Raw genomic sequence first — 72,089 nt, 5'->3', positions numbered from 1 at the left:
AATCAAAAGTCTTTTCACGTAACCACTTATCCTGTCCCTTTCATTTCTGTATAAGTGTTTTGCTGGCTATGGTATAACTGTACAAAAATCTTAGCATTACATTACTAAAATGAGATTCGAACACAGAATGGAAAACGTGAATACATGTTTCTTTATCTTAGAAAAAGTTTTTCGATACCAGTCATAACATAGAAAGCAGATAATGGCTACATTCGTTGCGGCGGACTTGGAAATGCGGCAAGCGTTTGGCACACAGGTAGCATTGCACCGATAAGTAACCTAGGGGCTCTGCAGAACCGGTCTGACCGCTTTCTTGTAACAGACGGCCAACGGACTGCTAGGGTGACGAACATGAAATCAATCCTTAAGGGTCCTCCTCTCGCATCACACAGAATGTCATCATGCCTAATACTCTCAAAGAACGTTTTTGATATTGACTAGCTCAAGGTACGATTCATCAGGCCGGTTTCATTCCTCTGAGCGCGCCTACAACATGAGCACGAAGTCCGCGTACTTCACGAAATCTTTTAGTTACTCTCACTCAGACCTACCAAAACCATGCGGACAGTGAAACCAGCTCCCTGCAACAGCAGTGCTCATCATTAAAAACACGAATTTTTGCAATAAAATTGCGCCCTACTTTCACCTCTCAAAACTGTACGTTTACAGCTTTGTTGAATATTACTTCACCGAGTTTACGGGTCTACAAGTTTTCTCTTATTTTCAGTATATTTCGTACATTATTGTCGAACTATTCCTACGGTATCCGATAAAATGCATTATATACTTCGGTCGCATTTGTATTTCGCGCATATACTGTTTTATACTTTCAAAGTTTCATTAATTTTGTACTGACTCAATACAGCCCCTCCCCTCTATGCCTTCTGCTTTGACGGGTGTAAATGTAAAAAATTTGTTAATAAAAGAGCGATTTACCTTTATCGAATGTAAGTTTTGCTCTGGCAGATATGTACCAGAATAACCGGATCCTCACCTGACGACAGACATTTTCTGGAACTGTGTACAATACTCGGGAAAAGTGTGCCGCTCAAAATATATTCATTTTGCCTTTTGCGGAAAAGCGCAGAGAAAAATAACACGACGACCCAAGCGCTGCTCGTGTTTTTTTCTGCATCCGTGTCTTCTGCGCTTTTCCGCAAAGCGTGAAATACCGAGAAGCTTACTCTCCAGTAATAGTTTTTGTTTTGAAACTTGACAGGAATCTGCTATTCTTTTGTGCCAACTGCACAGCTTATACCGAACAAATACCCGGCAAGAAACGTATAGAGCTCTGTGTTTGGTCGTGAGACATAACACAACTAGGTGTTCATCGGCGGTCGCTACTGTCAGCATCTCAGAAACGGCGTTTAGGAACAGGTAACATAGGAATATAATGTATTCATTGCAATCGGTTATAACGAAGTTGTTTTACTTTTTACGTCACTGTTTCGAATATAGGGTCGGCAAAAAATGTTCTTGTTTTCAATTACGATTCCATCAGCAATAAATGCGTTTTTCGCTGCCTACCAAACACAACACGGTCATAAAAAGACATTCAAAACATTACATCTTGCATAAATTGCATTCAGGTTTCCTCATTGCCCTTTTAAAACTATAGGCACTCAGGTTCTGGCATTGTGGTTCCAGTGTTCGGTTGTACTCACTAGTCTTAGTAGATCCTGAGAAAGCACCGGCTTTGCGTTGTGGGCGGAACTAGTTTTGCTCGTTCTCAGAGAGGGAGGGAGAGTAAACTTAGCAGGTTTATGAGGGTTCAATTTCTGAAAGCGGCTAAGGCTATGAGGGACGCCGTAGTGAAGGGCTCCGGAAATTGCGACCACCTGGGGTTCTTCAACGTGCACTACGTCGCACAGTAGATGGGCCTCTAGCATTTCGCCTCCATGAACACCACGGCCAGGATCGAACCGGCGTCTTTCGTGCCAGCAGCCGAGCGCCATAACCACTGAGCCACCGCGGCGGCTTAGATTATACTTAACAATATTCAGTAAACACCCTGGGTGTATTTAGTTTCTGTTTGTTTCGTGATTGTGCTTTGTGTTCGTGTGCTTCGCATCAGAAGTAAGCCCGTCAATTAGTCGCGAGATAAAGCTCACCTGTCTTCTAATTTGAGTCGGTCACTGATTTAGATCAAGCCACCCTCTGCTTGGTTCAGATCTACCTCTGTGTAAACGAAGTCAGGAGCCGTGAATTAGACCATACGCAAGAAAAATAAAAAGACCTTTCAAAGCTGCGCTACGCGAATATTTTAGAAAAGGCGACATTAGTTTAAAGTATTCTGTTGGTAGTTCTTTTGAGCCCCAGTCAAAAATAGAAGGACCCGAATGTTTATAGGAAACACACAAAGGAAATCTCTCCACTGTGGCGCCGCCTGATCAGCGGCTCTCTGCTGGCAGTAAGCCTTGCGGAAATGCGCCAAATGGTTTGGAAGTGTTTAGCTCAGCAATAATCATTGCGCATTCCGATCAGGCATTAGAATCAAACAAGGAGAAAATTTCTGTTTCTTCATACCAGAGCCTTCAGCTGCTCTTGTTTGGTCCGTTGTGGCAACGCCCAGGCCATCGATACTTTACTTAGTCGTTGCGACTTCTCGCATCCTCTTCTCTGCGGTTACACCCTCGCCCCTTGAATTAAGGCAATATATATAACGGGTACATTTTTTGGTTTGGTTGGTTTTATGGGGTTTAACGTCCCAAAGCGACTAAGGCTATGAGAGACGCCGTAGTGGAGGGCTCCGGAAATTTCGACCACCTGGGGTTCTTTAACGTGCACTGACATCGCACAGTACACGGGCCTCGAATTTCTCCTCCAAAGAAATTCAACCGCCGCGGCCGGGATCGAACCCGCGTCTTTCGGGTCAGCAGTCGAGCACCATAACTACTGAGCCACCGCGGCGGCTGGTACATTTTTTGTTTGCACCAAGAATAAAAACGCTAAAAGTAAGGCAAATTTAATTTTACAAGCTAGGATCTAACCCAAAAATGTGACTATCGTTGACTTACGTGCTGAAATTGGCTGTTCATGGAGTACGGGTTAAACTCAGGCCTGTAGCTAGGGACGTGGTAACATAATGTACTGTTGGATCAAGTATCGCATTTCGGCATTTTGATGTTCCGCTTCGCTATCTGACATATCTGTACAGACTGTGAGGCTCCACATAGTAGCCATACGTTGTTTGCTGGCGTAGAACTGTTCAGTCTAATCGCCTGCTTTGGGCAGTTACTTAGCTCAGGAGGTGGTTCCATTGCAAGATAGGACACTTTAAACCCTGCATATGTGTCACGAAAGAGTGCCATAATGTGGCTAGCGCGTAGGTTAAGCAGTAGTTCCATCGCTGCCGTCAGCATGGAGACCTCGTGATGCCCGCCCTCTGACTCAAGCTTGTTCAATAAATCAGCTAAGACGGCAACCCATTTGTTAGAAACAAACATGCACTTGTATTTTTTTACCAGTTTGATCATTCCAGTTTCGTTCACCCTTTTGAGAGGCAATGGGAATACCTTGTGTAAAGGCCGCTATAATGCCTTTAGCAGCAATTAACGATCATTAGTGCGTTAACTGCCAATAAACCTAATGCTGAAGCCAGGTAAACCGAATCCGAAAATGAAGCCAGGTAAGCTTTAAGCCACTTTTCATCGGACATGGCTGCTAATTATATCAGCGAAGGAAAGCAGGAGGAGACACTTAATCTCCGCCTTATGGGTGTGACGTAGTATTAATATGTTAATGCCCACACATAAGGAATTGGTCATTCTCTGCATTGAAATCATTCATTCTTGGGAGTCCTCACACCCCTCCCGGCACAGTGGTGCAGCGGTTAAGCGATGCGCCACTACCTTGCGATGGCATCCTCTCACGACCAACGTTTGACTTAACTGCCACCTGCCGCGGTGCGCAGTTTGCTCACAATCTAGTGGTCAGATTGCGATGATGTCACAAGTTCGCGTAACTTGGGTGGCCAACCTACACCATAATTTGCTCCGCTTGAAATTTTTTAATCACGGCACCACCGACTAGGCCAAGCCAGGTTTTGCGTTCAACGCCACTCTTAACGCTCTTCAGTTAAGAAGCAGTAATTGTTCTGTTGAAAAAGTATGTTCACTCAAAAGTACCGAAAACTGCGTTGAGTAATAAAAGCCGAGAGAATCAGCAAATTCACAAACAATAAAATCTAGAACGTCCAACCCTAGATGGAGGGTATTTCTCGTGATGAGTGAAAAATGTTGGGTGTGTTGGTAAATATTCATTATTCACAGCAGCACAGGAAACACGGACACGGAAACACGGCTTTCAGCGCTTGTTTTGTCTATTCTCCCGTTTTGTCCGTGTTTCCAGCGCTATTGTGAATAATGAATATTTCCATGAATAATGAATATTTCCTGTTCCATGAGCCTTGACTCGAATCCAGTGAAATAAGAGACAACTTGGTTGCTGTCGTGTTGATACTCTGAATATTTTTCTTTGCTTCGTTAAGCATCTAGGACTATGCATTCCAAACTTTTTTGTTAATTTAGGTTCAAGCTCTTCCAAAGACCCTTTCATTGAGAGGCAGTTCATACAGTTTCTTGCAGCTGCGTAGCCATCGCGTGATAAGCTAAAAGCCGTTAAGTATGAAAAAAAGAAAAGAATGGTAAGATTATAGCTAAACAGAGTAGACATGCAAAAACACGTGTTTAGCATAACTGGCTCATAGTTCTGCTCTCCTGGGTTGTCGACTCATGGGGCGACGGTATTAGTCTTATCATTATCATCATCATCAGCCTCACTACGTCCACTGCAGGGAAAAGGCCTCTGCCATGTCTATTCAATTAATCTTCTCCTTTGCCAGTTATGGCCACTGTATCCCCGCAAAAATTTTAATCTCATCCGCCTACGTAACTTACTGAAGCCCCCTGCTATGCTTGCCTTCTCTTGTAAACCATTCAGTTATCCTTAAGAACCAGCTGGTGTCTTTCCTTCGCATTACATGCCCTGCCCAAGCCCATTTCTTCCTCTTGATTTCGACTAAGATATCCTTAACCCGCGTTTGTTGCCTCACCCACTTCGCCCACTTCCGATCTCTTAACGTTACACCTATCATTCTTCTTTCCATAGCTTGCTACGTTGTCCTTAACAAGCTGAACCCTCTTCATTAGCCTCCAAGTTGCTGCCCCATAGATGAGTTCCGGTAAGATATAGTTGTTGTGTACTTTTCTTTTTGGTAGCACCTCGCTACCAATTGTGAACTCTTGTTCCCTTGCTAGACTGTTGAACAATACTCTGGTTTTATGCATGTTCATGTTTAGACCTACCGTTATGCTCTTCCTGTCTATCTCGTTGATCATGCTTTGCAGTTCATGTCCTGAGTGACTTAGCAAGGCAATGTCATCAGCGTAGCGCAGATTACTTAGGTATTCTTCATTAACTCTTATCCTCAACTGCACCCAAATCAGGCCTCGGAATACCTCCTGTAAACTGCAGGTGAATATCATTGGCGATATCGTGCCTCCCTGCCTGACACCCTTCCTTTTGGAATTTTATTAATCACTTTATCAAGGGCTATAGTAGCTGTGCAGTCGTTATAGCTATCTTCCCACGTTTGCACATAACGCACTTCTACGCCCTGATTTCGCTATGTATGCATGACAGCTGAGGTCCCCTGAGTCAAAACCTTTCTCGTAATTAATGACGGCTATATATAAGGGTTGGTTATATTCTCAGCATTTCTCTATCACCTTATTGACAGTGCGAATATGGTGTATCGCCTCAGGGACGGTGTACGAATATATTTAGAGAGAGAGAGAGACTTTAATAAATAATGCAGAGGTCTGCCTGGTTATTAGCCTAGCATGCTTTTAGGTGCTGACACATCGCCCCGCGGCGCGCCCAGACTTTGTTCGCTGCTCCTTGCGCTTCTCTCGAACGCGGACAGATGGCGCCATAGAACTCCTCAGAATCACCCACGACAGATAGGGAGGTTCAAGAGGAGCCAGAGGTGCGAAGGAAACCGCAAGGCGAGCTCAACACACTTACACCGACCACAGAAAGGCCTGGGGTTGTGGATGCTGGCGTCCAAACGAATGGCATAGTGGCGGGTAATAAGCACGACCAGGCCTCGCCCAGCGGGGGCACCTCATATCGACCAGAGAGAGCCGGCAAACCGGCGAAAAAGGATAAAAGAGCCCAGAAATCCGGCCAGCGGGGCGACAGCGAGAGACATCTCCGCAGAGAGGACGCCGACTCGGTTCGGGAACCCAACGAGAGGCATGTTCTACCCGACTCCCCACGAGAAGTGTGGGTCGTTGGTGATGGAAATGCACCACGAATAGCCAGGGCACTACGACGGCAACTGGGAAAGGGTATGAGGGTGGAATGCGTCTATGGCCGCCATGCGACTGTAGCCGATGTGCACCGGAGGCTCACTCAGCTCCACAGTGAGCCCGGACACAACCTGCAGCTGCTAATCTTGCACGCAGGTGTGGCGGATGTGATCCAAGGTGCCCAGCCGGAAGCGGTCGTCAAATCAGTCAGGCAGCTTTTCGCCCCCTATGCCCCGAAGATGGCGATATGTTCCGTCCCCGAAGTGAGAACACGAGGAAAAGAGCCACGGGCGAAGGCAATGCTCCTCAACACACAGCTGAGGAAGCTGTGCGCTTCGGGGAATGCAGTGTTCGTTGACTTCTCCAAGCTCTTGGAGGGCGACGAACAGATGGCGCAGGACGGCGTACACTACCTGGCTGCCACAGCTCGCCAAGCAGCGAAAGAAGTGGCACTCGCGGCTCGACCTTTTTTAGGGTGGAGGCGGGAGCCTCGGAGCGGACGACCCAACCGACTGCATCCGAAAACACCGGCCCCAGGAAAAGAGACCCCCCGTGGACAAGCGGAACTGGCCGGAAGGAAACCAGCCGACGCGGTCGGGACAGCGGAACCAGCGCCAGCAGAGTCGGAAGCGTGGGCGAGCTCCGGAATAAGGACAGACCTGACACAGGCGCCTTCACCATGGGCCCAACCGATGTACTGGGAGCAGCTGCACCCCGGGCCGCAGCTGCCGCCGGCGGCGGCCTCATGGCACCTGGGCACGATGCGGAGCAACGTGATGACATCGCACGGTGGCCCAGCCCCTCTCCAGGCGACGCTGCACGTCCCGCGATTGGCTCACCCGGGGGGAGCGCCCGGAGACCTTTTCCGGATGGTTGGCGACCTCGTCCGACACCACATCTTGCAACAGTTGCCGCGGCAAGCGCAGTAAGGTGCGAGCAGCAGCGTCGCCGCCCAGCACCTCGGTGCAAGAAGCAAAGAAGCTTCAGAGTCGGTTTTCTGAACCTTCACGGCGCTCGACGAGAACAAAAGTGGGCGGAACTGTACAGCGCGCTACGCACAGGGAAAATATCCGTATACGCGGTGGCCGAAACCCACCTCCGCAACCTCGAGGAGCCTCCCATCGACCCGAGCTGGTGTTGGGCGGGCAAGAACAGATTGGGTGAAAGCCGGAAAGGTGGAGGTGTGGGAGTGATGTGGCGCCGTGAGTTGGAGTGGCAGGCGCAAGAGTGCAGTGATCGTGTGGGGCATGACGATGGGTGCAATTACCACTTATGGGTGGTAGGTGATCTTCTCGGGGTCCCCACAGCGCTATGCGTGGTATATTTTTCCGTCCGCAGCAGTCGTCCTGACAATAACCATGGTTTAGTGGAGTGCGTGTGCAGAGACGCCCGCCTGGTTGCAATTGACAGGGAGGTGATCATTCTTGGGGACTTCAACGGCCACCTCTCCGAGCTTGACGGTTACACTGACGCTAACGGTGACCTCCTCACCCGGCTGGCGGAACAGCTCCAGCTCAACATCGCCAATTTGGACCCGAGATGCGACGGCCAGTATACGTGGTGCGCCAGAAACAGTGCAACATGTATTGACTATGCGCTGCTATCCCCTCGTTTACTGAGCCTTCTGCAGCACCTCGACATTGATGAAGAGGGCCTGGTTAGTATGGGCAGCGACCATAATCGCCTGCGTCTGGACTTCAGCCGTAAACAACGTCGGAAGACTCGACCGCGACGGAGCTCTCTACCTTCCGGTAAGACAGATGGAGGCCGTCGCCAAGGAATTTGAAGACAGCCAGAGGCGGATCGGAGCCGCTACATACGACGAATACATGGAAGCCCTGCGTTCGATAATGCGCTCTCTCATGGTCCACAAGTGACATGGGCAAGCCTACAAGAAGCCATGGTGGGACAGGCAGGTGGCAGAGGCATGGCAAGCGCGCAGGGACGCGAACCGCGCCCACCGCAGGGCGGTGAAAGATAAGGACCCTGAGGCAGCAGCAGCGACATGGGACAGGTACCTGCAGCGCAAACACGAAATGCAGTCATTGGTGCAGGCAAAGCTTGCGGCCGCAAATATCAAGCAAATGCAAGAACTGCGGGCAGAGGGCAAGTCGGCAGCTCAGAGGTTCTGGCGGTATGTCAACTCACTGGACAGGAAAAGGGAGGGGCCAATAGAAATGGTGGATAGTGCTACAGGACTGCCCATCACCGACCTGCAACAGCACGTCACTGACTACTTGTCAGCCCTGTATGGGCCACCTGCCCACACGCCTGAGCACAAGCTTGAGAAGACATTGTCCTCAGCTCCACCCCAGGACCAACCGGAAATCACATGGGAGGTCGCACTGCCAGGCATGAATCGGGCACTGGGCCGCATCAGCGCTTGCACGGCCACGGGACCCGATGGAATACCAGCTCGCCTACTAAAACTACTCGGTCCAAACTCGAGGGAACAGCTTGCCGATTTGTTTACCACCATTATCAACGGCGGAGACATACCCGAGGACTGGCGCAATGGCAGGGTGGTGCTCCTGCTGAAGCAGGGCGGCAATGCTGCTCATATCGGCGACTACCGGGCACTCACGGTCACCAGCGTGGTGTACCGAGTTTTTATGCAAGTGTTGAAAGCCTGGATCAGTGGATGGGCTGAATCAGCCCACGTCTTAACGGAGCTGCAGAATGGGTTTCGTCCCGACAGGAGGCTAGAAGACAACCTCTTCGTACTCACCAGCTGCATAGACATCGCCAGGAAGGAGGGCAGGAGTCTCATCTGCTGCTTTCTGGATGTCGAAAAGGCATATGACAACGTTCCGCACGAAGCTCTCTTCCACCGCCTTGGTACTCTGGGGGTGGCACCTCCACTCCTCGATACGATAAAGAGGTTGTACCGGGAAAATGTAGTCACAGCCTTATTTGGCAATGTACAATCGGAGCGGGTCTGCGTGCGCAAAGGGCTTCGGCAGGGATGCCCACTGTCTCCCCTCCTCTACCTGCTGTATGTGTGCGGACTGGAAAAGGCACTTCTACAGGCAAACCTGGGATTCGGCCTTAAGTACAGCACCAGAGGAATTGACAGCTCCAGCCGACTGCCGGGTCTTGCCTTTGCTGATGACATAGTAATTATGGGAGAAACACCACAGGATGTACAGAACATGCTAGACGTTTGTGCCGTGGAGCTGCGAAGCCTTGGACTCAAGTTCAACCAACGAAAATGCATGGTTGTTCAGCTGGCGGGCGAGGCGACTGATCAGCTGTTGCTGATGCTGAACGAAGAGCCCCTGACAGTCGACACATCGTACAAATACCTGGGCATAAATTTGTGCGCTGAGACTGACATGTTCAGGCTGCACGAGGCCAAGGTCCGTCAGTCTGCACTCCGAGCGCAATGCATCCTCAGACGTCGGTGCCTGTGGGGGTGCCATCAGTACACTATGGTCCGCGACCTCTGGAAGCTCGCGCACGTACCAGGACTCACGTTCGCCAACGCGGTGGTCTGCCTCCCATCAGCCACCAGGAATTGGCTAGAGCGCAGACAGACAGAGGTCGGCCGCACTGCAGTCGGTTGTCATGGACGGGTGGCCAATGCAGCCATCCAAGGCGACCTTGGATGGTCTAGTTTTGAGGCAAGGGAGGCATGCAGCAAGCTAGAGTACCGCGGTCGACTCCAGTTCATGAGCCGCGACCGATGGGCTAGGCGGGTCTTTGAATATCTCGCTGCGACATGCCTACGCACTACATGGGTGAAGCGCCTCCACCGGATAGAAGGCAAGTATGGCCTTTTCCAGACACCCAATAATGCCGAATCAGCAACGGCGTGGGAACAGGAGGCAAGGAGACGGATCCAAGAGCTGGAGAATAAACAGTGGCTGCAGGCGCTCGCTGAAAAACCGACACTGGCTGTGTACCGCGAGTGCAAGAACAGCATCGGACCCGAAAAGATCTTTGACAACGGCCTTGGTAGCACACTGCTGTTTGAGGCCCGGGCCGGAGCGCTGCGGACACTGGTGTACCGCCGTCGCTTCGATGCAACATCAGAAGCACAGGCAGCACTATGCCGAGCGTGTGGCGATGTGGAGGAGACCATCGAGCACCTGGTGATGTCATGCCAGAGACTCCATCCGATGCCGACAGAGGGCACCACATTCCCTCAGGCGCTCGGCTTTCACGATCCTGCGGTGGACGACGAGGGAGACAACTCCAAGCACAAGAGCGAGGGTGTGCAGGGTATGCTGCGAACCAAGCGTCGACTGACTCTTTGGTGGCGCACTGTGTCTAACCGCGCGAAACCGCAGAGTCGGATGTGAACGCGGTCGATGAGCGAACTCCTTGCTTTGAACTTTGCGGTTTTTTTTTTGTTTTTTTATTATTTTTTCTCTCCTTTCTTGTGCGCTTTCATCTCGTTTTTTTGTGTTTTTTTTGGTCTGGGTGCTCACTTTAGTGGTGCCCGCCCGTTACAAAGGGTACGGCCTCAAGTATCTATCTATCTATCTATCTTGTCTAGTCGCCGAGCTGCCGCAGTCGCAATGCAGGTGTTGCGCGAGAAGTCGGTGCCACGGCGTGTACGTGCGCTTTGTTATAAGCGTCAAGGCACAGGAGTACTGAAATTGCCACCGACACCGAATAATTTCGGGAGACCGTGTTTTACTGGGACAGCCGCGAGGACGCTGCCCTGCGATCCTTCTGAGCTCGTATCGAAATGCGTTCACTGCTAAGTTTTTTTTTTCATTCATTCCCACGAATTCTGAGAGCATAGTTAACTATAGCGACGCTTAAACATGCAAGGTCAGCAGCAACGTGCATGCTACCACATTTGGGCCAAAGAGCCTACGCGTACATTCATACATTGCTTGAGCAGTGTAATGCGCCGACGGTGCGCGATGATGCCCGCCGTGTAGAGAACATGGTTAACTTCAGCAAACTGCAGTTCTTTTATGTGCAGAGAAACCTCAAGGGCGTTTCCGCATTTCGCCTGGATCAGAAATATTGCCTCCGCTTCCAAAAATGGAATCCGCGCTGTTGTGCTGCTTTACAGAATGCCTCAATCGCTATACAAACGTTCACAGGGACCGAAAGGAAACCAAGTGTTACACTGCTCAAGCATTACACTGCCCCCGTAACAGTACTGCTCGGCGTTTGCTATAGACCTCCACAGACTAATCCTGACTTCCCACGTCATCTCAATAATACCATTCATAAACTTCGTTCCACATATTCAAATGCTTACATCCTTCTTTTTGGCGATTTTAACTACCCTGACATCGACTGGCAGAACTTATCTAGCTCTGAAATAACATGCCATGCAGAGGCAAAGAACTTTATCGAAATGTGTCTAAATTTTAACCTTACCCAATTAGTATCACAGCCAACCCGTGTGACACAAGAATCAGCAAACACACTCGACCTGATATTAACCAATAGCCCCGAAAAACTAACATCTATCAGTTTTCTTCCGGAAATCAGTGACCACAAAGTCATACATGCTCTATTTTCATTTCACTCTACTAAAAAACAGACATCTGAAAAAACAATACGTCTATACGATAAAGGAAACTACAACGCAATAACTGAAGATCTTAGCACTTTTTTTCCCGAATATGAATCCGCATTTCACACTCGCTCAATTCATGAAAACTGGTCAATCTTCAAGAACAAATTAAACAGTCTAACTGATACGTTTGTCCCGACGATTACTTTTCACACTAACCGCCATAAACCCTGGTTTACTCGGCCCTTAAAACGACTAGAAAACAAAAAGAAACGATTTTTTCGCTCCGCCAAACGCATAGACACACCTGCCGCATGGGAAAAATATTACCAAATCGAAAAATTATACTTACATTCCGTTCGTGATGCCAAGCACTCATTTTATCACCACGACTTACCAAACCTACTAATAAGCAACCCAAAGCAATTTTGGCAGGTCCTAAATCCTACGCACCGTTCCCATATTACGTTAACGAATGACTTGAATGAACCTGTTGCTGATAACAACTGTGCAGATGTTTTTAACAATGCATTCGCAACTGTCTTCACCACCGAGTTTGACGCGCCTCCACACTTATCATCCTTTAACTTGGAATCCTTCATGCCGGCTATCGCCTTTAGCGAAGAAGGCATCTCATCCATAATTCATAATATGAAACTGTCGTCTGCAGCTGGTACAGACCTAATTAATTCAAAACTTTTGAAGAACGTGAACACTATTTGCGCAGCCTATTTATGTCTTCTTTTTTCACAGTCACTGTCTTCAGGAATCATTCCAGCTGACTGGAAACAGGGCAAGGTCGTTCCAGTCTACAAATCGGGTAACAGAGACTCACCTTTGAATTACCGCCCCATTTCCTTAACTAGTGTACCGTGTAAAATAATGGAGCACGTCATATACTCACAAATCGTGAACTTCCTTGACGCAAACGAATTTTTCCATCCTTCACAACACGGATTTCGCAAGGGCCTCTCATGCGAAACCCAACTAGCACTCTTCCTTCATGACTTACATGCTAATCTCGACCGTAACATGCAGACCGATGCTATTTTTCTAGATTTTGCGAAAGCCTTTGACAAGGTCCCTCACCGCCGACTATTACTAAAACTTTCGCAGCTCAACCTACACGCTAATATTTTAAAATGGATTGAAGAATTTCTAACTAATCGTTCGCAGTCTGTCTATGTTAACGGCCACCTGTCTAAGTCCGTCCCAGTAACATCCGGTGTCCCACAAGGATCTGTCCTTGGTCCCCTTTTATTCTTAATATATATTAACGACTTGCCCATGCATGTTTCCAGCAGCATTAGAATGTTCGCCGATGATTGTGTCATTTACCGTACCATTAACAATCGCGATGATCAACACACCCTTCAGGCAGATCATAACAGTGTATTAAATTGGTGCAATAATTGGTTGATGTCCCTTAATCCTACTAAATGCAAACTCATGTCTTTTTCTCGTCGTCGCAACCCTTATCGTTTTTATTACTCTGTTTCTGATACACCGATTGAGCTAACAGAATCGTATAAATATCTGGGAATCACCGTCTCTCCTGATCTCTCATGGCGTGCTCATATCAGTAACATCATTTCAGCATCAAATAAAACACTAGGTTTCCTGAAGCGTCACCTCCGTCTTGCCCCACCTGAGGTAAAGCTGCTCGCGTACAAATCATTGGTAAGACCAAAATTAGAATATGCATCTGCCATCTGGAACCCACATCAAGTATATCTAATCACTGCATTGGAATCTGTTCAAAATCGTGCCGTCCGGTTCATTCATTCCTCATACTCGTATGACACCAGTGTTTCAACTTTGAAAGTGAAATCCGGATTGCCACTCCTTTCATTTCGTCGCCGCATCGCTAGCCTCGCTCTTTTTCACAAGTTTTTTTATTCTTCCCTGAATCAAGCACCGTACATCACAGCCGCAGCACGCATATCTCACCGCACCAGTCATCCACTGCAAGTTGCACGCCCATCGTCGCACACTACTACTTTTTCTGCATCGCTCTTTTCGCGAACAGCTTCAGACTGGAACGGCCTTCCCTATGACATCGTCGTCATCGCTTCGCCATCTGTTTTTCAAGCGCGTGTAACAAATCATCTTCAATGTTAATCATTGCTGTTTTTCAAGTGTATTCCCACCCCTTATGTAACATTCCCTGAAAAGGGGGCCTTTAAGGAATAAAACTGAACTGAACTGAACTCAACTGAACCAAGTGTGCATTTTCACTGTCTTAATGCCCAGGGCAGTGCACGTTTCGCTACACGAGGCGCAAATGGCTAGTGGAAATTCCCCTGGCATTCCTCCTGCCAATCTCATCTTTTAAGCCGACACCAATGATGCTCAGCTCTTGTCTCCCTCAAGGAGAGACTGACGTGCACGCGCAGATGTTAAATATTTGCATGACTGTAAACTGAGCTTGGGGGATGACAGTTGAGAATAATTGCAGTTTGCATGGTAAAGCGACTTGTTGACCTCAATAATATTGGGCCATGAAATTCTCCATCGAGAGTTCTAGGGCCCGGCAAATTATGCAGCTGCACAATTGTTGTAAATGTTACCGGCATGTCTTACCATGTTTTGTGGCACCAAAATGTGCGGCGGGGCGAAGCTGGCCACGAGACCGCCGACCGAAATTAATTGCTCCACTGCCATGGTATTGCCACGTCTCATTGTGGTGTCCGTTCATTCGCACTTGAGAAAGAGGTGTTATCATTTTTGTTTGTGACGCGAGAAGCTACCGGACTAATCTCGAATGATCACAGCCATGAATAACTGCATCTACGTTTTTCTAGATTACTGTAGATGATCTTGACCTGTTATCTCGAAGTTTCCTTGTTGGCTTTAAATGGAACGATGCCGCGAGCGGCGGGCATTCGTAGTTCGACGACCGACGAGCACGCTTGTTGCTTACGCCGCCGCCGAGTGATTCAGTTCTTTTGCGGGCGCAAGTCAGCCCAAATAAAGAGCTTCGTTTCCAAGACTGGTTGGTGCCTTCCTGACCGCTGGACTGCCGTCACTACAACGTGACAGTATGTACAGGGAACGCTGAGCACCTACAATGTTAAGTAGCCGCACCTGTGCACAAGAAAACAAACCAGGCACCATGAATGCCGGTGAAGACGGAGCTTGCCCTTAAGTGAGGCACGTCCAAGTTTCACGGTGTAACAAGGGCATGTTTCTTGATCAGCTGGCACGCGTAATGTACTCCAACCACCTGTGTGCTGCTTCTTTTGAGGGCTCCATGATGGATCGGCGTCTTTTTGTTTTTCGCAGACCGTTTACGGGGGCAGTGGAGCAACGGCGGGTGCGGACCGCGTGCTTTGCTGCTTGGCGTACTAGGCTGCAGTCTGCCGTTTTCTAGGAGGCTTTCTTGAACTTGCCTGCTTTGTCTGATATTTGGGACATGCAGGAAAAAAAATAGTGATGACACTTTGGCAACTAAAGTGTTGAGAGGCGCAAGCCGACGACACTGTCCCGTGCCGACTTCCGATGTAAGTGACGTCACACTGTTCCCGTGGCTATATATCGACGCCCGCGCTATTTCGGCGCAATTTCGACATTTTTGCCTATAATTAATTAACTAATCATTATACAATCATCAAACTTGACTTCTACGTTCATTTTGCCCACCCCTATCTGAAGCACTCATTGGTTTTCTTCTTCCTTGTTTGGTTCCCGAGTTAAACGTGTTTGACACGCTTTGTTAACAGACTACAGTATGAGCCATTAAAGGTTTTTGCCTTAATACTGGGCACAGCTTTCGCCAGCAACACCGGGTTCTTGGGTGCATTTAAAAGTACCTTGCCATTCAACCCGGCGTAGTACGATTTTCTCTGGTATGCTCGGGAAGGTGCTTCACGCAGACGTGATCGCTCCGTTGCAATATCCCACTGGAGATTGCCTGGCGCCAAACTTCTAGGCGAGCAGTCTCCGACGCAGCTTTAAAAAGTAACACTTGGACCGCACAACTCTGGTAGCCCGAATTGCAGTTGGGTGTACGAAGCGTAATCGCTTCTAGACGGCTTCTTTGCCCGCCTGTACCCCTCAGGTGTGTCACAGCAACAACCAACACATCACAGCCACTGTATACATAGGCAGCGACGACCGCCCACGGCGTCAGCCCGCGCCACTACGCGCGTTTACAGAACGATCACTGCGGCTAGTCCCAAACTGCGACAACAAAAAACGTTAGTTCTAGCAAACTTTGTTCCTGCATGATGCCTACCACAAAGTGGAAGCCAGGAACCTAACGTCTACACCTTGTGATGCACTCTGGCAGCGCAAAACACCGACAAACACAGCCTAAAAGGGCTCCGGAAGCCGTGCAAACCGCTCAGCCGTGTCCGTCGCTCTGCAAGCGAATGGCCACTACTCAGCAGCGCCAACGTGCCGCTGCGGTCGGCGCATGCACTAAAGGGCGAACATGATCTGTGCGCGCCTTCCACCGCGGTAGGCGGGCAGTGTCAACACTCAAAATATTAATAATAAGGGAGTAATTACTTATTGGCATCCACCCGAGCGCAGCCATACGGCTACAAAGGAAAGCTATACAGCTTTCTCAGGAACTTCGTAGTTAAAGAAAAATTCGTCCTGGTCCGGGGTTCGAACCCAGGACCACCGCTACACCGGAGCAGTCGCTCTACCAATTGAGCTAACCAGGACTTTTTTTTTTCTTTATTGCCTGTCTTTGGCTCATGACATTGCACAACAAAAATACACACAACGCTATATACATACGACACTGTCGTGGTCAGCCAGCACGAGACTGGCTTCGTCAGCTTAAAATTCCCGCAACATACACAACGGCTCTAGTCTTGAGAGCCACTCGGGAGGCTCCGCAGCTGCTTTTTGGATTGCAAGAAACCAGTCCACGCTTTCCCGAAAATAAATTCGGGCCGGTCGTGCGTCTTTGTCACAATGGTAGCCTGCCATTCTGGAGCGCCATATACAGTGGAGGCCCAAGAGCATTATGAGATCAAAAGGTGCCCCATCCTCATTATCAGTGCTTAAATAGCGAATTCCGTGCGCGTCAAGTGGTAGCTCTTTCTTTATGGTCCTTTGTAACACGTCCCAAAAATAAACCCCTTCCCAGCAATGCAAAAAACATGGTCTATTGTTTCAGGCTGTTTACAAATTAAGCAGTTCGATCCCCACGGTAAAAAGAAATCCTTTCCCTCTAGAAACTTTTTAACTGGTAACGTCCCGGTGTGTAACTTAAAAAAGGAAGTCTTTACTCCTGGTGGCACCTGCATTTTCTTCACCCTTTTTAAAACATCCCCTCCCAGGCCTCCACTGTACAAGGCCCTGTACATGGGCTCTGGGAAAACAATATCACAAAGATCATTGTACAACTTTTTCCTTTTGCTTTTCCACAAATAATCGGTGGAAAAACGTGCCGAAAGAAACCGAACGCTTGCTACAATCTCTTTGTAGTAACCAAAAGTTCCACCAGAGAGCTCTTCTGTGGATACCACAAACTCCGGCAGCAATCGCCGCAGCTTCACTTGGCACACGGTGCGCAAGAACGGGTCTGTGACGTCGCGAAAAAACAAAAAACGGTTCACCAGCTGTCTTAAATAGAGGTGCCCTAGCCCTAGCCCCCCGTCTTTTACCCGCCGGAACAGGTTCGTTCTGCTGCAACGTTCCCATTCGGACGCCCATATGAAAACTGCAAAAATCCTGTGTAGCTTCTGAACGTTCACACGCGAGCAATGCAAAACCTGCATCACATACCAGAGTTTGCTAATAAAAAAAAGATTGCAGACTGTAGCTCTGGCGAAAATTGAAAGGTTGGTGCCTTTCCATTTCCCAGCTCGGTCACGTGCGTCTTTAGTTTGCTCTTTCCAATAGTCCTCCCTATCGCGATAAGCATCGAGCGGAACTCCCAAATACTTGCCCGGGGTCGTCGCCCACGGTACGTTGGCGAAATGGTCCGGGTGGGATGGCCACCATCCATGCCAGAGCCCAAGGCACTTGGACCAGTTAACCCCGCTACCTGTGACTTCGCTGAACGCGCGTACACATCCGACAGCTTCACTTATGCTCCCCTGATCAACCGTAAATACTGCAACGTCATCTGCATAGGCCAGCAGCTTAACTTCAGCTGCTTGTAACATAAAGCCATTAATACTATTGTTTTCTATGATTTTCATGCACAGCGTTTCGATGTAAATACAAAACAAGAGAGGGCTGAGGGGGCAGCCCTGACGCACCGAACGCTGCACGCTAATGGGGGCCCCCAAACTCTTGTTAACAATCAGCCTCGTCGTGCAGTTTCGATACGCCAGGGCTACACCCTTACGGATAACTGAACCGACGTTCACATGGTCTAAAACGGCAAACAAAATTTCATGAGAAACACAATCAAATGCCTTTTCAAGATCAATCTGAAGCATCGCTACTCGCCCATTGATGTCATCACAGCTTTCAAGCACACTGCGCACTTTGTGAATGTTGGAAAAAATTGAGCGCCCTTTGATTCCACATGACTGGTGGGGTCCAACAATATCCGATATCACTGTCTGCAGTCTACGCGCCAATACCTTCATAAAAATTTTGTAGTCCACATTAGTGAGTGCTATGCGTCGATACGCTGTAACCAATTGTAATTTCTCTATATTGCCACGTATCATTGCAGTGTGTGTTCGTTCACGCTCAAGACAGCAGGAAAGGGTCGTTATCACTTTTGTTCGTGGCGCGAGAAGCTACCAGACAAATCTCGATTGTTCGCAGCCATGAAAGGCTGCATCTAGGTTTTTACAGATTACCGTAGATGATCTTGACCTGTTATCTGGAAGTTTCCTTGCCGGCTTTAAATTGAGCGATGCCGCGAGCGGCGGACATTCGTAGTTCGACGACCGACGAGCACGTTTGTTGCTTACGCCGCCGCTGAGTGATTCAGTTCTTTTGTGGGCGCAAGTCAGCCCAAATAAAGAGCTTCGTTTCCAAGACTGGTTGGTGTCTTCCTGACCGCTGGACTGCCGTCACTACAACGTGACATCTGGTGGAGGTGCGGGGTAGCCTCCCATGTTCCGGACACCCCCTACAAGTCGTGACGCCAGCCCTTTGAGTCATCTAACGCAGGACCTGAGTCCAGTCCACCGCGCAAGCCGACGCCTGCAAGGGGACGAACCTGAGTTCGGGATTCTGCCGGACCCTACCCGGAAGCGAAAGCCAGCAGCAACATCTACCATGAGCTTGCCCCAGACGATGACTCTAATCATTCTTCAGCAGCCCCGGGTGCCACCAACCTTCGACGCTTCGCCTGGCGCCGACCCCGAAGAATGGCTGGAGCAGTTTGACCGTGTGGCTATCTTCAACAACTGGGACGATGCCACGAAACTTAGGTACGTGTTCTTCGCCATGGAGGGACCAGCAAAAGTCTGGTTTGAGAATGAGGAAGCTAACCTCACGAACTGGGAAACCTTCAAGGAGCAGCTTCTAAAGATCTTCACGAACGTCGTGCGAAAGGAGAGAGCCCAGCAGCTGCTACAGTCTCGCATACAAAACCCAAACGAGACCGTTGCTGTGTACACTGAGGAAATGAAGCGTCTCTTCCGGCGTACCGACGCAAATATGAAGGAAGAAGAAAAAGTAAAGCTGCTCATGCGAGGAGTTAAAGAGCAGCTCTTTGCCGGCCTCGTCCGCAACCCACCGAAAACTGTCGCGGAATTTGTAGAAGAGGCATCCACGATGGAAAAAACTCTTGATGCCCGAGCACGCCAGTATGACCGCCAGCAGCGCGTTTTCTCAGCAAGCTGCCTGGACACCGCTAACAGCAATGACCTGCGGGAGGTTATACGTCAAGTTGTGCGAGAGGAGCTCCGACGATTGCTGCCAACGGGAACGCAGCCGCAACCTTCATCGCTCACTGACGTCATACGGGACGAGGTTCAACAGGCCTTGGGTGTGACGCCGACACCCATGTAGTCTATGCAGCCCCCAGCCATGACTTACGCCGCAGCTGTGCGCCGTCCTGCACCTCGACGACGGGACCCAAGCCCCTATCACCCTCAGCCAGCTGCGTTGGACCGCCGCCCACTCGCCCCAACCCGCCCGTCCTACGAGCGACGCGCGCAGCCGAGGAAATGCGACGAGTGGAGAACTCCCGACCAGCGCCGCCCACTATGCTTCCACTGTGGCGAAGCCGGTCACGTCCTCCGGCACTGCCCATACAGAAGACTGGGCATCCGAGGGTTCTCTTACGACGCTCCACGACCCCGACCCGGCCAGCGACCAGCCGAAATCGAGGAGTTTTTGCGTCGGGAAGAATACTCATCGCCGAGCCGCCTATCACGTTCCCCGTCGCCATCGTCCCCGCGCTTTGTATCTCCTAGCCGAGGTTACGCCATGCGTGGACGCTCCCCCAGCCCCCGAAGGTTAAACTAAATAAAGCAGCCTCTGGAGGTGAGGCTGCTTCTAAGCGCAGTGATAAAGATCCTCCATCGACGAGTACTCAAGACCATGCCTCAACTACGACGACGACACCGACGACGATGACACCGACGACGACGACGACGTGGCCAGACTTGAAGCTTTTACCGCTGCCCAGTGAAGTAGCGTCGCAGTACTCCCACCGCAGCCTCACTACTCGACGAAGCCGAGATCGGACACCGAAGACAACGTACAATACGAGAACGCGAACAAGTGACCTTGAAGTTATGATCGACGATCACGCGGTTACTGCCTTGGTGGACACCGGAGCTGACTACTCCGTCATGAGTGGGCCACTCGCTGTCCGACTCAGGAAGGTAACAACAACTTGGGATGGCCCGCTGATCCGCACCGCAGGTGGTAACCTGATTACGCCGTCAGGACGCTGCACCGCGAGAGTTACTGTAAATGGGAGAACCTACGTGACAACCTTCCTGATCCTACAGCAATGCTCGCGAGACGTGATTTTAGGAATGGACTTCCTGAATGAACATCGGGCAATCATCGACCTTCGATCCAAGTCAATCAAGCTTTCCACGGACAAAGCCATATCTGCAGCGACGACAGCGACTCATCGCGTTGCCTTAAACGTCCTTGACGAAGTACTGAGCGTGCCGCCCCGATCAAGTGTCTTCGCCTGCATAGGTACTGGAGACGTCGAAACTGCCGAAGACGTCGTCGAGAGGAACACCCAGTTACTCCTTGATCGAGGACTGGGCGTCGCAAGGGGAGTCGCCCAAATCCGAAATTGCCAAGCCCAGGTGCTGCTAACCAACTTCACCGAAGAATACCGGCATCTAAACAAAGGTACGACGATCGCTTTCCTCGACGAGCTGGCAGACATCAGAGACGTATTCGCCCTACCGGACCAACCCGCAGAACTATCTGGCCAAAGCCATCAACCAACGTTTGATATCAACCCGGCATTACCACGGAGCAGACAAGAACAAATACGCAGTCTTCTTCAAAAGTACAGCGATTGCTTCTCATCAGCATCGAATGTGCGAAGAACCCGGCTTGCCAAGCACCGCATTGTCACAGACGAACACGCCCGACCACTGCGACAGAGCCCCTACCGCGTATCGCCGCTAGAACGCCAAGCTATTCGCAAGCAAGTTGAGGAAATGCTACGTGACGACGTCATCCAGCCATCAAGGAGCCCCTGGGCAGCACCAGTTGTCCTAGTGAAAAAGAAAGACGGCACCCTTCGCTTCTGCGTCGATTACCGCCGCCTGAACAGCATTACGAAGAAGGATGTCTACCCCCTCCCCCGCATCGACGACACACTGGATCGGCTATGCAACGCTAAGTACTTCTCATCGATGGACCTGAAGAGCGGCTACTGGCAAATTGAAGTCGACGAAAGAGATCGCGAGAAGACTGCGTTCATCACGCCAGACGGACTCTTCGAGTTCAAGGTGATGCCATTCGGCCTCTGCTCTGCACCAGCGACGTTCCAGCGAGTAATGGATACGGTGCTCGCAGGCTTGAAGTGGCAGATTTGCCTCGTCTACTTAGATGACGTTGTTGTCTTCTCCTCCAACTTTGAAGACCACCTCAGAAGGCTTCGCATAGTGCTGGAAACGATGAAGTCTTCAGGCCTGACACTGAAACCAGAGAAGTGCCACTTCGCCTACGAGGAGCTGCTGTTCCTTGGTCACGTCGTAAGTAAGGATGGAGTTCGCCCAGACCCCCAGAAGACGGCTGCAATCGCAGTTTCCACAGCCTAATGACAAGAAAGCTATACGCAGATTCCTTGGATTGTGCGCTTATTACCGGCGATTCGTCAAGAACTTTTCGCGCATCGCTGAACCTTTGACCCAACTTACCAAGGCTGACGTGCCTTTTAAATGGGAAAGGCCGCAAGAGGAAGCTTTCAACGAGCTGAAGCGCCGCTTACAGTCCTCTCCTGTGCTCGGGCACTTTGATGAAAACGCCGAAACCGAAGTTCACACCGATGCAAGCAGTGTGGGCTTAGGAGCGGTCCTCGTTCAGAAAAATGGCAGAGAGGAGAAAGTTATCGCGTACGCTAGCCGTTCACTGACGAGAGCAGAAGCCAACTATTCGACGACAGAGAAAGAATGTCTCGCCATTATTTGGGCCACGTCGAAATTTCGCCCCTACCTATACGGACGACCATTCAAGGTTGAGAGCGATCACCATGCTCTCTGCTGGCTGGCCAATTTGAAAGATCCCTCCGGCCGCCTTGCTCGTTGGAGCCTGCGTCTTCAAGAATTCGACATAACTGTAGTCTATAAATCTGGCCGCAAGCATTCCGATGCAGACTGCTTGTCACGAGCCCCTGTCGACGCAGCACCCGAAGAGGAAGACGACGACGCTTTCTTAGGACCGGTAAGCGCCAGCAGTTTCGCGCAGCAGCAGCACTCGGATCCTGACTTGCAAAGCCTAGTTGATTATCTGAAAGGCAAGGCCGCATCGCCTCCCCGAGGGTTCAAGCGGCAACTGTCGTCCTTCGTCCTTCACAATAATGTCCTCTTGAAGAAGAACTTCGCGCCGAACAGGACAGTGCATCTTCTTGTCGTGCCCAAGAATCTTAGGCAAGAAATTATGCAGGCATGTCATGATGAGCCGACTGCAGGACATCTCGGGATTGCTCGCACGTTGCACCGCATCCAGGAGAAATACTATTGGCCGCGGCTAGCTACCGACGTTTCCCATTACGTGAAAACGTGCCGTGAGTGTCAGCGACGCAAAACGCCTTCGACTAGACCAGCCGGACTCCTGAACCCGATACCGCCGCCAACTAAGCCCTTTCAGCAAATAGGGATGGACCTCCTCGGCCCCTTTCCGACCTCTTCATCAGGAAACAAGTGGACCATCGTGGCCATCGACTACATGACCCGCTACGCCGAAGCAAAAGCGTTGCCTAGTGGTACCGCAACAGAAGTCGCAAAATTTTTTGTCGAACAAATTCTCCTGCGACACGGCGCCCCGGAAGTGCTCATCACAGACAGAGGAATGGCGTTTACAGCGGAGCTGACGCAAGCCATTTTAAACTACAGCCAGACAAGCCATCGGAGGACCACTGCCTATCTTCCACAAACCAACGGACTCACAGAGCGTCTGAACAAGACCATCGCAGACATGCTCTCCATGTACATCGACGCCGAACACAAGACGTGGGACTCCATTCTGCCCAACGTGATCTTCGCTTATAATACTGCCGTCCAGGAGACAACCAGGTTTGCCCCATTCCAGCTGGTATACGGCAGGAAGCCCACGACAACACTCGACTCAATGCTCCCGCACGTTTCCGACGAAGACAACCTCGACGTCGCCGCCTACCTTCATCGCGCCGAGGAAGCCCGAAGACTTGCGCGGCTTCGCATTAAGACCAGCAGCACACCGACGCCCGACGCTACAATCTGCGCCGACGAGACACGCATTACAAGCCAGGTGATCGGGTTTGGATATGGACGCCAGTTCGCCGCCGTGGATTGAGCGAAAAGTTTCTGCGACGCTACTTTGGCCCGTACAAGGTTCTCCGTCGCATCGGTGACCTCGACTACGAAGTCATCCCCGACGGCACGACAGCATCTCAGCGACGCCGCACACGCCCGGAAGTCGTACATGTCGTACGCCTGAAGCCATATTATGAACACTAAAGGACTGGAAGTTTTCATTGTCCGTGTTTATTTTCATTTTAAAGCATCGAGACGATGCTTCTTTGGAATGGGGGGTAATGCCACGTATCATTGCAGTGTGTGTTCGTTCACGCTCAAGGCAGCAGGAAAGGGTCGTTATCACTTTTGTTCGTGGCGCGAGAAGCGACCGACTAATCTCGATTGTTCGCAGCCATGAAAGGCTGCATCTAGGTTTTTACAGATTACCGTAGATGATCTTGACCTGTTATCTGGAAGTTTCCTTGCCGGCTTTAAATTGAGCGATGCCGCGAGCGGCGGACATTCGTAGTTCGACGACCGACGAGCACGTTTGTTGCTTACGCCGCCGCCGAGTGATTCAGTTCTTTTGTGGGCGCAAGTCAGCCCAAATAAAGAGCTTCGTTTCCAAGACTGGTTGGTGTCTTCCTGACCGCTGGACTGCCGTCACTACAACGTGATAATGTCATCCGTTTTAGGTATGAGCACTATATGGGAGGTCCCAAAAGACGGAGGCAATACGTTTATTTTATAGGCTTCATTGGAAATTGTACACAGCACTGGGGCAATTTCGTGCTTAAATTCTTTATAAAAGGCCGCACTGAATCCATCTGGTCCTGGTGATTTTCCTAGGTTTAACTGATCTATCGCGTGCTCTACCTCGCTGTGAGTTATTGTTAGTTCCATTTTCTTTTTGCTTTCTTCGTCAAGCCGTGGCATTGCACCAAGAAACTGATGCGTAAAGGCTACTGCGTCTACAGGAGTCGATGAAAAAAGCCTCTGGTAGTATTCATTAAAGGCTTCTTTGATGTGGTCAGTGTCTGCCGATAAGATACCCCCCCATTCTATTTTATCGATGTGATTGCTTTCAGCGCGCGCTTTTTCTAGACCAAGAGCACATTTCGAAGGCGCTTCGCCAGCAGCTGTGTCTTCCGCCCTTGCCCTCACTAGTGCTCCGCGATAACGCCGTTCTTCCATAAGCTCTATCTTTTGTTTTGTTTTCCTGACATCTTCTATCCATTTCCCAGGCTCTTTGCATTCCTGCTTCATCAGCGTTTGAAGCAGTGCCCTTAGCTCAGCTTCGTCTTGTTTTTCCTTATAACGGATACATGTCGCCCTTTCTATTGCTTTGATTTTTAAAGATTCTTTACTTAGCTCCCACTGTTGCCAAATCTTCAGGTTCTTGCGCGGGTTTATTTTACCTATTTCGTCCTTTACTGCTCTGCAGTAGATTTCGTCTTGAAGAAGCGTGTTGTTTAGCTTCCACATTTCCCACGAAAATGCCTTGCTTCGGTTCACACTTCTCAGGCAGCACTCAACTAAACAGTGGTCTGAGAAGGAGACTCCCACAACTTCATAATGGTTGCAAACAGGGGCAAGGTCGACTGATGCGTAAATGCGGTCCAGCCGTGCATGGCTTGAGCCCTGGAAATGAGTGAACTGCACTGTCCGCGCACCCTCAATAAGTTCAGCCACATCCTCAAGGTTTCCGTTCTCGATCATTCGCATCAACACTTCAGTGCTCCTGTCTCGAAACCCCCGGATGCCTGACCTATCGCGCGCGTTAAGAACACAATTGAAGTCGCCTAATACAATGAGCCTCCTCTCCGTACAAAGGCGCTCTTGGAGGCTTTGGAAAAAGGCAACCCTTTCCTCAACCACATTCGGCGCGTACACAGTAACAATGCGCCACTCATTGCCGTTCAGAGAAAAATCAAGCACAATACACCGGCCATACACACACGAAAAATAAGCCTGCACCTCTAGCCCCGGCATCTTCTTTACAAATGGCACGCAGCCAGCCGATGTTCCCACTGCTTGACTGACGACAGCATAAAATCTAGTCGTGAAACGTCGCACCATGCTGGCGGTCCCTTCGTTGCCGTCCACTTTCGTCTCCTGCACGGCCAATACATCTATCTCGCGCTCCGTAAGAAGTCGGTACACCTGACCTTGTTTTTTCCTTGCCGCCAGGCCCCTCACATTCAATGTAGCGACTCTAAAGGCGGAGGCGGGAGCCATTTTTACACAAGAGGAAGGAACCAAGAGCATGGTGCTTACCTTCCACGTCTAGCGCGCCGCTAGACGCCACTGTTGCCGCCTGTTCCCACTTCGAGTTATTGATTAATTCGATCTCGCCCTACCATAAGCTTGCCGTCCTGGTTAGCTCCGGCGCAAGAACGGAGCTAACCAGGACGGCAAGCTTATGGTAGGGCGAGATCGAATTAATCAATAACTCGAAGTGGGAACAGTGTTGGCAAATGTTTAGGGGAATCCCCCAAGGTGGAGTAGATTTGTAATAAGGGAGTAATTACTCATTGGCATCCACCCGAGCGCAGCCATACGGCTACAAAGGAAAGCTATACAGCTTTCTCAGAAACTTCGTAGTTAAAGAAAAATACCATAAGCTTGCCGTCCTGGTTAGCTCAATTGGTAGAGCGACTGCTCCGGTGTAGCGGTGGTCCTGGGTTCGAACCCCGGACCAGGACGAATTTTTCTTTAACTACGAAGTTTCTGAGAAAGCTGTATAGCTTTCCTTTGTAGCCGTATGGCTGCGCTCGGGTGGATGCCAATGAGTAATTACTCCCTTATTACAAATCTACTCCACCTTGGGGGATTCCCCTAAACATTTGCCAACACTGTTCCCACTTCGAGTTATTGATTAATTCGATCTCGCCCTACCATAAGCTTGCCGTCCTGGTTAGCTTGGTTTGGTTTGGTTTATGGGGTTTAACGTCCCAAAGCGACTGAGGCTATGAGAGACGCCGTAGTGAAGGGCTCCGGAAATTTCGACCACCTGGGGTTCTTTAACGTGCACTGACATCGCACGGTACACGGGCCTCTAGAATTTCTCCTCCAAAGAAATTCCAGCCGCCGCGGCCGGGATCGAACCCGCGTCTTTCGGGTCAGCAGCCGAGCACCATAACCGCTGAGCCACCGCGGCGGCCCTGGTTAGCTCAATTGGTAGAGCGACTGCTCCGGTGTAACGGTGGTCCTGGGTTCGAACCCCGGACCAGGACGAATTTTTCTTTAACTACGAAGTTTCTGAGAAAGCTTTATAGCTTTCCTTTGTAGCCGTATGGCTGCGCTCGGGTTGATGCCAATGAGTAATTACTCCCTTATTACAAATCTACTCCACCTTGGGGGATTCCCCTAAACATTTGTCAAAATATTAATACACCGTACTCTCAGGTTAAGGTCTAACTGAGGTTAGGCTGATATAGACCAGATTCTTCTATCACACGCAGGCTGCTGGCACGCCCCTACTCTCGACACCAGTCGCCATTATCGGCGCGCGCGGACCGATGGACTGCGGGTCGCGCCGGCGCCGCGCGTAGAATACATGTTTACGTGTTCGCTTCTGTCGATGTAGTGCTTCATCATAACGTATGAGGGTGTGTGCTGTGCGTCACTACTCACATTTTCCCTCTACCAGACAGTACTGCGGTTATCTTGCGCGCAGTTAGTCGTTAACGTGACATCTCAGAGTTTTTTTCCGTTCATTTGGATGTGAGTAAGTGCGGCGAGGCAGTGCGCGTCTGTACCGTTGTTTGTGCCCACCATGATGATATTGATATTGATGATTAGCGCTCGTGTCCTGTCTTCACCTTTTCTGTGTCTCGTTCTTCGCTCTACGTTTTTCAATGATGATATTCTGCTGGCTCAGGATTCTAAACGCTGGCACCGCAGCGGCGACGCTGCTCCACCGAACCGCTGGTGCGCCGGCGCTGCTCAGGGAAATTCTGGAATAGTATTGCAAACAGCAAGGATTTTTGCCGCGGAGTAGTCGGCCAGGTAGCGTACGGACTGGAAACCGGCACTTCTAAGCAGATTTCTGCGCTGGCGTGTCGTTTGTTGCCGTCTTTTACGTGCGCTATCATCTATAATAACTTTAGGCGCAGGAATGTGGATTTATTGATTTGAATCAGTGGTGTAGGAACTGGATAGGCGAGCTGCAGACTGAATCTTGTCCCGACGAAGCGCGTTTTTTCGATCACCTCCTTGCGCTGAGCTTGCTCTAGTTCCCATTAAACACATTTCATGCACAGGATTGTAAGCATGACCCCTACCGATTTCAGTTGCTCTTTCCGCACGCATGTCATAGGGATCAAGGGGAGGGAGGGTAAAGGGTTTACCGTAGTGTCTTTCTGCTTTTGCCATCTACCTTAATCATAGAAAAATATGCGCGATTATAATACATTCATTCACACTTAGCCAAACGCCTACGCAACGCTGTCACACGCGGCGAGAGCTACCGAATAAAATGAACGCGACTTCGGACCTCAGAATTCGTGAAAGATGGATTCGCTGCTAATAACTATTCAAGCTTTGATAATTTGAGCAAAAGTAAGTTTTTATGCACCAGGTTGCATAAACCATGACAAATTTTGTTTTTTCGTTGGCGCAGCGACTCAGTTAAGTTCACAGCGGTAATTGGTTAATAAACTGGCCAGCACGCATGCGACAAGAAAGCCCTGTTTGTGGGTGGTACTTTATGGCCGAAGGATTAAGAGTGCATGGGAATTGGAACTGCATGCTAGCCGCACACCTAATACTTTATATTGAACAAAAAGTTTTTTTTTTTTGCAGTGGAGCACCAAGACGGTAGCGTTATAAGCACGAGCGCGTTCTAAGCGTCAGCACAATTCATGTGAATGTCAAACTAAATGTCATTAAAACTCATCAATATGCTCCCTTTGATAACGTGAATACTTCTTGCAACACAGCCACGCTGCGGAAGTATGCTCGGCAATGTTTTTTTAGCGCCCGAAGCGGAGCGGCTGCAGCCCCACAGTCCCCAAAGAAACGCCCGCACCGCGGCGCACCAGTCGCCGGAAAATGGCCGCGCCCAGGAGCGGCTCTGGATTCTGGTCTATAATCTGTTCGCGCCGCAGATGAAGTTGATGAGGACGACGATATGCAATGCACAGTGCGAGAGTGTATTGCAATTTCACCCGAGGCGTGACGGACTTCCGCGATAGAATAGTGCTTTCATGTCGTGGCCAGCGAAGCTGATTTCGCCGGTTCGAAACCCCGTCGCGGCATAATTAATTTCTTTTGTAAAAGATGCAACTCACACAATTAATGTGGACGGCCACAATCTTTGTTGGAACAGTGCTACACAGCAGACCAACGTTCGTGAGCACCAACCCAAGCTTCGTCAGCTTCGTGTTCGTCTTCTTCAGCTTCGTCGGCGCTGGCCGTTGGGGCATCAAACCCCAACTGTCTTAAAATTCCCCGAGAATGAAAAGGAGCCATCCTGGCGGCCTACGGGCACGAGACGATAGCTGGGCCATAGTAGGGCTTCATGTGGTCGAAGTGGCCAATTTCACGACCGCAGCGATGATGATCAGGCGAAGCCGTAAGGGGCTCGGCGACATAATTGAGATGGGACGTTTGCTGAACAACGTGATAGGGGCCCTGGTATTCGCTAAGCAGTTTCGTATACTGGCCCGGGCTGAAAGAGGGCACCCAACGCCAAACCAAAGATTCAGGGCGATAAGACGGCGGCAGACAGGTCGAAGCGGCACGGGTGCTTTTCTGTCGATGCTGGTCGCGAGATACAAGGTCTGTTCTGAAAGTAGTAGGACTGGTTTTTTCCTGGGTGAACGGGTGGACGAAAGGTTGTCTGCTAGCGCAGGATCGGTGAAAGGGGATATTGGGAACGCTGGGGAAAATCTGCAGCCTGCTCTCGGCCGTTGAAGAGAGCAAGTCTCTTGTACTGTGGACCCCTGTCGAAACGCCTCGTCACGCAGAATCATGGAGTGTTTACTGGATCAGCGATACGCGATAAAATTTTGTGTAAAGCTTGGTAAAACGGGCGAAGAGAGTCATGACATGATTAAGGAGGCCTACGGGGATGCTGCCATGGGTAGATCAGGTGTTTTTGAGTGGCTCAAGTTGTTCTAAGAAGTTAGGGAAAGAGTGGAAGACGACGACCGCTCCGGACGCTCATCGACCAGCAAGACCAACGAAAATGTGTCGTGGCGAAAAATTTACTTAACAGTGATCGCAGGATGAGTATCAGAATAATTGCTAATGCCTTTAGCATTCCTGAAATCCAAGTTTTTGAGATCGTGACAGAAAACTTAGCCATCACAAAAGTGTGCGCGATGTTGGTGCCGGGAGTGTTGTCATAGGAGCCAAAGGGCAGCCGGAAAGCGATCTGACAGGATCTTCTTCATCACTTGAATGAGGACCCCGATTTTTTTGGATAACGTAGTGGCCTGTTACGCGACGTGGGTGTTTGAATACGACACGGAGAGCAAGCGGCAGAGGTCAGAATGGCCCACTCCTTCTTCCCCACGCCACAAGAAAGCGCGGTAGAGCAAATCGAAGGAAAAGTCCGTGCTCATTTGCTTTTTTGATCGACATGGAGTCATCCACAAAGAGTTCGTACCACCCAGACAAACAGTTAATGCAGTTTTTTACGTGGAAGTCCTCAAAAGATGCGAAAACGCATTGTTCGTGTCCGCTCAGCCATCGCCAACAAATGGCAGCTGCACCATGACAACGCGCCGAGCCACACAGGGTTCCTCATAATGGAGTATCTTGCCTACCACAAGGTGGCAACGCTGCCTCGCGCCCCCTAGAGCCCCGACATGACCCCGCCAGACTTTTTTCTATTCCCGAGAATAAAGTCGACGCTCAAGGAGAAGCATCACGGATTCGTAGAGGCGGTTCAAGAGGCCGTGACGAGGGAGCTATACAGCATTCCGGTCCAGGCGTTCCTGGAGGCGTACGAAAACTGGAAAACTCATTGGCAGCAGTGTGCAGATGCGGAAGGGTGCTCTTTTGAAAAATACTAATCATTTGTACTGTTATCATGAATAAAATTTAGAAAAAAAAATCAGTCCTACTACTTTCAGAACAGACCCTGTATAAGGGAACGGGTAAGTTGACAGCATTCTGCGGCATGCGCAGAGCCATGAGAGACGGTGGTAAATTCGGAATAAGCTGAGCGTTAAAAAAGTATGCTGACCATGAGGGAGGAAGGCTCCCGGCCGTTTAGAAGAAAATATGGGGAAAAACCAGTAGCTGCTCGCTTTCCAGAGTTTTAAGCGTAGGAAATGAAGGATAGAACACGGTCCCAGTTTCAGTGATTAGAAAATATATATTTAGCCATCGTGTCCGTCAGGATCCAGATAAAGCGCTCGGCCATGCCGTTCGTCTGCAGATTGTACGAAGATCTTGTGCGGTGAACGATATGACACTCCCGAAGAAGGGCTTCCACGATGCCGGACAAGAAGACGCGACCCCGATCACTGAGCAATTCCTGAGGCCCATTGTGACGAAGAATGATGTTCTGAAGTATGAAACCGGTGACTTCAGAGGCTGTGGCGCTGATAACGGGCCAGTTACCGCATAGCGCGTGAGATGATCAATGGCGGCAATGATCCAGCGGTGCCCAACGGAAGTGCTGGGAAGAGGACCATAAAGGCCGACCCCAACACGGTCGCATGCCCGGCATGGACATAGGTTGCTCCACTGCAGAGGAGCAGGTGGGTGCGGTGGTTGGTTCTTGCGACGCTGACATTACAGGCAAGAGTGGACGTATTGGCGGACAAAACGATACATGCCCCGCCAGTAATACCAAGAACGCAGACGAGTAAAAGTTTTCAGCAGACCGGCGTGGGCGCATTGCTGGTCGTCATAATAACCGGCGCTAATAGCGGAGCGGAGATGGCAGGGAATCACGCGCAGCCATTTTCGACCATCTGGTAAGTAGTTCCGGCGGTACAGCAGCTGGTCACGCACGACGGTGGACTTGACGACAAAGCGCTCTAGAAGAGAGGTGCGCTGATCGGTCGGCTAAGAAATCCAGCTCAGATGCAATTCAAGGATCCTTGCGCTCCTCAGAGGCCATATCAATGGCGCCAAGAGAAGAAGGTGTGAGGCCGGAAATAGATGGTGAATCAGCATCAGAGGGCACAGGGGAGCGCGAGAAGGCGTCGGCATCTGAGTGTTTACGACCGGAGCGATAAATTACCCGAATGTTGTAACCTTGTAAATGGAGAGCCCAACGCGCAAGGTGGCCGGACGGATCCTTGAAAGAAAACAGCCAGCAGAGGGCATGGTGATCTGGACGGATCTTTGAGAGAAAACAGCCAGCAGAGGGCATGGTGATCTGTGATTGCATCGAATGGGTGCTCATACAAGTAAGGGCGAAATTTTGTGATCTCCAAAATATTCGCCAATCTTTTTCCGTGACTGAATAATTTGCCTCCGCTTTTGTGAGCGCACAGCTTGCGTAAGCAACGACGTACTGATTGAAGCCAGGTTTCCGCTGAGCAAGAACGGCGCCCAGGCCAATGCCGCTGGCGTCGGTGTGGTGTTGTGTAGGGGCGGAAGGGTTGAAGCGGCGCAAGATGGGAGGGGAGGCAAGAAGATGGAGCAGCGTCGCAAAAGCTTCGTCGCGCGCACCAGACCAGGCCGACAAGTCGTGGCTGCCGGCGAGTTGCCTCAATGGGGCGGTAACGGCAGCAAAATTCAAGACGAAGCGGTGAAAGTATACGAGCAAAGTCCAAAAAAGCCTCTGAGTTCTTTCAAGGATGCGGCTTCGGGAAATCAATCACTGCACGCAGCTTGGCAGGGTCCGGGAGGACATCGTCCTTGGACACGACGTTGCCTTAGATAGTCAGCTTTTAAGCTCCAAAACGTCACTTCAAGTTGAGCTGCAGGCCAGCGTCACTGAGACAATGAAGAAAACTCTTGTGGCGTAGAAGATGGGATGAAAAGTCCTGCGCGAAGATGGCAACATTGTCCAGGTAGCAGAGGCATGTCTGCCATTTCAGCCCGAGGAGGATATCGTCCATTATGCGTTCAAAAGTCGCAGGCGCGTTGCAGAGACCGAGGGGCATCACATTGAATTTATATACAGCCCCTCAGGCGTGATGACAGCCGTTCTCGCGCCATCAGCTTCGACCATCGGCACTTGCCAGTACCCACAGCGCAGGTCCAAAGAAGAAGAATACTCCGCTCCCTGTAAGCAATCAAGCGCGTCATCGATACGAGGCAGAGGGCAAACGTCCTTCCGAGTAATTTTGTTTAGCCGGCGAGAGTCTACGGCCATCTTTTTTCTTGACGAGCACGATCAGCGATAACAAAGGGCTGTGACAGGGCTGGATCACGCAGAGGGGAAGCATGTCGCTCACTTGTTCTTCAATGATGCGGTATTCAGCGGAGGAGACGCGGCAGGGGCGCTGGCGCAAGGCACCATGGCTTCCAGTGTCGATAAGATGGCGAACCGCTGTTCCACGGCCCAGCGTTGCTTGGTGGGAGTTGAAGGACGCGCGGAACAGCTAAAGCAAGGCGACCAGCTCGCGCTTTGGACAGGTGGCAGCGCGCAGAGTCGACGGAACGGGCAAATACATCGGCTGGGGTCGGGTTGGGGACCTAAATGGAAGAAGAGAGGGCATTCATGTCATGCGCGTCATGGTCATTAAAGACACGAGAAGCGTCGGCGAGATCGATGATACCAACCGTGCAAACAGATTCTCCCCGAAGTAAAGTGGTGGAGATAGGCAACGGGTTCGCGACGTACAGCGCGCTACAGCCCCCAGAAATTATGCGCAGGGCATACGGAAGCAGTACAGATTTGCGGTGGCCACAAAGGGGAGGCGGTGAATAAAGAACAGTGGCGTCAGAGATTGTAGCACAAGTCAGTGGCACAAGAACAGAAGCGAAAGCTGGCCCGCTCGGCGTCGTCAGCGGCGAGAACATACACTGCGGTAACAAGGCATGCGTGCAGAAAAGCACCACACAGCGGCTGCAAATCAATTTGAGCATGTGCACAGTCAATGATGGCGTGATGCGTGGACAGGAAGTCCCACCTGATGATGGTGTCGTGAGAGGAGCGGGCGAGAACGATGAGCTCAGTGGTGTAGGAGAGGCCTTGGATGATGAGGCGGGCGGTGAACGCTGCTTGAGGTCGAATGGAGTCAGCGCTGGCGGTGCGAAGCGAAAGGTCAGAAAGCGGCGTCGTCACTTTTTTTAGTTTGCAGCCCAAGCTGCGACTAATGATGGACACGGCGGCACCAGTGCCAATATATGCACCGATTGGAACACCTTCAACCAGTACTTCAATAACGTTCAGAGGAGACGTAATAGGGCTTGTGACGGTGGTTTTTGGTGCAGTTTCCTACGAAACTGCGGTGTCTAGTTTTTCACTTCGAGGAGTGCTGACCGGAAGAGCGAAGGAGAGCGCGAACGGTACTGAAGACACGGCGACCAGTGGTTGTGATTGTAGGAGTCGGAGCGAGACACTGAGGGATTCTGAGGAAGAGGAGGAGAGACAGGTGCGGAAGGCAATGGGACACCGTACGTCGGCGCGTGCCCGTAGTCGTGATGGCGGGATTGGCGCGCGCGGCGCCAACAAGCCACATGGCCAGCCATGCCACAGGCATAGCAGATCGGGCGGTTATCTTCCACGGATTCATAGAGCACGGAGCGGTGCGAAGCAACGAATGACGAGTGAGTGGCAGTGTAGGCGGGAGCTGAGGTCGAGGGAAGACGGTGCCAGATGGCACGTAAGCAAGAACCCGCTTGGCCGCACGGCAGCTTCGGCATATGTCAGAGGAAAAGTAACCAGAGGGGCTGGACCAGCGTGAGGGAGGGCCTCAGCAACCTGCTCCTGGATGACATGCTTTAGAGAAGGCGACAGGGATGGCGTTGAGCGGGTTGGCAGGTAACCAACGATAACTGGCGGGTGACCTCCTTTCGCACAAACTGTTGGATCTGCTGTAGAAGGGTTGGCTGGTCGTTAGCAGGACCGCCGACAGCCGAGCTCGAAAGCATGTCGTCTGGGCAGATGATACGGCGGGTGACATGACGCTGTTTTCGGAGCTCGTCATAGCTCCGACACAAACAGATGACGTCGGAGACGATTTGAGGATTTTTAGACACCAACATTTGAAAAGCTTCGTCCTCGATCCCTTTAGAAATCTGCTTGATTTTGTCGCACTCGCTCATGGATGGATTCAGCCGCTTGCACAAGTCAACGACGTCTTCGATATAGCTTGTGAAGTTTTCACCGTTCTGCTGGGCCCGACTGCACAACCGTTGTTCGGTGCGAAATTTTCGGATGGCGGAGGCCGAAGACGTCGGTCAGGCTGGTTTTTAGCGTCGCCTAGGTAGAAAAACCGTCATCGTGGTTTCGAAACCACAAGCTGGCGACGTCAGTCAAACAAAAAATAATGTTCTTGAGCTTAACGACATCACCCACTTGTTGTAGGCGCTCACGCATACATAGTAGGCCTTCCAGTCTTTTACGACAGTATCGTCCGTGCCACTGAAGATAACAGGGTCACGCTGACGCACGACACCGAAACAGATGGCAGCGGCGGGAACAGGCTGGCCAGGCTGGGTCGAGTGTCAGTCGTGGAGCCTGCTAAGGTACGACGGCGGAGCTTCAGGATGAGAGCAGCGAATATCTCCACCAAGTGTAAAGACGCAACTCAAACAATTAATGTGGACGGCCACAATATTTGTTGAAACAGTGCTGCTCAGCAGACCAGCGTTCGTGATGGCCAACCCGAGCTTCGTCAGCTTAGTCTTCGTCTTCTTCAGCTTCGTCGGCGCTGGCTATTGGGCATCAAACCCCCAACTGTCTTTCTTACACTTTGTTCAAGGTCAAGGCTTCAACAATGGCCCGGTTTTTGAAGCTCAGGTCGTGAAGTAAAGCGCTCGCTCTAAATAAAAACCACGTGACTATGCACTTGGCTACAGTATTGTAACACTCGCCACGTTTTCATGAAAGACCGAAGCGTGCGCACTGACCGTGACCGTGCGAGAAGGCGGCGATTGGGATATATTCTCAGGACCTGGCTCGGAGCCATTCCGTTCGTACCCATGATTATATTCCTGTAGACTTCCGAGGCATGAAGCACTGGTACTTATCCTTACAGACTGTCTTTCAGTTTTAGTCTCTCTCCAAACTTCCGGCAACTCTTTATTGTATCGTTCCCTTTGTTTTTTTGTTTCGCGCACAGTGAGGGAGGTCCGCTTTATCTGCGCACCTGTTCATTCGAGTGTCTATTTTAACGAGGTAGCTGATTCCCAACCCTATCCCAACCCTGACCTCATTCTGTATTATATTTCTCGTTTCCAGTGGTTCCAACATATGTCAGCCAGCTTGGGTGATTGGTTGTTGAAAACCGTGGATTTTCGGCTTACGTACCCATGGAACGTCCGGTCGCGTAAGTCAGCGCTATGCGAAGTGTCCATGAGACTTCTGCAGTGCACTTTACCCCACCTAAATCTGTACTTATGCAGATGCGGGTTCGCTACGGCATACCTTTGTGACTCATGTGGAGAACTTGAAATAACACAACATTTTCTCCTCTCTTTCCGATGGTCCGCATTGCAAAGAAAGAAATATTTCGCGATTCCTCTTTTCAGGTTAGGACTCCCTTTGTCTATACCAGTTCTCTCGTTCGGTCCGAGCGCCACGGGATTCTCATTGTGTTGTGTGTGCGGGTACCTTCATGATTACATTATTGCAACTGTACCGTTAGCTTGTTAACTGTATATAAAATTCTGCAGCTTGTCCAAAAAGTGCATTTTATTTTTTCCGGTACTTCAAATTTGTTTACTTTATTGAAATTTTCAACAATTAATGTAAATTTTTTTCTAGCTTCACTCATTCCACTATTCTACTTGGCCGCTTCACGCCTTTTTTTCCCACAAAAATACTTCATTGGCATTCACCACCCTACCTTGTCCTATCCCTCCGCGTGGGTACGTGCATGTTTACTAAGGCAAAAAACAACAAAGACCGTGATCGGCTGCCGCTCACTTAGAAGGGCAGTACAATGACAATAGAAAAAAAAACGGAGCCTAGCCTTGGATAACCACGCGCTTTCACTGCTTTTTTCCTCGTAGTGTTTTGTCTGTGTGGATGAAAAATGCTTCGTAATGATCTTCTTTCCTTGTTCTGCATACCACTTCTATTACTTACCAGAAACGTAGGCGCGCACTTTCAATTTCCGGATGAATGGGTTGTGCTTACGTCAAGCCGAGGCTCTCCACAGTGGCAGCTCAAAATTCCATGGTCAGTGCGCCCGCTTCGTTCACATAAAACACGATTGAGGCCAGCACGGAACACTAGCCCAAAGGCGCAGTCGTTTATTTCTCGCGCTTATTTAAACACTCAAAGGGTTCATGTGTGCTGTGTGAGATTTCATAGTATAGGAGCTACCATAAAATGAACCTCCTGCTTCTGAAGCCCCTCTGCAACTTGTGCAAACCTGCTTGGTTCTATGATTATTATACCGAAGACAGCGAAGGATTTTCCGTGGCTTTTACTCATCTGCGATGTGATACTGTTACCTCATTTATCATCCGTACAAAGAGGCTCATGTCTTAGGCTAGTGTGTAGATGGCTGGTCGGGGCTGAACAAACAGACATACGAGTACTGAAAAGAAACCCAAATTATCACCAAAGGCTTCTGTTGCCTTTGCTGTTCTTCTTTAGGTCTTTACGCACCCTCTAGAGAGCAAATATTTTCATACTGTCTTGAACGCATGACAGCCGCCACAATAGCTGACCTGGTAGGTGATAAAAAATCAAATCTTTGGAGAGAAATGAGAGCTGGTCATTTTTACCAATTCCAGTGGAGGTTTGCCACACCTTTGGAGCATGGTCAGAACAGCGAGCCAGCAGTCAGTCTCCTGTGACATTTATTGTGTGCATGAAATGGTAAACGCCGCCGACTAGGCAGTATATTATCGTATTTCGGTATTTCGGAGTATAACAAGGCAGATGTAATAGCGATAGAAAGACTTGAATACCTGAATAGCCGTCACATTACAGCTTAGAGAAGACGCATAATGGTCAAGCTGTCAAGCCTGTATGCGAGCAAGGGGGTAGCGTATGGAGCCAACCGCCTATTAACTGAGATTAGCAAACTCTACTCAGCCGCACTTAATATCGTGGATCCAGCGGCGACAAGCTACACTTTCGAAATTCTCCATCATCAGCTCTATCTGAGCGCGACGTCCTTGAACAGCTATGGACACCGCTTGGGACAATCAGCCCACACTAAGACACCTGCGTTCAGTTGAAACTGTGGAGCGTACTGCTTTGAAGTGCCGGGCATATAATTGCCCAATGCGTCACCAGTTTAAAATTGATGCGCTCACCCCTGGGTCATTCACAGTGAACTGCGAATTAACACCCTTTCCCAGCTCTTGGTTACAGAGCCATTCTTTTGCGCTTTGCTTTCACCTATCTCCATTACAATGACATTTCAGAAAAGTTTAATCACCACTTGATATGTCCATTACAATATTTTAGGAACACAGTTCATGTTATTTGCATCCTTCATTTATTGCAATAATTGTGCATTCACCTGGTCCTGTCTTTTTCATTGGCGTTTCGATATCTACTGGAAGCTGCGCAGCTGTGAGCCGCAAGGGTGTCGCCGGAGAGCAATTAACTCACGTCACAGCATAAAAAGCAGCGTCCGCTATATAATATGTTACGTTTCCTCGCCAGCAAAGCACATCGTAAAGCGGAAGGTGTGTCACCTATAACCTGGTGAAACTTTATTTGGTCTAGCTCTTCTCTTTCTTTATTTCCATAATTAGACCATTAAGGTTCCACAAAGCACAAATAAACGTTTCTGCTATCCGTCAGCACATCAAACCAAGATGTACTCTTTGCAGTTACACTGGACAAGCCTTTCATGCGCCCTTTTTTTGCGGACACAAGACTGGCCCCGGCAAATGTGTTTCTTCAACAGGGCCCAAAAAAGTCTGTACACTGCCGTTTCTCCTTTTCCGTAAAGCTTGCATGGTACAAATTCATATCTTTTCCAACACCTAGACGGCGCACACATTCCGGACAGTCCTCGAGGTGTCCAGGGACAGTTCGAGGTGGCAAGTTTTCAGTGCGAGAAGGCGTTTACCCCCAGACTTTCTGAGCCATTCTATCCACACACAAGGCACTGGTCTTCAAGGCACTGACAAGTAGGGTTGGCGTCGCTCTGTAGTGAAGCCTACAAATGTGGTTTTTTCGAGGTGGCTCCTGAAAAAAAAGGATACAGTCAGGAGTCTAAATACAATGCATAAATAGTAAAGTTGCTACGACTATGCTTCGGAGCTATTGCAAACTGAGAACAACTAAACTGCCCCTAACAAAGGATGGCTTCCATATATTCGTACAACTTAATTATATTTGGCTTTACTCCGCGGCGCACAAAACCTTTTCTTGTTAAATCATTATCTTGCATAAAATCTCAGTTTAAGAAGGCATGTGCATATGCCGTGCAAGATTCATGAACCGGTCTCTTGGTATTAATAAACATTATACAGTATAGGCCGGTCACAGAGAAGAAAGCTCATTTATGTATCTTAACCGCAGTACTAGATATAAGAATGAGCTTCCTTTGCCCACTTTCCCCTTTTGTATTATTTCGAAATGTTGATAATTCGTTATATAAAACTAGCAATACATAAGCTTACCTGTAACCTAGAAGCAGAAATTCGATGCCCGCAGAGTTTTGACACACTGTTGGCAGCGCACCGCTAGCCAGGCGTTGCTAAGCCTAATGCACTCACATCTAAGCCGCAGCGGACGGTTCCTCGAAACTAGCCACTGCCTACGATCAGTTTACTAGTGATGTTACAAGTATCCTCCAAACAAAATACTTGTTCAAAAAATAAAGATAACGTTGGCTTCCGCATCTCCATCGTCGGCGAAGGAACTGCTGCATGACATGCGAGGGCCCCCACTAGTTCAGTTTGTTTGGCTGTCTTCATCGCTTCACGGCGCTGTTGCGGGGAAAGTGACTACAAGAGATCCACGTTGACTTCTTCACAAGATTTTACAAAGCAAGCACCGCCAGCAGGTGCCGAAGGAAGCGAACAGTAATGAAGAGGGCCGTTAGGAGAAGCGCTCCTTCCAGGCTCCCGGCTGCGGCTCGATACTCCGACAGAGTGGCGAAATAAGAGCTCAGCATGCTGCGTGACTTTGAGTACTTTTACACGAGATTTTCAACGGGATAATGTGTGTGTGTGTGTGTTATTGTCAATAATTATAAATATTTTAGATCGAGCATATTACATCGCTGCGATGAGGCACTCCGATGACTCAGAGAATGAACAGTTGACAAACACCGAGCTAGGAACTGTAATCAATGCTAACAATGCGTTAAGACAACTAAATGAATATTTCAAATACAGTGACGGGGTGAGTGCGTTACGTTCTCTTTACCTTGCCTTTCGCCGCGAGTGCTTGAGATATGGCGACTTTTACCGAGTCGTTCCTGAGTCGTTTTTTGTTTCAACTGTAATAATAACAACTCGCGTATTTAAAAAACCTCAGTGTAAAAGCGGACAAATAATCAACAGACGTCATCAAAGAAGAAACCTGTCGCGGTGACACACTAGCTCTAGCGTCCGTCACCAGACCCAGAAACTGTGGGTCACATCTTGGGCGCAACGACCACTTTTCAATGCACGCGAAATAAGAAAACGCTCGTCTACACTGTCATTCTTGCGCACGTTAAAAGGACGCAGGTGGTGTAAATTAATCGCGAGGTCTAACTTAAGGTACCCCTTATAGCCCTTTGATATGTCGCTTCGTGACGTTAAACTTCATATACGACGGCTTAAAACAAAGAACTAGAGTTCGAAATATTGCTTCGTTTCCGTTAGATGTTGAAAGCTCTGCATTCACACGCTTCGTTCTCAGACAGCCGTAAAAACTTCTAAGGCTGAGACGCTTAAAAATCTTCAAGTACTTGAAAAGAAACCTATCTTAACCTATCTCGAACGTACGCAACCTAATGTGAACTTACCGGACGCATGGGCACTAGCAGAGGCCTGCTATCGTGGGTGTGCACCGTTTACACAGACCTCAGTGGCGCCAACGTTTCAGTGCAGACACCAGCGCCGCTCTTCTTCAGGCGCGCTACCATCCTAAGAGGCTGGCTCTCCCCCGCGCTTTCTTCATCCGTTGGCAGGGACGCTGGAGGGGGCAGTCGGCGGCAGCTTGTCGTTATCAAAAGCAGGATAATGGCGGCGAAGAGGACGAACACCACCTGGACAGGGCAGCCATCGACAGCCACAACACCAGAACTTCCGGTCGATATTTTCGCACCATTCTCTCCAGCTACTCTGTCTCGCTCCAGCTACATCCGCTGTTTTGATTCCGAACATTTATCTCATCTATATGTCACAGAGTGTGGCATACTGCATATTGCCAAGTCTAAGGAACAACGAGGTGAAACAGAACAGGCTGCACATACCACATCAGTTATGTTATTAGATGCATGGTTGTGTCCATGTATTTTGTACCGTGGTATCATGTCTCAGTACTGTACCGAACAACTATATAGCCCAGCAGTGTTCTTTTAATTATGTTGCTCATCTACAGTAGGCACTACCTCCAGCCTTTCTAAGGCGGCAGAAAAAAAAAAGATCACTGGTTTCTTCATTAACTTTGCTGAATTATAGTCGTGTGGCACCTAAATAGTATAACTCGTTTTAACATCCGAAAACTGCATTATTACTTACAGGCTTTAAGGTACTCCTCACAAACTCCTCATGAATGTAGTCCTTGTGAATTACTTCGGCAGGCATGGAGGTATAAGGCTTAAGAAATTTTTATCAAGTATCCATTGAAATTAGGCTACGTGGGAAGATAGTAAGGGATACTTCGCGGTAAACAGAAAAGTGCTTTTGCACTTTGCCTACGGCGACCAATGGCACGAAACGTCAAAAACTGTAACCATAGCACGGTAATGGTCTTCTAGAGGCGACAATTTAGAACTGTCAAAAGCCGGCGTGAATATACAAATGACTGATGGTCTTTCTCCAAAGAGGCAGTGAACTACGTGAGCACGTCTGAGACTTGGAATGCCGCCCCGGAAATGTGTCAGAGGCGCTTACACTGACGTAGACGACTGCGTCGATGTGCTGCTCCAGCCGTGAGTGGTGCGGCCATCGCAGCCCACGCCGAAAAGGAAAGTTGGTCAGCGACATTGAATTCTCCTGGAGTAAAAATCTGAAAACAGGAAAAGAAGCCAGAAATTTGGTGAAGACAAACATCTTGCAAAAAGGATTAGCTCGCAAGCAGTACAGCCCCGTGTAGTTTTCTAGAACTTTACACTATGTGGAAGCTGCCCAATTCCGCGGCGAACGAAACAATAAACAAAAGAAGGTTCGGCGAATGGGCAGTGCAACGGTGCAGTTTCTATCTAGAAGCTACCCTGCATAGATTAAGACTGTCGACAGTTCGCACTGGGCACTCGCTGAAGGTGGCCCTTCTTTGCTTTTTTGCTTCCAAAATCAGGCCCACATTTTTCAGCATTCGCGCACTGGCTCTTTCATAACGATGCTGCTACGACTGAATCTGCTAACAGGAGCGAAATGTGAGGGCTTGTGATCCTAATGGTTTTTTTTAATCGCCTTTTATAAATCACCGTTTATATTGTTATCTTTCGTTCTGTAAGCATGAAGAAAGCTAACAGCGAGCACTACTTCTAGTTACTGAATGCGGAACACGAGACATTCTTTGAAAGCCCAACACAGCCGAGACGCGCCCCTCAGACCAACCTGCAGTGCCAAGAAAAATACTGTGGACTGCGAAGTGACCACTGGTGGCGAGAAAGTTAGAGTACTTCAAAAATTCCAGCCTTATGAACAGGGGCGCAAATTGGACCATTGACGCAGGTGGCTTCGCACTTCGAATCTAAAAGGAGGTAACCCGAATGGATGGTCTACACATCCCTAATGCCGGTGCTCAACTAAGTGATTTAACTATCTCTGCAGCTTTTGATCACAAACCACTTTTAAGAGTAGACCTTCCATCTTCATCTCATGAAGGTGTACAGTAGGTTCACTTGCCATTCCCCATAAATAATGTAGCTGCGAAAATCACAATAGCCATTTCGTTTCGAGTGAAATTCGGTGACTCTCATTCGCACAACTTAACAAAACACGCACACATGGAGCTCTATAACTGGTTATTGCGATTCAATCCTATTTCACTTTTTTTTACCTTTACTCATCCTTTTGCAATTCATTCCAGGTGTGCCACACCGCCACCCTATCTGGGCTAGAATAAATGACACAACTGAACATGTGCCGCCACGTGGCTTGAGGCAGTCATGGGGACCGAAAAAAAAGTATATAATGGAAAGCATTATGTTACACTCGTCCTTGCCTCTCAAAATTCCATCACTAAGAGCGAGACGATGAAGATCTCCGCTCAGAAGCGTTCTAGTTTCGTGGAGCAATTCGCAGAGCGAAAGAAGCAACTGGACTGGTACTTTCCCTTCAGAAATGGAAACCGAGTTTCGGGGATCTAGGTGTTCGAACGACAGTGTGTAAAGAGAGAAATCAACAGCGGAAAGCGAGTGCGTCTATTTGAGAGCTCGCCCATTCGGAGCTTGAAATAGAACTTTTCTATTTTACTTGTAATTCAGAAAGTTGTCCACGTGGAAACTTTATCCGGCTACGCAGGCGCAGTTAATGTGTTCAGTTCCTTTATATTTGATGTTGGAGTAGCTGCAGCGAGAAGTTTGTATTCGGAGCTGAATTAAGAAGTTGGGAGGAAGTTTGCTGTTTGTCTCCAGTGACCAAATAGACGACATGAGCTGGGCTGTTCAGCGAAGTTGTGAAAAAAAGTAAAAAAAAAGAACTTAATGACGCTCGCTTCCCCGACACGACGGAAAGGCGTGAGCGGTCGCCATTACGCACTGCTTTCATTGATCACACATCGATTTATTTTTCATTTCCTTTCTTTTTCGCAGTTCATTCTCGTCATTTATTTTGACTCCGTGACACCGATCACTCTCTACTTTACATACATAGATCGCTGGGAGTCCTCATACCACTCCTGGCGCAGTGGTGCAGAGGTTGAGCGATGCACTACTACCCCGCAGTGAGCGGCAGGTGCGGCAATCGGTGGGGCTTGTGCGACTCAGGTTGCTCTTACCGGGAAACCTGTCGCGAACAGTCATTACATTAACAGCCACCTGCGGCGGTGAGAAGTTTGCTCACAATGCGACGGACAGGGCTTCACGCCTAAGGCATCGTTTCCTCCGCAACATGTCCCCTCTAATGCTGCACACTAAAAAAAAATATTAAGGAACGTGCAATGAATACTTGTGTAGCATCCTCGTCACTCGTGAAGCAGGAATATTTAGTCACTTTATTAATGCTGCGCATTGTTTCAATGTTTGCTGGGCTTCTTTGTAGATTTGACGAAAAATATTCCGTGAACGGTTGTAGTTCATTATTCTTTGTGTGTCCTCATGATTACTTGTTTACTGGTCTTATTTTGGTGCTGAAACGTTCTTGATATTCTAAACCGTAGTTCTAACAACGGAATTACGAAAAGTTAAGTGCAGCTTTCCAGGCGGCCCTTTCAAGGAAATATCGTTTTTATATAGAGAGAATTTTCATCTGAGTGGAGTCTTGTTCAAGTCTGATTGTGGAACTCAGCCGCTTCTTTTCTACAGCTGTCACAACGCACATTTATGTCCGTGTGTATGAATTGGAGAGCTAACGGAAAAACTTATGCCTTGATGCGACAGACAAGCCATCTTGATTGTCGGAACTTGATTGCTGAAACGTATTAACATAAAAGAAGATAAATAAAAAATACAGTGTGTGCTGCACACAAAAGCTGGATTTTATTCATGTAGTTAGATAAGGCGGGAACTAAATAAAAATATAGTTGTTCTATCAAATCTGGAATAACCAGAAGCCTTCATTATATTCTTAGTCAATACAGCTAGAGTGCATACTTGTCTGAGAACGCTATATGTGACCGTCGGCCTAGACTATTACAATTGGCAGAGTTCTTCGCTGCTCTATCATTTTTTTATCTCGTTTCTACGATATTCTACTTAAAATTTCCTCGAAAATCCACTTAATGCCGTTTGCAAGGTGACGATGATTAATGCAAGCAATCTGCGTGACGTAGATTTTGAGTATGGTGTTCGGTCTGGTAGATGTTCCGCTCTCACATTCGATTAACGCAATCCAAGAAATGCCACACACACCTGTGTCATATAAGACAGGAACTTCGCATTGACCTCTACTGTCTTTCATGCTGAATTAGAAGGTTAAGTTGGACATTTGAGTCAAATATCTTAAGGTATTGGGGCGCTACGAGAATTTACCAAAAAGAATAGCCTTGGAATGAGATGAGGGTGCCCCTAAGATTCCCGAAGCGGCTTGAATGCGTTACTGAAAACCAACGCTGCACATTCAGACGTTCGGAAGAAATCATGCTTTCATGTAGTGTTTGAAAGAGAATAAAATTCTTTCTTTCTGTATAAAAGACGGCATTCTTGCTCATGAGAGCTCGTTTGTCACGGCTTCCGATTCGCTAGCAGCCAAAGCCCTCAGTTGGAAAAGAATGACCACCTCACATCGCATTGCATTCGCATTTACGTTTGTTCTCCAGAGAAAGGTCAGTTGCCGCGGCTTCTGTTAGTGAAGGGTGGAGGAAAAGCGAGCTTTGTTTAGAAACCGAAAGTGTCAGACTACCTTGGAAAGACGTGAAGAATTAATATCGCATCATTGCGAACCAACGGTATAAACACGTTAACAAAAGGCTTAATTTCTCGATATTTTCTACGGCAAGAAGAACACTGCTTCAATTTCTAAAAATTAAAACACACCTGAGATGGAGCCTGAATCACGTCTGCACAGTTTTTCCGAGACCGTCACCAAAAACGCAGAGGTGATATCTGTCAACAGAATGAGTCACGGATATCATCTTATCTCTACATGAGAAGAACTTTCCGCTTATTTCTATCACAGATCTTATCAAATCAACATATGATGGAGTCGTTGAGACGGATAATAGTTACCTTTGTAGACTGCAGAAGCGCTTGCCTGAAGTTGTAACCCTTTCCCGTGAAGCTCGTTAGTCGTCTTCATAGACTGCGAGTACTCGATATATTCGACCCGCGGGCACGTAGTCATCACGACCGTTGTTTGAAACAACGAAGACTAGGGCTAGCTTCGCTCCCATCATCTCCATTTTGGTTCGTGCGCATTTGGTATTATGTTTTGCTACAGTTCATTTTTCCTTAAATTATTAAGCAGATTTTGTCTAGATCTGCATTAGAACACTCGACGCCTCTACTGGTGGGGCTAAAAAGCCTTACGTTAATTGGCCGCTCCATATTTTACGCGAACTCTACTAGCCAACCCATCTCCTATTGATATCGTGCTTATGGGGCACTGAGGAAAATTCTATCTAATCTGTTTTGTTTTTTTCTCTCTTTTGCTAAATATCTGTTTCAGGGCTATTTCCGGTTTGGTTCACGCTGGCTCGGAAGCAAAAAAAGCAATTATTGCCGAGAAAATTGCATTTAAAACGGAAACTCTTTTTCAGCAACTCCATTCAAACTCGTGACGCTGGTGATGAAAACGAATCCGTGACTACGAACTAGAAGTGAATGGAGGTGCTGACTGGCGTGAGACGTCCGCAAGCAAAGCAGGAATTGACATAACCCTCGTCAGTTAATCGAAACGGAGCACGGCAGCTACATATCGTGTTCTGATTTTCTTCTGTGTCTTAAAACCTGTGTATTCAGTGACTGTGGAGCCTTTGTCACTAGGATGTGGTACTGCATGGATGAAGGCTAACTTTAGTTTCCACTCAGTGGGCAGTCACGGCCACAACACGACAGAACACGCTTCGGCGGTCAAACACCTTTCGCTCCTTGCCTAAGAAATATTCCTGGGCACTTAATAGCTAACCCAATAAACACCGATCGTGCACTTGCTTATAAAGCAAAAAAAAAAACCTTCGGATATTCTCTTTCTGAATGAGCGAAAATATGCTGAACGCCGAAGCGCCCTGCATATTCTTTTCGTGGCACCTATGCCGCGCATCGTAACGTTCCGTTAGGCAGGCGCATCTCCGACACTAGAGGCTTTACATCGAAGGTTCTCTACTTAACTGCTCTACGTGAAGGCATTTCCTGCGCAATACGGTTATGACTTCTTTTTTGAGCAGCTGTTGAAACATGGTAGGCTGATCCAATGACGATAATAAAGAGCGATGCACAATTTTCTTACTGTGGATTACTCACTAGTGCCTTCAGCAGCGGCTTTAAGATGCGCAAAAGTTTCTTAGAACTACCGCTTCTGCACATACCGCCACGGTGAATTAACCAAAATCTCCGCAGGTACCATTATTGCCGTGAATAGAATAAAGGATTGTCCAAGCAGAGTATTGCAACAAAGGTTGTTTTGCGTCGTTTGTCAAAACAAATGTTCCGTTTAAAGTGCAAAACTGTAATACCAAAATAAAAGCCCTCGCCAGTCTCAATATTGCTTCAATAAAATATCCACAGAGCTAACAGAGTCCAACGTCACCACACGGGACTCTTGCATGCCACAAAGTAAGGAGTCTTTTAATTACTCACACTATGTGAAGTTCAGTGTTCAACCGCGCATTTTCATCGGATTGTTGTTCTGCCTTTTTCTGCAATTTTCGCTGCGGTCTGGGTTATCTCTACAACGAAAATTTGCAACTCATTACTCCAGCGAGCATTGTGGAAGTGTCAGTGGAACTTTCCGGGCTGTATTTTTTTTTTTCTTTTGGCCACAAAGTAGCTGTCTTCAATCGCCTCTGCAAACTTGCGACCCCATGTTGGATAAAGTGGCCTACCTTTATTAGGCCCTCATATTTTAACCCGACGGCAGAAGAGATACTATGGACCACAGTAATCCTTAAGGGACTTTTGTTCATAAAGCTTACCTGTTTAGAGGCACATCGTTCACTTAAACCGCGAAAATGCGATCAAAGCGGGAACACCGTCATTGACACGGCAACAGCCACCTTTCAAAAGTATCACGAAATTCGGCTAGCTGCGCACGTGAAAACAGTTTCTATTTGCCAGACTTGCAACACTCAAGAATTTGAAGTGAAGCCGCAGAGCAGAATCCAAGATGCCATGTACTACTAACCTGTTCAAGAACTTGGAGATCCTCTCACATGCTGTCCCACTAGCACATTATCCGAAGTCCTTCGCACAGCAAAGCAAAACGCCAGGCAACGTCAGCGAAACTGCGTGAGAGAAGAGTGATTCGCAGCACTTCCAGCGCTTACGATTCACCGCAATAAAATAACCGCTATTTTCGAAGCGCTTCTCAGTTGGTGGATCTGTGCCACTCAGCTATGTGACGCGCCGCGCGGCGCCGCGGCCTTTTGACGACACAAGGCAACGCGACGGTGGCGCAACTCGTGCCTGAGGCGGCAACTCACCAACTACTCCGGGGCGATGTCGAAACGCCAGATGGCGATACCGCCAAGACGCCAGGTGGCGCTGAAAGCGCTTTATGGGGAAAAAGAAAGAAAGGACCGGTGGGCGTGGACTGAGAGCGCGTAGGATCCCGCGGACGACACACACGATCGAAATACGGCGGGAGAATTTCGCTCCGCAACTGTACTCACTGGTCCGAGGGCCGACGTAAATGCGGACGCACGGTAAATGAGTAAATGAACGAAAATCACTGTGCTGAGGTGATTTCTATGGGGCTTTTCGTTGGGCTGCGAGGAGAACGCCGTTGCACTTCGCTTCGCTCAGGGCAGCACGCGAACTTACAGAGATACACTCGCCTTCATACCTGAAGGAGCAATCGCGGCGCCAGACTTTCGGTGCTCGCACACTCAGGACTTTGTAGGTGCATCCCGCTCGGGTTCCGTGCACGCTATTTCTGAAGCGAAGTATTGACAAGACGCCCGTTCAATAAAGACCCCGAAATAAAGCCAGACGAAAGATGACCGGCAGGATTGGGACACAAAGGTAAACAAAATAATTGTCAAACATAATAGCTGGAAGGAGAAGGAAAGTGTTTTTCAGCTGGTTAGTCTGTGTCAGTTGTATTTTTCTCTGTTGGAGACGATATCCGGACCCATACGGCGCCTTCCCCCGTCATCCCCTGAATGAAAGAACAAAAAATGGCGCTCCGATAGGAGCTCTGGTACTACACTCGCTCGTTCTCAGTACGGCCAGTGTAATGAAAACTGGACTTTTTCTGTCAAGCTACTGTTTGACTTGGTTCGTTTAGCTAAAACCTCTTATAGAAATCCCCTGTAATCCAGCTACTTGGAGGCCGGCGCTAGAGGACGGGTTGAGGCTGGGAGCCCTTCCCCATGTTGGCCCATGTTGTTCTCTCTCTTATAGAAATCCAGGCTTGGTATTTTCGTTGGCACTTGTGTTATTCCTTTAGACGGGAAAACTATAAATACTGATAATAAATGCAACTGACTTCTTGACATTTTGTTCTTCTTTTCGTTGTTCCTCCCTATTTTCGTGGACTGGTTATAATCACGGTTCTCCAAGATGATGTTCCTTAAAAATTTCTGCCTGAAAAAGTTGTCCAATGCGAGAGAGAGATCAGAAAGCTTTACGAAGCTTACAGATAGGTTCAATCCGGCTGTAAACCTTTAAGGGAAAGGAGCCAAGAGGCAGCAAGCTGCCCTCTAGTGCACTGCCTTTAATAAAGGCGAGTGCGCTGCAGGGCACCTTGCTACCTGTTTGCTCTTATCAGCGCATTCGTGTTTGCAGTGCAAGAAAAGCTCTCCCCATTCGGTGCCTAAACAGATATAATGAAGGCGTCTCTCATAGCCTTAGTCGCTTTGGGACGTTAAACCCCATAAACCAAACCAAACCAAGGCACAGGCGACGCCAAGTTGATCTCATTTTAAGATGAGTATCTTAGACACGTAAGTTAATTACAAAGGTGAGTGTCTCAAACTTATCGTGAGTAAATGGCGCCTCCCCCCCCCCCCCCCCCCCCCCCCCCCCCCGCCAAAAGCAGCACCGAAAAGAAAGCTTGGCGTTCATTGCTTACCAACTGCAGCGGATGAAAGCTCGCTACAGTCAAATGCAGCGTACGTCCACGTTGAAGCTGCACTTACATTCAATAGCACCATGCTCCGTTTCGTCTTAAGTAAAGCACGCGCTTTACCCAAAGTGAAAACGTCAGATAAGACCAAATTAAAAGCGCCAGAATATCCTAGATGCCTTAGATTTGATATTTTGTTTTTGTTTTTTGCCGTCATTGTTTAGCGCTGTTAAGCAGCCCCTTCCAAGCCTTAGCTTGTTGTTGCCAACTGCGTTTTTTTTTCATGTTTTTTTTTTCAATGAAATTTGTCTACTTTGTCCTTTGCTCCCCTTTCTCACACTATATAGTGCTTTACTCCGGCTTGGTCTATTTCCTGTGCTTACAATGCAAAACTCAGTGTTCGTGATGAGACATATTCTTTTTTCTCTCGATGGCTTCATTGTTGTGCATATCAACGACGCATAGTCAAGCGTGCTCCCCGGAAAGCCAGCGCGCATCGACTGTCGTCTCAGCTGTCGGCAACGAATTCTAATCGTTAGCACCATCACATGTAAGAAAGTGAGTTGTCAGGAGCGTGGTTTTTGAGTTTGTTTGTGAGTTCTCCGTTCTCACACCAGCCCTGGCAATGGACAACCAGGCTTCCGCAGCATGTTTACTCCTAAGAAGACTAGGCTCTAACATAGTCCGATAAATGACCTTGCCAGGGCTGATTCATTTTCTTACTCAGGTTGAAACTTGATGCTGCGCTGTAGCCTATAGGTGGTAGTAGTTAAGCGAGACTACACAGAAAAAGTAGCATTTCACTTCAAAGCATTTGTCGTCAAGCAGCCAGCAACAACTGGGCACGTCTTCGGGGACTTCAATTTATTTGCATACTCAGCAATTCTTGAGAAAAAGCTTTTTTCAGCCGGAAAGAGTTTATGGAACGCCGTTTTTTCATATATTGTAAGATTTTTCTATAACAATCATTATATCCTCAGATCTCCCTATGGCAGGCGTGAATTTTTTCGCACTTAACGTTTTCGCTATCGTGCAAAGCGTTCCCCATTGTTTTTTTTGTGTGTTTTTTTATGGCAGTCTTAACTTCTCGATGCGAGCGAAAGAAAAACTTTAGAATGAAGATTTTGCTACGCATCGCAAGAATGAGCCATTACCCTTACTTTCAATATTTCTATAACAGTACCTAGAAATAGTCCAATATTGAAATTTTTTTCTGCAAAAATGCTGGACTTTGAAAAGGTCCTTTTGAGTAGGCCTCGATGATTTGCATGTAGGCGTCGATGTAGGTGTCGAGATATTTGCATTGCAGTATATAAGGCGCATATGATATCAGTAACCTTGCTTGGTCATAGATGATTTAGCAGTGTCTAACTATCATCTCAAATAAGCCTAAACCACAGGTCATACATAAAGTCGGCTGCCAAACAGTTCAATGCTTGCTTCAAAACTTATAGGCCCACATAAAGCCTAGCATAGCGCCAGTTTCTGTTAACTGTGAGCCACCGACAAAATACAAAAAAAACGAAGGGAGCACTTAACGTGCACCTTAAGTATTTGACACGATAGCGTAATAGGTTAATTCCCATATATGTAGGTGGTCATTCTCTACTTTACATTCATAGATGTCTGGGAGTCCTCATGCCTCTCCTGGCGCAGTGGTGTGGCAGTTAAGCGATGGCAGGTGCTCCCAGCGGTGGGCACTTTGCGGCCCAGGTTGCTCTTCCCGCGCGACGCATCATTAACTTACCTGCCACAGCGGGTAGCTTGTGATGACGCCGCAAGGCCACATGATCTAGCTGCCCTACCTGCCTCCCAGGCTGCTCTCTGGGCACCATCTACCAGAGTCATGCTCGTGATTTTTTCGCTCACAACGTCGGATATTCTGGGTAGCGGGGCCTTCAAAGATTTCACGTTAACAGATTACCGTTGTGTCAACTTCCCGAATAATTTTACCATTTCAAGACCTTGATGTTAAAATAGGGCATTTTCCTCCCATCCTTGGCATTATGAGTCGAACACCGTCTTGCAACGCGGCGAATTTGGCACCGTAACCCAACTACGAAATCAAACGACCCTGGAACCAAAGTATTTAAGCTAAAAGCAGCCAAGGAAAAAAATAGTTCCATTCCAAGTGCTCCAGTCAATAGCCAAATTAACGCCGGCACATATCGAGCAGCTCTCAGCCATGTCGCGATTTGGGTCAGTTGTCCTGAGTCCCGAGAAAAGACCATTACTTTGAAATTGATACTCACAGGACAGAAGGTACCACCTGCGAGCAACTCGGATTAATAAGACGCAGAATTTTGATCCACTGGTAGCTGCGGACGGAGTACAAGGATGCCTTTCTGTAATGCACTGACACTGTATGAGAACTATGTATCACTAATGTGGGTGTCGTTATCACCATTTTGGCCTATTATGTTCGCATTGCAACACTGACACAAAAGGCAAGATCATAAACCAGGATCATGCCTGCAACCCGGAAACAATACCCCTGGTACGGTCTTTGTGCGCATTCTTGTACTTTGAGCCAGATATGCTGCTGCCGTTGAATTGTCCCTGCTGAACGTGAAACTAGGGCTCGTCTTCCATGTAGGCTACTACGCTGCCTTGGTGTACAGTGCAGCTTAAAAACGCCTCCTGTATATCTTCCTGGGGCCTGTAGTGTTATTGTCACTACCGAATGATAAAACTTCCAACGCATGGTACCGCCGACTGAAATGCACTTGTATACGCTTTCTTCTTTCACTGCCAGCGTCAAACCCGCTCGCACTTACTTTCACTTGAGAACTCCAGATGAGGAGGAAAACGGCAAGAATTTCACTATACTTTAGTGATAGCAGCGCAGATTTTAAAAGCAGCTGAGCAGAGATTTTAGCGCTACTAAGCCACCTTTCATAGCCACCACACGAACTAATGTTTTGTCCAATATTTGGAACTAGTCTTCGATTGCTAGGTCCCAGGGGGATTTTTGAGGTTGCTTAAAAGCTAATACCCCTGCCCCAAAACCAGTTACAATGGCCATCGAGAAGACAGCCTTCGAGATCCTCAATTGCTATCAAACTCGAAGGAGTTGTGTGGCTGCTGCATTGCAAAATTCAATGGCTATTGAAATGGGTCTGGTGTCTTACGCCAAGCATGTGGGCGCCACAATCGCTACTTTCACTTTTGCGCAACTAACGAAAATACTTTAATATAAGTATAATATATTATAAATAAGTATAATATAAATGCGCAAATGGACTTTCTTCTAGTCATGGTACGTTTTTATTTATTATTAGAGGCCAGTTTCGTTGTATTGCAAGACACTGCCGTTCGCAGAATTTGACGCCGAAGTGGCTCATTGGTTACGGCACTTGCCTGCTGACCTCAAAGACGCCGGTTCGATCCCGGCCGTGGCAGTCGAAGTTCGATCGAGGCGAAATTCTAGAAGTCTGTGTACTGTGCGACGTCAGTGCACCTTGAAGGACCCCAGGTGGTCGAAATTTCCGGAGCCCTTCAATTCGGCGTCCCTTATATCCTGAGTCGCTTTGAGGCGTTAAACCCCCATAAGCTGTCGCAGTTTTGTAAGGCTATGGCAAAAACTGATACCACTGGCGTCTCCGTCTTCTGCGATGTACACTGTAAAATTAATGCGCTCTAAGCCATACCGATACAATTTTCAAATTATTGTACAGACCGATATCTTACTCCTTCTTTTAAAGTTTCAGACAATAGTGTTTGTCCATGCATTGAACCGTGAAAGTATCGTCCAGGAGAGTACGCGTTGGCGCCACTCGAATCAACGCTAGCAACCTTGGCAACACTGCGCAACGCTTGAAGGCCCTAGAAATCCCGATAGAGTTCCACGCTGCTCCGTTGACTCTACAGAATATTGACGCTCCATGGCCTTTGAGTGGATAGTCTGTCGGTTCGAGGGCCCTTGAAATGCCCGTGTGACAACGGTACAAGCAAGTTGACAAAACGGGAAAACGCGTCTCGAATGCACAAAAAGAGCGAGCAGAAGGATTGGTGCGTGTCACAGGTTAAGGAGCGAGGGACATCAAACGGGCTGCCCGCCTCTGAAATAAATGGAGGCGAACCACCTATGTGTCCTGCCGTCAAAACACCTCGCCGAAGAGCATTCAGAGTGCGGCTAGCCCAACGTATGACCAGTTTCGGTACGTGCTATGCGTTTCCTATAGTAGTGTGAAGAATATAAACAACTGTCTGTGAAAAGGTAAATAGCAAATATTTATCTTTCTGCTCCTGCCACGTTGTTCAGTTCTAAGTTCGCCATCCCGGCCCAGAAGTTTTTATAAAGAAAAGCGCTCTTGTCCTCTTCATCGCAGTTCTCGTGTTTGCGTCTGGATTCGGCGTCACACGGTGAGTTGGTTGCTGGCCGGGAATTTATAAGCAGTGTTGCTCTTAAATTAAGATCTTAAGTAAGACTTCAGTGCCTGTAAGTGGCATTAGGCCATTTTAAGCATTAAATACGCGGACATTCAGCCAAGAAATATTTGTGTTCCTAAACCAATCTTTCTCTCCAGAATTGCGCTGAAATCATCAACCTGTTTTCCGTTCATTTTCAACTCATTCTGCTGGCAACACAACTGCTCAACAGTTGGCCATTATCACAGTTACCCGACACGTTTTATTCCAAGAAGATGTGTGAGTGTACTCATTCTCCGAAGTTTTAAGTTAGCAATGCAGAAATTTATTGTTAGGTTTCGCCTCGTAAATGCTGGCTTGCAACAAAAAGCGGTCGAATTGTTTGTAAGGGTGGAAGAGCGGACTAGTTGGCAGTTCATCTTGAGGAAAAACACAGCGCACTCCTAAGACAGGGACAAAGAAAGACAAGACGATACAGCGCTGACTTCAACTGATTATTTTATTGTGGAGCAACATATATATATACGTTCGAAAAGTGGGCGGAAAGACATGAGCAACATCTGCTGTGTTTGCACGCGACCGAAAGATAACAAACTACAATTGAAAACAAAACAACAAGCCGGCTCCCTCTTGAGGAAACTCAAAGGAAGCCAAGTGAGTGCTGCCCCAGACCACCAACACAAAGTCGCTGTGGTGCCGTACCTGCATGGTCTCTCTCACAGGCTCAAAAGAATTGGACAAAAGGCAGGTGTCCGAGTAGTGTTCTCGGCGCCCGACAAGCTATCCAAGCTTTGTCGCAGAGTAAATGCCCCGGCTGTGAGAGAGCCAGCCTGCCTTGTTAGGCACTGCGCACCCTTCGTTCCTTGCGAGGTTGGTGTAGTTTACAAGATAGCCTTGAGCTGCGGCAAGGCCTACGTGGGGCAAACCGGACGTTGCCTAAATGAGCGTCTTATGGAGCACTCAAATAATGTTTTTAACACCGTTAAGAAAAACCTGGGTGTTCACTGTTTAAAGTGCCCCTCCGGTTCCTGCGAGCCTTTCCTTCATGACTGCTCGGTCATCGCGAGAAACGTGCATCAGTCCACACGCGAAATTATAGAAGCTGCCCACATTCTAAAGCTAGGTGAAGATTGTGTTAGCACACCCTCGATAGCGCTAACGAAACGCGAGTTAGATTATTTGAGCCAGGCATAGAGCAACATTAATGTGTAGGATTCCGAAATACGTCTTTTAGCCTTTTTTACTTTTTGGACAACGTTGTTTTCTGTCTTCTGCTTTTAACGTCCCTTTTGGTATTTTATCTGTTTTAAAAATTTTGTTAATGGTCGTTTTGGCCTTTTAGTGCATTTTGTTCACTTGTTGTCATCTCCTTGTGTTTTTTTGTCTCTTGTACTGCCTGCTTGCGTCATCCTTTTAAGCGTCATCCTTTTAAGCGTGTTCCGTTTAATCGCCCTTCCACTTGTCTTTTTATCTTGTCTAGTTTTCATTTTTTGCTGCCTCCAAGGGTCACCCTTGCCCTCATGTTGTTTTGAATTGTAGTTTGTTATCTTTCGGTCGCGTGCAAACACAGCAGATGTTACTCATGTCTTTCCGCCCACTTTTCGAACGTATTTATATGTTGGTCCACAATAAAATAATCAGTTGAAGTCAGCGCTGTATCGTCTTGCCTTTCTTTGTCCGTGTCTTAGGAGTGCGCTGTGTTTTTCCTCAAGACGAATTGTTTGTTCTTCGCGGCAGTCTATTTCATGGGGCTCCACGTGGAGTCATGGGACACCGCCAGTCGATCTGAAACGCCTCTCCAACGCTCTGCTCTGCGCAGCTCTGTATAGCTTATAACGGGGTATATAGCAGTATAGCAGCTTACAGCAGTGTGTCGTAGAGGGGAATGCAGCATACCTGCGAAGGAGGCCCTTAAGGACGAGATGAAAAGGAAAAATATATACAAAGAAACAGGCAGCCTGTACACTCTCTGTCATCGAGTTTCTTTGCACCATAGTGTAAACGTACTCTGTGATTCTATATTGGCGGTTTCCTATAATGTGTAGGTCTATGTCTCCGCAATGCAATTCTTCATTATTGGACTTGAGCCGTGTAAGATCTGGCGAAATTTTTTCGTCCACTCAAGTAAGAGCTTTCTTTTTAAAGTAGTTGCAGATCGATTATGGCTGTATTTCTAGTTGTTAGAGGCCGTTTCGTGCCCGTTTTGCTGGGATTTCAAGGAAAATAGCAGAGTAAACAGCTTTCAGGATGATTTTTAAATGAGAATCCTGTTGTAAACACTACCACAAGAAGGATTCTGAGCAGACCAAACAGTTTGGCGCTGGTGTGTCATCACTCCTTGACCTGAGTGTATGCTGCCACCCTACTTGGAATTGTTGAAGTAGTTCAAGTGTCATTGCATAATTTTAAATATATCCTTCACCTTTTATTTCAAGAAGGCGAGTGTGTTCATATCCTGCTGCACTGATGAAATCACGAGTAATACTTCGACGGTCGAGAATGATCGCCTTTCGGAGGCAGCGACAAATACAAGCATTTAGGCACACAAAAATTTAAACGTCGGGAAACTGCGAAAAAATGTAGAGTTTTATTGACATAAACATTGACAGAACGGTCATGAGTCCGTAACGCGTCTGTTCAGCTTTCGGCTTTCGCACAGTTGACAGACTATGAAAGAATTTAATATACGGTGTTTAGATTTAATGCAACTGGCGGCAGTGACAGCGAAAGAGCGGAAGTTGAACATGTGCTCCTTGCCATGACTCGTTGTAGGGAAGTCATTCGTAACATCACTGCGTCCTGACCAATCAGCGCGGCGGTATTCTGTGCCTGCGTTTGTGAAGCCACCGACCACGACGCCGCAAAACATAATTACGAGACAGTTACCACCAACGCTATAAAACGAGGCAGGAATGCAACATTAATGCTTTATTGTCAGTCACGCACGAACAACACGGCTGGCAACAATCATCTCTGTAAAAAATTTCCATACAAATATTATATAAAACACGCAGCAAGTACATGTACCCGATGTAAAAATTTTATAGCACGATTTTATGTCACCGCCGTCTTCCACTAAGCCTGCAATATTTCCCGGTACATGTATGCAGCTTGGTTCTGAGGGTAGTACTTTGACAAGACACATTTATTCTGAAGTAATGTGCATTCGGCACAAGAGGTAAAATTTATTCTGCGTCTCGTTCCATGGGATTACAATGTCTGGTGTACGGGCTGGTATTTTGTACTCCCACTGAGCCCTGTTTAAATCCCTGCCTCATCCAGAAGTGCAATTCAAAAGATGGCACACTTGTCTACGTTCCTGTTGCGAGGGACAACAAAGGGCATATGCAGGGGCCTGTCCAGAGTCTCCAGAAAGTCCTCATCCGCAAAGGTTGGGCAAAAAGTTGTCGCAAATAACGCCGTTATTGTCTCGCGTCCCCTCCAGCCTGCAGCTTTCAAATCTCCTTAGCCCTAATTTAAATCAACTGGCCAGGCAGGCGCCTCTATGAAAGAGAGCGGCTGCAGCTTGCTTTCAAATGTCAGCGGGAGCGAGGATGCCGTGTTTGCGGAAGTGATTTGCCAGTGAGCGCTAATTAATTTAATGGAGATTCTTTACGGCACAGCGCATACGGCGCATAATTAGAGGGGTGTACGGCTGAAATAACGTGTCGTCGTTTCGGGTCCATTGTTGTGCTACTCTGAAACATTTCCAGGTCGTATAAAGCGTGTTAAAAAAGTTACCAAATTTCTTCCATCTCTATAGCCAGCGACTGCGAGTGATAGCTCCATTGTGGCTCAAGCGAGAGTGTATTATTTAGTACAAAATCATGTTCCAAGGCCACATATGATATATCCTCGGAAGGGCCCGCTCTTCCGACGTCGTATTTAAAAATACTAGCCAGTGTAGAACCTGTCCTCCTATTGCGTAAAGGTTTGGGCGAGTTGGTAACACATGCTATGCAAAGAATGGCGCATCAGAAAGAGACGAGTTCGAACAGGAACACCCACAAAATTTTTTTTCAGCTCAGCATATGTGCTGTTGTCCAGCTCTCATTGATTGCTATCATACCACTGCTCATGCGCAATGTCACGACTTGCGTATCTTTCCGAGCATCTACGTGTGTTTTGTTTTTGACCAACTTTTTTTATTATGGGTGCATGCGTTCAGCGGTTTGACAGCCCTGCAATAAAGTTATAAGTTGCGTGTGTTGCCATTCATCCTCCTCTTTTTCTAGCGCGCAATCCGTTCGATAATGGTCAATGGAACTAGCCTATGCATTTGTAAACACTCTGAAATATTCAAATAAAGCAGGCGCTAAGCTGATTCAGAAATTTGCACTAGAAAAAAAGTAACATTGAGCTCCACTGAGCTTTGAAGGTCTAAGGCATTCCTCGGCAGGGCCTTCATTAGATACAGTATGCTTGATGCATTCGCCATGAGTAATGAAAAATATCGCCACCACAAGCAGCGCATCAGTCGCACTCTGCTCTCGGTAGAACTTGTGTAGTGGTACAACAACTCAACGAGATCACTTTAGCTGACCTTCTTTATCGCTGGCGATTATTGACAACACAACAAAGCGCCTAGCTACGTTGTCTTGCAGTCAATAAAGCAATAAGTAACACTGTATTAAAAAAATTCTGTCGTTGCTGACTTTCCCTCGTGACAAAATACGAATACTTTCGTACGCTGACCGATGCTAGCGGATGTTAACAACCTCATATATTCAAAAATATTTGAGTCTCTTGAATACGCCTGTCTCCCATAGCACTCGTGCAGCGTCTTAAAATCAAATATTTATTTATAGAAACTTGACAGTTATCTAAGGCTTTGAAAAAAAAAATCATGGATATGCTTGACAGGTGTTAGCCCCACACCTCTCCCTATTTGGCACAGCACTCGATAGTAGTAGTAGTAGTAGTAGAAGACGTTTATTCGGCCAAAAGTTACAGGCCGAGCATATCGACCGCCTGGGCGACCAGAAGTCGCTGTTCTTCCTCCCCTTCAGCGCCAAGCCAGTCGAGCCAGGTGGTGATGGATAAAGAAGGTGGGGGGTAGGAACCCGACTGCTGAGCAGCCGGGCAATAGAAGAGGCAATGGGCAAGGTCCGCATAGTTACAGGGGCAGTTGGGACAGGAAGGGTCCGATCGATAGCGATAGAGAAAGAGGCGAGACGGGGTGATGATTGCATTCATTTGAACGTGCCGAGAAGGCGAGCCTCCGGCACTGTGAGTGATGGATGAGGGGGAGGGTAAAGGCGTTTGTCGAGGCGGAGCTCGAGGTAGACCTCTTTTATGGTGCGGCGAAGGGTGAGTCTCCCACCGTCCTCCGAGGGCTTGGGCCAGGGGATCAACGGTGCCCGGAAAAGTGTGTCACGGGCGAGCTGATGAGCCAGCTCATTGCCGTCAATCCGTGAATGCCCAGGGACCCAGCGGAGGAAAACGATGGAAGGCTGCAAAGCGGAGACCGCTCGTTCGACCTCCTGTTGAAGAGAAGGGGTTAGGGTGCGTTTCTGTATGTGGTGTATAGCGGCTTGTGAGTCTGAATAGACTGTGTACTCTTGAAGAGAGGGAAGGAGGGCAAATGACTGGAGGGCATGCGCAATGGCGAGGACCTCGAGGGACAATGCATCCGGAGGGCGTAGAAACGGCCCGCTGGTGTGAGTTTCAGGAGCGGGGAGGTGGGGGTGGTACAGGGCGTAGCCGCAGGAACCTCGAGGAGCCACGAAGGAGGCATCCGTGTAAGCTACACCCTGGGTATCAAAGAGAGGGGAATGGTGCTGTGCGGCCGCATGACGACGGCCGGCGTGCAGAACGCGGGACATGTTGGACGGAAGGGGGAGGATCTGAAGATTGGGAGCCGGGGTGGGAATAGGAGAGGTAAACGGGGCGCAGGGAATGGGCGAGATACCCGCTTGAGTCAGTAACCACTGACCCTGACGGGTAAAGGAAAGCCGGGCAATCTGCGAGTCATGATGGAGAGAGAGCAGAGAACGGAGAGGATGAAAGAGGCCTGTTGCAAAGATCTTTGCAGTAGAGGTAGTGATAGGGAGGTTGAGAGCTGCCTTGTAGAGGCCCACAAGGGCAGTCTCAAGAGCGTTACGTTGAGTCTGATTGAAGGAAACGTAGGGTGCAAAGTACAAGACCTTGTTGAGGGCCAGCGCGTGGGCAACTCGGCACGCATGAGCCTCGTGGAGACCTGAGCGCCGAGTGACCACGCGCCGCAGGAGGTGAGTTACGGAGTGGCAGGTGGTGACAGCACGGTGGAGGGCTTGCACGTTCTTGGCTGCATGCAAAGGAAAGCCAAGAACTTTACACTGCGTGACGACAGGAATGGGAGAGCCAGAAAGGTGGAGAGAGACGAATTGGTTGTGTGAGCGCTGGTATGAGGAATGGTTGAGGAGAAGGAGCTCAGATTTTTCAGGAGCAGGAGAGAGGCCAGCAGTGGTGAGAAAGGAGTCGATGAGATCTAGGCCACGTTGCAGGGTGTCCTGTACGTGACCGGGAGAGCCAGACGAACACCAGAGAGTGATGTCATCGGCGTAAAATATATGATGCAGGTCGGGAATTTCAGCTAGCTGGGAGGCGAGAGGGGCCATAGCAAGATTGAAAAGGGTAGGAGAGAGAACAGCACCTTGAGGAGTGCCTCGGGTGAGGTTGTGGGGGTCGGACAGATAGGTGTCGACTCGAAAGCGAGCGACTCGTTTAGAGAGGAATGAGCGGATATAACATTACATGCGGGAGCCACAGTCTAGGGAGGCGAGTTGGGAAAGGATGTGGTCGTGGCAAACACCGTCGAAGGCCTTACGAACATCGACGGTCACAAGTGCGTGAATTTGAGTGGGGGTAGGTGACAGAAACGTGTGCTGGAGAACCAGAAACATGTCCTGTGCACAGACGTGGCGTCGGAAGCCGATGAGAGAAGGAGGGAAGAACTCCTTCGTCTCGAGAAAATTAGAGAGGCGAGTCAGGGCCATTCGCTCAAGGGTCTTACCAACACATGATGTCAGGGAGATTGGGCGGAGGTTAGAGAGAGAGGGAGGCTTGCCCGGCTTTGGAATCATAGAAATGAGGGAGGAGGTCCAGGAGCTGGGCAGGCAGCGGCTGTCCCATGCCTCATTGTAGGTTTTAAGGAGGAATTCTTTGGCGCAGTCAGGAAGGTTGCGAAGTGTGGTGTATGTAATGGCATCCTCACCGGGAGCCGAGCGTGTAGCATTAGCAGCCAGAGCCGATTCGAGCTCCCAGAGAGTGAAGGATTGGTCCAGATCGGGGTTAGGTCCACCGCAGTACACCGGGTAGGAGGGTGCCAGAGGGGGCGGGAGATAGAGAGAGGCGAGCTGATCAAAAACATCGGAGGGAGTTCCTTGAGTGAGGGCTTTAGCTAGAGTGGGAGCAAGGGCAGGCTTAGTGCCAAGGAGGGATTTGAAGAGAGACCATGTGGATCGCGAGTGCAATGCAGAGTCAAGACGGTCACAAAGAGCACTCCAACGAGAGTGCTCGAGTGAGGCGCAGTGGGCGACGATCTCGGCCCGCAGAGCAGTGATCCGGGAAGAAAGTTGGGCATTGTGGGGTTGACAGCGGAAGGAGCGTTGAAGACGTTTACGGCGACGCCATAAACGGAGTAGGTGAGGATCTGGGTCTGGGACTGGGTAACAAGAGCGAACACGACGGCTACTTGACGTGAGCGCTGCAGTGATGCGCGACGTCCAGTCGTCGTAGGATTGAAAGGAGTCAGAGGCGAGATTAGCGCGGAAGGCGCGCCAGTCAGTATGAGTGACCGGATCACATCGAGGGATGTGGGAAAGAGAAGTGGAAATGTGGACAAGATAGTGGTCACTGAGAAGAGTTTCGGCTGTCACTTGCCAGTGAAATGAAAGTGAACCGCGAGAGAAAGTGAGATCGGGTGTCGTGGGACGCTGTGAGGCAGTGCCCGCTCGAGTAGGGGAGCCAGGAGTATTGAGAAGGGTGAGGTGGCGTTCCTGGGCCAGACAGTGGAGGAGGCGGCCGGGTTTGAGGGTTTGAGGGTAGCCCCACAGTGTGTGAGGGGCATTAAAGTCACCACCAAAGAAGAGATGGGAGTTAGAAGGAAGAGAGTTAAGGAACTTGCCCAGGGCGGAAAATAAAGAGGAGGTAACAGGGGGGTTGTAGAAGGACAAAAGGGCGAGTGAGACGCGGGAAGAAGGGTGGTAATAGACCAAACCAACTAAATATTTAAGAAGGACGGAGGGGATATCAAGTGGCTCCACGAGCACGTCGCTACGTACATAAATAGACGCAAGTGGTGTGGCCGTAGCAGCATGGTAGGCGCGGTAGCCTGGGACAGTGCGGGCCGTCCGGGTCTCCTGGAGAAGGAGAAAATGGGGCAGGGAGGGCGGGCGAGTAGATACTGGTGGAGGGGGGTCTTATTATGGCACAGATTTCGGCAGTTCCACTGCACAATCTCGAGGTCCTCGCCAAAAGCCATTATGATAGTGTAGAGGTAGAACTTCGTGAGGGTACGCGTTCCTTCTTTTTGGCCGGGGGCAGTGATTCATGCAGGGATTGGAGCGTAGAAGTGAAGGATTCTAATTGTTTGGATTGTGCTTGGAGGGTGGTAAGAATCTGCAGAACCGATGTCTCGAGCTGAACCAAGCGAGTGTGGTGTGCCTGTGTGGTGGTTTCGAGAAGATCAGCCAAAGGGGCGACCTGGGCGGTGGAGGAGGGAGTGGTGAGTGTGGCAAGGTGCTCATTTAGCTTGGTAAGCTGGGAGGTAAGAGAGGAGGTGGTTGTCTGGAGGGTTTGGGTCAAGGCGTGGATCTGTTGTTGTAGGTCGTGGGAAATGCGCTGTTGCTCTCGCTGCTGGCGTTCCAGCATAGCGAGCCGGAGGTCGAAGGAGCGGCTCTCGTCAGTCAGGGATGGAGAGGGTGGTGCAGTGGAAGAGACGCTGGAAAGGGACGCTGGAACCGAGGAGCCTTTAACTTTGGCGGCGTAGGAGCCTGGTGGTGACGTGACCGGAGCTGACGGAGGTTCATGATTAGAGGAGGAGGAGGGGGTGGGTTGCGTGGCCCGGCGCAAAGCTAGGCGTCGTAGGTACGCAGCTTTGGCACACTCGCGTTGTTTACCGAGGAGAAAGGGGCAAGTGGATATCGATATATAAACGTGCACAGAAGCAAAGGGAACGCAAAACCTAAGTACAGAAGCTAACGCACAGCCTGAATGCGAGGCCATATACTGTGTAACGCAAAGAGTTCATGCCGTGCACTCAGGCGGAAAACAAGTTGGATGAAAACGCTGATTAATAAATACAAGCAGAAAAAGTTCACCGTAAGGCTCCAACTACATGTTTTGGAGCGGCAATAAATATACACAAACATTTTTTCTAAAAGATGAATTGAAGCGCTATCCGTGAACATGGTGAATACACCAAGGTGATTGTCTAGAGGATCACAGATTTGACACTTCAGTATCTGTGTGCCATGATTTGTGCGCACGTTTCCTTGTGTGCAAGATTCGTATCGCATCTGCTGTACAGTTATGTAGAGGTATTTCCGAAAAAGGCAATAATCCCCCTACGACATACCATACCATATCGTAGCATTACATACCATACCATGCTGCACAGTACTATATCACTTCATACTTACCATATCACACCACACCATACTGCACTGTTCCATACTATGACATACAACAGAATGCAATCCCCTACCATACAGTACGATGCCATACCATAACATGCCGTTCCACGCTGTCATATCATGCCATAGCTTAACACACCCCGTCATACCACACAAAATCTTATCATGCCCTTCCTTCTTAATCAAATGCGCCTCATGACGTTTGGTTCGTTTCTGATATTGTACAAGAAAACTGCCGAACAGCGCACCATTTCTAACCCAACTCAACGAGCAGGTCACGCAATGTGCGGACACATCGATTGCCCTGCCTCGTCCCGACGGAAGGAGTGACGGGCGGGAAATACGGGAAGGTTAGTGCCTCGACGCCTGATCTTGCTTTCGACGCACGAACGCCGTACGTCTACAGTGAAATACTTCCGTGCAGCGTATGTGAAGCTAGGGCCACCTTGGGCTAAAACCAACGCGGATCCGAACTCTCAGCCAGTAGAAAATGGTGTACACTAAGGTTTAACGCAGTCACATAAAGGTTAGACACCTGCACACGTATGGTCTGAACGAACAACACTAAGCATTCTTTGTTCACACCTTTAATTTAGAGAATGGCATAGGAGGTGACGATTCGAACTAAAAGGAAAGGAAGAGAACTGGGGGAGATCGATATGAGAGAACAGGAGTTGTTAGTGGGCACAGTTCAGTGCAGCAGGAGCTAGAGGACACTTAGTAGAACCAGTGATACCAAGCAGACAAATGAGATAGAACTGGCACTGTTACCGTAACCCGTAAAAAAAGAAAGACAAAGGGCAAGGAGGCTAATAAAACTTTTGAGCCTGGTGGTGACCAGGTAAAAGTCCTTTTGGCTTGTTACCAGTGAGATAAGTGTTCTACTCTTTATAAAAGGAAGTTGCTTTCCTAGGAGGTCCATGCAAAGGCCGAAAAGGTAAACAAAAACAGACACACCCTGTTTATATATTTAGTTTTAGCGAATACCACGTCAACATCTGAGTAAATAACTTTGCTCCCCCTCTTCCTCTCTTTAAAATATCAATCGCCGTGGGCATGTTCATACGCACTGCGTGTAAATAAATCTCCCTCTTCCGGAAGAAAGCCAGCTTATAGTCTGCAGTCCGCCGCGATAAATTGTTCTTGCTCGCAGTGCTCGCATTAGCGATGCCAGATCTATTTCAAGCATTTTCTTTCTGTTTGCATCCGCCCGTGGTCATTCTTCCAGCACACTTCAAAGAAGACTGATGTGACCCGCTTCGACAATGCGGGTGACAACATGCACTACATTTTTGGGAGCTTGACGCATTGAATATTGGCGATATCTCGCAAAACTGCCTCGCAGCTCTTTAAATCTAGCCTTGATGCGCGGGATTTTGTAATATGACATCGGCATTTCTTTCAAGTTCTGTAAGCCTGTTTTTCTTGTACTTTAAAACCTAAGCTTGTAGTGCTCTGTATAATCTGCTTGCAAAGTTAAAACTCAAGTTCGCGCTAAACTCATTAGCATTTTCTCTCTCAGCTTGGTCTGTTTCCCAAAGTTCGCGCTCTCAGACAGCGCTCAAGAAAAAGATATACGAACTTAGCATGAAATGGCGGTTTGTATCGGTTTAAACAGGTTTTCTTCTTTCACATGGTGCCATGCAGAGAAATGATGGTTCGCAGCTTGTATCCAAAACATCGCGGTCAAAAACAACGCTAGCGCTCATTTGATAAGAGCTTACCACAAAATCGCTCTTCACCGTGGCTGGTGTAATCCCCTCCAGACATAGTGTTCGCACTTCGTAACCAAAACTTTTCGTTTATAAACAACGACAGCACTGAATGTTCAAGACAGTGCAAAAACACTGTTTGCACTGGTTGATAAAGTTCATTGCACGCAGTGCAAGAAGGAGGCAGACGCGCTTGCAGAATCCTGTCGGTTCCATAGAAGTAGTTGAGGCGGAAAGCAAGCCAGGAAATCGATGAGGTCTGGGCACGCAGTCTGAAGCCTGAAGCTGTAGGTCATCTCCCTCTGAGAACATTTCGTCGGCGCAGGCCGAGCAGACCTAGCGTGTTCGAGTCGTATTAGTGCCAGCATGGTAAGCTACGCAGCAAGCTCCGCAGCTGTAGTGTAGCCGTTTTCCATCTCATTTCTCTCGTTACTGCTGCCGTCCATTCGAGCCATCAATTTCCAAACACGTCTTCTGATCCCGGCAAGCTAATCTTATTTTCTCTTTACCCCTTAACATCGCCTGCCAAAGAAAAAAAATCGATCCGGATATCTGCTGCAGCGCGCTGACTACAAATAGGCTCCTAAGCTCCCGGATTAACCATGAGTGACTTAATGGTTCCCTACATGAATAACTCACGTACTATCGGGGACAAAAATTAACGGACCCCCTCCAAGCTCTAAACCGTGCCGCACTGCATTCGAGTGTCATCATGACGATCCAATCCTCGTGGGGAGTTCGGTGTGGTGTGCAATATTGCACCAACCATATATTCGCTAAGAAAAATGACATTGAATAAGAACCCAAGAGCCTAATGTTCCAACCAATGGAAAACTTATGGAAACAAAATAAAATGCATCACCGAAAAGTAAATATTTGAATTCGCTATACTATTTCATGCATTCTGCTCTCCATGAACTGTTGACTTTTTATTTTTTCGTCACAATGTTTTACCTTTCAATTTCTTTTATACTAGCGCGTACAACACAAATGAGGTTAGTGATTCCGGCTACCTAAGAACAACTTTATTCCCGATGGGGAGGGGTTTGACAGCGTTTACTTATCGACGCAGTCTTGCGAAAACAAGGCTGGAAATCAAACTCAGCAGCGATTGAGACTCCCCAATACCCATTGATTATTGTGTTTAGGGATGAAAAAAAGACGTTGCTGTAAGTGTAAAAAGCAGTTTTTGTAACTTCAAAGGGCAAAAAAGGAATTACAATTATAGCCGGGGATGGGAGTGCTTTATTGATGGTCTATCTCTAAAGATAACCCACACCGCCAACCCTTTACATTCTTTCATAAAAGAGTACCTTGTATGATTAATGTCACGTGTTTGATTTTGTGGGGGAAAATCTAATCTCAGTTTCAATTTTTCTCAACAATAGAAATATCATTTGCAGCTCTACTAAACTTAAAATGACCTGATACGTTGGACCTCAGGCTGTTGTAAACTAAAAATGTAATAACATTGTTGTTAGAGTCAATTTTATGGTGAGAAAGAGTGCAAAGTCTAAGAATAGTTCTTGACTGATGTGGAGTCAACAGCCAACTGTACCTGCACTGGCAAAAACCGACTACCGCAAAGCCTAAAAAAATTCTCGAGGTGCCCTCGCACAGTCTGTCGCCATTTATATTTCCGATTTCTGTGCGCGTGTGGCAGGGCACATTTGTCGCGCCAGAATGGAGCGGCGATCAATAACCGTGTACGGGAAGAGGCGCGAAACGGGGTCGGGCCGAACGTCGATCTTGTCCGAAGTGCAGAGAGAGGAAGTGGGTGGCACTCGTGGGGTGCACTGTCCGCGCCCTTGTAAAGCTGACCTGGTTTGTCACACCTGGCACATTCGTGTCTGGAACCCTGAGGTATTATACAAGGGGTTTCATCTAAGACCTCACACTATTTTTAAAAATATACTTTTTGATTTGGAAGAGCGCTTCTTTCGGCAACGCATTGTGAGCGGCATAGTTCATCAGAATACTGCTAAGTGGTAACTAGCAGGCTGGATAACTCTTATTTAATAGTTAACTTTTTAACCATTCCTGTTGGGCACCTTAATTGTTCAGTCTTTTTGCCAACCGTAAGTAATATAGATATTAGTTTTTAGAATTTTTAAATCGTGGTTACCCTTGGCGCTGTGGCCCAACAAATCTGTTATTTTATTATATACTTCCGATGCGATCTATGTATTGCATTCTATTTCAACTATATTTCATTTTATTGCTAAGTGTGCCAGCACAAAGGCCTTCGCAGTTTTGCGGCACCATAAATACAAGTTCATTGACTCACTGATTGCCCTGGAGTTAATATTCCCGCTCGCTCCACGAGTACCTGAAAAGCGTATTAGCCTAGTATCATGTTGTAAAATAGATGGCTTCTTTTTTTGCTCTTCTTTTCCCTTTGATGCCACAGTTCTTGCGAATGAATTCCGACGTTGAAGGTCTTGTATTTTCTGTAAATATTTTTTTAAACAATATACTCTACACTCCTGTTTCCTTACCTACAAAAGGGTTGCAGACTCTTGATGTGCGCGTGAATTGGTTTAGGTGCCATTTTCGGCGATCTCAGGCGAGCAACTTGCGAACCACGAGAAGAATGTGAATGCCATAGCTTCGGCACAACAAGAGAGGTAGGGAGGCACTAACAATTATTTGTAGAGTTCCTCACACTAGCGTAACTTATAGCCGCTGATTAGAACGCCGTTCAAAAAAGACAATAAAAATACACGCAACACCAACCAGCTGAAACTCTCAGAAAGGCTCTACAAGACACGAGTCGGTTTCTTTCTATATGTTGCGCAAGTCATTGTGGCTAAACATCGAAAGTTTGCCAGCGCCTCATCATTCCCTCACGGGGAAATAAGACAACGCGAATAGCTTTTCGTTGTTACATCATTGACGCTGAGTACCACATGATATCGTTGAAATTAACACTTATTATAATGCCTAGCAACATTTAAGTCCCAGCTTTTAATTTGGCCGCTTCTTGTTAAGTTCTTCGCCATGGACGCACTGGTATTCAAGTGTAAACTCTGCGTGAAAGAACGTACTAAGGTATGAACGAAGGATGAAGAGAATGGACAACGGAACGATACCGCGAACGAGCGAAAATACGAACAGACAAAGGAACCTACGAACGAACGAAAGGACGATATGAACAAAGGAAGGAACCAGATAAAAAAGAAAGAACGAAAAAAATAATTCAGGATAAAGGGAACGAGCGAAAGAACGAAATAAACAAAGAACTAATAAGCGAAGTCAAAAACGAATAAATAGCAGGCAAGTGAGTTAAATAAGCAGAAAAACAACGAAATGAGGAACGAAAGAAACACCAAAAGGAAGGAAGAACGAACTACCAAAGAAAATAACAGAAGAACGAACAAACCATACATCGAAAGAACGAAACAAAAACCAGATGACACCCAACTTCCCGCACTTTTAAGCGTGAAGTTCCCAGACACCCTTAGAGCGTGTAGGGGTAGCGGTCTCGGACTCAAAGGAGATGCCCTCGACTCAGCGTGGCAAGCTCAGCAGAGACCAGCTACAAAGTGACAAGAGGTTATTGGTCGTTTGGTGCCCAGCTTTCGCCGATCGCAAGCCAGAGAATGGGTCGGAGCCAGAGGCTCACAAACAAAACAAAGTTTATACAGCAATGAGACGATACAGTGGATTCAACGATCACTAGTACGATCACATGCAAAGGGATTAACCAAACAATGCACCGCGTGCAAAGTGAAACTCGTGAGAGACTACAGTACAAAGGGATATTGCACCTAAAGCGCACTAACACAAAAGAGAAGCAAACAAACAAAACAATTTGTTCACCGGGCACTGCGACAGTCCGACGACCAGAGGTCCACGACGATGCATTCCCGCAGACTGGCGCACGTTGCCTCGTTGGTCCATTGCTGGTCGAGTGGTGTGGTCCCGGGAGTCAAGCGGGCACGCTTCTCCGAAGCTTAAAGGTGCACTGAAGAGGAATCTGAACTCGTCTTTTTGCCGCGAGAACTCGATCACACGTTCCTAGCATTCTTAGGAACTGCGACTTATTGCCCTGTGTGGCCGATTTCCCTAATTAAATCGAATTAACGCCCGGCTCCCGCCTTTTTTTTTTAATTCTCCCTCGTACGGTGGGCGGAGTCGACCAACGCGGGGTGTGCCTTTCAGCCAGCTCCGTGGAGGCTTTGCTTTCGCTTTATTTTGTTTTTTAGGTTTCCGTGAATAAATAGTTTCATTCGCAGATAATATAGCCGCAAAATAAGCCCGCAGAAATAAAAATACGCGCGGGCTATTTGCTTCTACGGTCTACTACGTATTACTCCGCCGATGGCAGAGCGGCAAGCCGCCGCGGGACTGGCTGAAAGGCACTCCACGCGTTGGTCGACTCCGCCCACCGTAGGAGGGAGAATTAAAAAAAAAGGCGGGAGCTGGACGTTAATTCGATTTAATTAGGAAAATCAGCCACACAGGGCAATAAATCGAAGTTTCTAAGAATGCTCGGAACGTGCAGATTGAGTTCCCGCGACAAAAAGACGAGTTCGGATTCCTCTTCAGTGCACCTTTAACGGCGTCTTGGACTAACTGACAGCGGTCAACGCCCCTCTTATATAGGCTTTGTCCGCGTCTGTTTGTTCTACGCGCCAAAATAGGCGTGCACATACACGCAGTGTCGGCTGTGCAGTCTCCCTTCCGTTCTCGCGCCGGCGGTGCGGCCTTATTGGTCAAAAGCCGGGAGTCGCTTCGTGGAGCTTCTCGTAATTTCTGGCGTGGCGCCGCAGCCGACAGGCGAAGGGGACATGTCTTAGTGCACGCAAGGTTACGCCCTTTCCGCCAACTCCGCGTAGAAGCGACTCCGACATTCTAAAGAAATCGGCGGCATGGATGACTCATTCCCTCCCCGCAAGCCGTGTCGGTGAGCGGTGGTGGAGGGGGCAGCCACGCACAGCCAAGGCTCCAGGGGTTTCGTTCTCCCCGGATTTACGACCGCGCCGGCGAGATGCGTCCGCGCGGCGCTAATTTTCTTTCTTTGTTCCAAAAATGCGCCAACAAACCACGACGTGAATGTGGTCACGAGAAAAAGGATGAATCTCGTCTTTTACTAGATTGCCCTGAGCAAGACAGTTTTAGGACCCGACTGAAGAGGGACTTCCCCATCCTAGATATAAGGCCTTTCAATGTTCAAAAGGTATTATCCCGAAGCATGCGCTACAGAAACCAAGCGATCAGAGCGCTGAAATGTGAAAAAGATGAAAAAGATACTCATTTATTCATTACTAATGGGCGTGCCCTATTATATATGCAGACAGTATGACTTTGGCATGCTTACTATGTAAGGTCATGTTAGAAACTATCCGTAGCACTAAAAAACAACTAGCTATGAAGGTGTCATAGTGCCTTCCTTCTGTGTCGTGCACCTTCTTCGTCGTCATGTAAACAGACCCAAATTGGTCATTCCGCAAAAAATGAGGCTGGTGTCATTCAGAAGGCCCTTTTTAGCTATTCTATTTTAGTTTTGAGATGTTTGTCCGCACACTAGGCTTAAGAAAATATATTCAGGTCCTCTCAGGAGGACAGCAGTGCCACAAGGTTTAGCCACTACATGCAGTTATTTCGGTTAAGCCGACATGCGTTTCAGCGGTGTTTTCACCATGTTGATTACGTGTCATATTCATGCACCGAAGAACAATCATTTCATGGTTTTCACTCATTCAGTCATATCATATTCTTAGCGGAATTCAGGTTTCCTTTTCGCCCTAGTTTTTGCAAATCTACCACCGCCGCACAATATCTGGTTGGCTTAAAAGGTTGTAAATCTGTAGGCTTGGTTGTGCGGTTGAAAGGCTGATAACGCAGTTGGTCACTCAAGATAATTCATTATATTACAAACCAGGTGAGCTGCAACGTCACGGTCCCTTCTTCCTACCGATGCACAAAGTCGAGTCCGAGGTGTCGGCTACCTTTCGCAGTTGGAAGATTCGAAACATCCATGTGCACGAACGCTATCGCGCGTTGTAGAACCTCATATTGTAAAAGTCATTTCGAAGCCCTCCAGTGCGTCTGTCATAGCACACGTGCAGCGCCTTGATATTAATCCGCACACAGCACACATGCCGTACCCTACAGTACCATACCCTGCCATAACATACCGTGCCCTACTGTTCCACACCGTATCTAATATACAGCCCGATGCAATGCCGCACCCTGCCACACTAAACCATGCCGTACCGTACGTTACCACACCATACCGTACCATATCATATTATACCATTGCATGCCATACCACACTACACAGAAATTTACCACGCCATCTCTTCATAACCAAGGCGCGTTGCGCTATTTTCTTTTTCTCTACATATTGCAGAGTAGAGGCCGGGAAGTCCGCCACTTCAGCATTGACTGAGCGAGATGGTCACGCAATCTGCTAGCGCGTCGACCTCCCTGTCGCGCCCCGGCGGAAAGAGGGAAGAACAGGGATTACGCGAAGGTAAGCGCGTCGACGCCTGTTTCTGCTTTCGGCGCACGAACAACGTACGTCGAAAGAGAACTACTTCCGTGCACTGTATGCAAAGCCAAACCACCATGCGCTGAAGCCAACTTGAAAACGAACTCTCCTGCTGTTCAAAATAGTGGACTTTAAGGCTCCACTCATTGACCTAACGGTTGTTAGTCTAACGGTTGTTAGTCTAACGGTTGTTAGG

The 72,089-nt window shown here is 48.4% G+C and overlaps 1 protein-coding gene and 1 long non-coding RNA gene across 2 annotated transcripts; one reads left to right on the top strand and one right to left on the bottom strand.

Moving 5' to 3' along the window:
• Nucleotides 1-8,911: 8,911 nt before the first annotated feature.
• On the top strand, nt 8,912-10,618 carry LOC149331132 (uncharacterized). Its single transcript, XM_089555877.1, has one exon. The coding sequence runs from the start codon at nt 8,927-8,929 to the stop codon at nt 10,616-10,618; it is 1,692 nt and encodes a 563-aa protein (XP_089412003.1). The 5' UTR covers nt 8,912-8,926.
• Nucleotides 10,619-37,550: 26,932 nt separating this feature from the next.
• Nucleotides 37,551-48,077, bottom strand: LOC149331131 (uncharacterized). Its single transcript, XR_016284828.1, has 4 exons — nt 47,811-48,077; nt 41,760-41,874; nt 40,667-40,909; nt 37,551-38,892 (listed from the first exon to the last, which is right to left on the bottom strand). It is a non-coding gene; the product is annotated as an uncharacterized LOC149331131 (long non-coding RNA).
• Between the last annotated feature and the right edge of the window lie 24,012 nt (nt 48,078-72,089).

This window comes from Amblyomma mixtum, chromosome 8, assembly GCF_055824585.1.
Source record: "Amblyomma mixtum isolate Tamu chromosome 8, ASM5582458v1, whole genome shotgun sequence".
Classification (NCBI taxonomy): Eukaryota; Metazoa; Arthropoda; class Arachnida; order Ixodida; family Ixodidae; genus Amblyomma; species Amblyomma mixtum.
Note: the sequence above shows the minus strand (reverse complement) of the source record. Positions and strands in the feature narration are given on the sequence as shown.

Excerpts from the sequence above, each read along its gene's own strand:
- LOC149331132 (XM_089555877.1), top strand. The coding sequence starts at position 8,927 with ATGCAAGTGTTGAAAGCCTGGATCAGTGGATGGGCTGAATCAGCCCAC.